This window comes from Hyposmocoma kahamanoa, unplaced genomic scaffold (assembly GCF_003589595.1).
Source record: "Hyposmocoma kahamanoa isolate Upper Pololo Valley unplaced genomic scaffold, ASM358959v1 95, whole genome shotgun sequence".
NCBI lineage: Eukaryota > Metazoa > Arthropoda > Insecta > Lepidoptera > Cosmopterigidae > Hyposmocoma > Hyposmocoma kahamanoa.
Window position 1 is genome coordinate 2,826,822 of NW_020654972.1, and position 72,089 is coordinate 2,898,910.

The 72,089-nt window shown below is 36.0% G+C and overlaps 1 protein-coding gene across 1 annotated transcript; it reads right to left on the minus strand.

The window, feature by feature from the left end:
• Positions 1-10,599: 10,599 nt before the first annotated feature.
• On the minus strand, positions 10,600-51,817 carry LOC113238231 (B-cell lymphoma/leukemia 11B). The gene is made up of 5 exons (XM_026475024.1): positions 51,065-51,817; positions 25,571-25,747; positions 25,242-25,445; positions 24,909-25,088; positions 10,600-13,473 (listed from the first exon to the last, which is right to left on the minus strand). Exons 1-5 carry the CDS (start codon positions 51,099-51,101, stop codon positions 11,474-11,476), a joined length of 2,598 nt encoding a protein of 865 aa, XP_026330809.1. The 5' UTR covers positions 51,102-51,817; the 3' UTR covers positions 10,600-11,473.
• Between the last annotated feature and the right edge of the window lie 20,272 nt (positions 51,818-72,089).

The window sequence follows — 72,089 nt, forward strand, 5'->3', positions numbered from 1 at the left end:
GTTTTGTTTTTGTGTTGCTGTCCTTATGCATTTTGTAATTTACTAACAATTTATGGACTAGTTCCGAAATAAGTGATTATTATTATATTTATCTTAGACTCTCGCCTCTCCCAAGGCCTAAAATATTATTATTACTATTAATAGTTTTGGACGTCCAACTGCTGGTTACGTATCTTCAGGTATTATGTAATTAAGGAAGTGCGAGTTTAACGACCGGAAGCAAAAATTCAGCATGTCGTCGAACTATTTTGTGATAATCTTTCTTCACGATTAAAGCTTATTATTAATATGCGTACTATCAACAAAGTTGACGCCTTACTGTCTTAAGGGTTCTTTTCACGTGCAGCCAGCGCCGACGTCAGCCCATATTCTGACCGGGTGCAAACATTTCCCTAGCGCCCTCTAGTAGGCACACAACCAAATCGGAACACTAACAGATATATTTTCCTAGTAATCGGGTGCCATTGGTATAATTTTAACTGATGTTGTGAAGTCGGCTCGCCCGAGGCACTAGCCCTTCGAGAACCGGATGAAGTCAAGTGACCGAGGTCAGTGACAACCCTGTACACTGGCTGATCTGGGGTCAGAACCTGAACTTATAAGGTTCCTGTGCGCGCACACGTTATAGGTAGTGCCCTTCTAGTAGGGTAGGTCACTATAATCAAAACTAATGTAGAAAGATATAGGGCTGATGTTGGGAAGGAATAGCCGTTTAGGAACTTCGCTTGCACGAGTGATTTAGGCATCGTAAACGGAGCTTGGCAAAGGTGGAGCCGTGGCAACCCGCAGCATGCTTGTTATTCTCAACCTGTAGTATTTAATCGCTAGATTGTATATTTATTATAAACACAAGTTTTTCACATAATTATAACTATTTTATTTTAAAAAAATCGACCTCGAAAGGTTGCTTATCGGCTTTTTTATTGGCATTATACATCTATCAGATATTTCATACGCATACACTCATTGTTGAATCGGTACCACTCACAACACACTCTACACTTAGTCTCCACTCTCTTGATACATACCACGACTTATTCATCTAACCTAGTTTAAGTTTTCTTTAAACTGTAGGTACTAACTCTTCGAACATCTTTCTCATATTTTATTCTTTTCTGGGGCCCAAATGAACAGTTTTATTGTACTGGTTTTGGGACTACAGAGTTCCTTTTAATTTACTTGTACTTGCCATTTATTGATAAAAATTCGATTGATGCTTGTCCGCCGTGACGGCGACGGTACTATCTGCTAACACAGGTTAAATCCTTTGGGGGGTCAGGGTGTTGCCTGACTGGTCAACAATCAATCAATAACTAATAATTGCTGTATTATTTCTGTAGTATTTGTAATGGATATCAATAAAGTTATTATTATTATTATTTGGCAAGTTTTATGGAAATCGATTATCGGAATGTGAGCGAAATCGAAATTATCACCTAGTTTGCCACCCTTAGAGGTGGAGTATTTATTTATTTAAATGGAACCAATACTGAGGTACCCTCTTTCCACCAAAGAAAAGAATCATCAAATCGGTTCACAAACGCCGGAGAAATCGCGCAACATACACACTAAAAAAATACAGTCGAGAACCTCCTTCTTTTTGAAGACAGTTAAAAAAAAGTTAAACATAATAATAGGCGGAGCTAGCTACGATCTCGGCTTGAAAACAAAACTGTTCTGAAACTTGTAAAGCTTTAACTTTGCTGATAGTACTCCGAGCTTCATATGAAAAGACGGTTCTGTTCAGGAGATTCAAGGAAACTAAGTATTGAAAATCACAACTTCTCGCTCACGTGTGTAAATTTAAAGTGATTATTAATCACAATTTGTACAAGTTGGAACTCTACTAAAATAAAGTGTCCTATGAGTAGTGACTACAGTATCATTACGAAATCAGCACAAAACGAAATTACCCCAATTATCACCATCCAAATTTTTACAACGTCCGCAACATGAGACGGAACTTTTATTACTGCACTGCGACGTTACTAATAATAATAAACAGAGACAGGGCCGTACTTAGGTGGTAAACATTGAGAGGTTTTTCAATTTATTGCATTTGTTAAAAATCGTGAATTTGTGTTATAAAGGAAGAAATGAATATTTATTCGGCTATACAATAATATTTCAGACATATCAAATAATTTAAGTTACGCTGAAGCTAAAGAAAAAAATAAAATCAAATAAAACTAAAATACACAAGAATAGCCGAAAAGCAGCTTTATGTTGAGCAGAGCATCAGCGCTAGTTTTCAGCTGAAGCCCAAGAGGAAGAAGATGGTTTTAAATACTTATCGTGTCAACAAAAACTTACAAAACGATTGAACCTAATTAATTAAGTTTTGTCGTTTTGTATTAATCAAGAAAAAACTACAATTGTACTAAAATGTGCAGTGTGTTCAAATAAAATGCCAAAATAAAACGACACAACACTGTAGAAAAATAAAAAAATCATAACAATATCTGAGTAATAATAGTAATAACTTGAACAGTCCCATGTGCCTATAATTTCACCAGCACGCTTATCCTTCAAAACCGGATCGCAGTAATAATCATATTACTTACTACTTGGCGGTAGAAATAGGTAGATTGCAGTACTTCCCTGGACGAATTCTTTCCCAAGGAGCTCCGCTACTTAAGTGATATCGTTTATGGATTTATTATTTTTAAGTAATTGCCGACTTATTTACTATTAAAAAATGTGAACTATTCAGAAATTTTGTCAATATTTTTTGAATATTTTGATCGTGAAAACGAATAGTCAGATCTTGGAATTGTATTTTAATTTAGTACAAGATCAAGTGCACGTCAAGTTTGATACTAAAGATTTAAACTCAACTCTATGTCGCTTGCGATAAGAACGGTCCAATATCCAAATTTGAAGTGCTCTTGACTCTATTTGATTAGAGGCAGGTGCAACAGATTAAAATTGCTAATTTCCCTACATTACTAAACTACATCTGTGAGCCCTCAGTTCTTGCCTCCCTGCCTCCGTCTCTGCTTAAGTCCGTGTTGTTCTCTTTATTATTAAAGGCGACTGGTCAACCCCGGGGAGCGCAGTGGCGATAAAATGAAACTTTGAGCAGCAACGACTATAATTGTGGTCTCCATGATGGAAGTCTGGAATAAAATATTATACATTACATTGGTTTTGATAGATATTTGTATTTTGACTGTTATTTTTCGCTGGTTCTATATAAAATCTTATCAGAGTTTCTTACAAGTGTGTACAGTTTGCCGACTAATGCATGTCTGTATGTTGGTGGTGTGACTGTAGTCATCGACAAACTATACAGGTATGAACTTAATAAGATAGCGCAAGAAGAACCCTAGCGCCCTTAGGTGTGAGCCTATCATCCTAAGTACTCTATCTGGCCCTAGCCCTTACCATATAAGTATGCTAAATAAACATATAAATAAGTACAGGATACTGCGCCGTGAGACTTAAGGGGCAGGAAATAAAGGTCTGCTGTTGAAAAACTGATTTTAATAATAAATTTATTGCTATTTCTCAAATGCATACTGTGTACAGGTTGAGAGTTGCACAGAGGGCTATGGAGCGCGCCATGCTCGGCATCAGCCTTGTAGACCGAGTTCCGAACGTTGAGATCCGACGACAGACGAAAGTCCAGGATGCTGGAACGCGGATCATGGAACTCAAATGGGGCTGGACGGGACACCTAGCAAGGTAGGGTGATGACAGGTGGAGCAAGACATCGACTGATTGGTGGCCGAGGATCGGCAAAAGAGGCGTCGGGCGCCCTGTTGCAAGGTGGGTCGACGACATAGTACGCGTCGCGTGGCGTCAATGGATGCGGCTAGCACGGGACCGTGGTGGATGGCACAAACCAGCAGTGGGTAAAATCAGGCTGTAGGTGATGATGATGATGATGATATATATACCTTTACACACACTATTAGATAAAATATCTCTAAAATAGATAAAATGTCTCTAAAATCTAAGAGTCTCGTCGGTGTAAAGTGCAGTTGAAGTATTATTTTGCTACCTGGTTTTCGGTCGTTTATCTTGCTGAGTAGTGCTGCTGAAGCACTTTCTTGCGATCAATTTTTGGGTCATTCGCCTGCTGAGTGGAATGTTTAAAGGTGTTTGAACATCCTGTCACCTCAAAACAACAGGACTCCAATTCATATAGCTCGATTGCTTCAGATCTCAGCGGTGTCATCCTATTATTCTTAATTGTTTGTCGAGATGGCTTAGCGGGTGGAACCATCGGAGCCATTTAGCATATCGTGCATGACGCTCTCCCAACTGAGCTACGAAATGAACCAGCGGCCTTGCTTGCACCGTAGCACCATCTGTGAGAAATATGTGAAATCTTTTATTATTTTGCGTTCGGACAAAATGTGGGTAGTCTTGTCATACATCGCCGGATCGCGATGTAATTTCGCTTGCATTTTTTCTAATATTCATTTGAGAAGCCACTCGCCAGAACTGTCTCGACAATGTGCTTCGCTGAGGCCTTTTTCTACGTACATATCCGCGACAAAGAAAAACCCTAACCTTGTCATTTTTACTCTTAACTATTTGTGTCGTTTTGGTGTTTGCGTAGTACTGATAGTGATGATGGACATTTTGCAGCCAAACAATAGTGCATAAGTGCAGAGGATTGCCTTGTGATGTCAAATCAGTACACTGTAAAGTCACTTACTACGTTTTTTATTTAACAGCGGTCATATGATTTCTCTAGGCCTAATCTATACCCTGACATTTCAACTTTGGAGGTATTAGTGTTTTAGAATGAGATATTAAAAACTAAAAATACACTGTAAGTTTTGAAATAAAGAAATTATTTTGACATAACACGGTACGCAGAATTACAGTATTTTGGTTTGACAATTACACGGAATGCAGTATAGAGTTACGGTGCGCCTGTGTAAACGCAAACTCTCAGATCGCGCAAATGTCTCAAGAATGGGGATCTACTAACATTTGTCGCGACTCAAATTTTAATAATACAAAACCGACATTCCATCGTCCAACCAAAATACTGCAAGGTTCAATACAATGTTTTGTAATTTCATAACTGCAAGAATCTTTCGGCTGTTGACGAGGGAAAATAAATTTATTAATTTCAACAGAAGTAACTTACAAAAATAACAAAAAATCGAAAAATCCTTTACGCAGCTTTTTCTCAAAATGCTGTTTTTTATATTACATAGTGTTTAGGTTTGACATGGTAGGGCCATGACGTCATCCACCATCAAATACAACGAGGAAATATGAGATTAAAGGTTGGTGAGTTTACATCCGTGACCAGAAATGTTACTATTTAACATTTTGTCCAACCACCCAAAAAATACAGTCCACTTCTTTAGAATCACCAAAATCACAGCGGTTAGATATTCTAAATAACAACTGTCGTCAACACCTGTGTTCGATTCTCGATAGAACCAAATTTGGAAATTATTTTTGTAAGTTTGTTCTGGTTTGGGTGTTTTGAGTAGCGCTCTAGAGTGAATTTCGTTGTTTGGTACTTAATTAAATTAATCATATCGGGCTATATAATAGTTTCATATATTTTATTTATTACTTAAGTATCGACTGAACTGCCATCTACACGAAAATCAAAATACTATTTTATGGCGACATCTATCAGAAATCGATGGAAGTTATTGACTCTACCATCGATTTTCCAATAGGATCTTATTACCTGTAAACTCCTATAAGATTAATTAAATTTTTATTGAATTGATATTCAATTCTTTTTTGTGAAATTACTCCACTAGTTTGTTATAATTATTAATATAAATAAGATTTTTTCACCTATAAGATTAAAATTTTATATATAAGATTAAAACTTAGAAGGTGAAAAAATCCTATAAGATTTTTTCACCTTCTAAGGCTCGAGGATGTACACAGCCTTTAAAAAGAAAATGACTTCAGTATTTTGTATAGTGTATGCTGCATAATACTGATAATTAGTACTTTTTATATATGACTAATCGCAACATTATTAGTACTCATTTGTAAAACGGCCACTGAAGTTAGAAATTACACAAGAAAGGACCCGTCATAATCTCAAAAATAACACGTACATGTACGTACTACAATGTCTCCCGCGATAACAATTTCTTTATTAAAATATTGTACATTATGAGAAGCTTTGAGGTTAAAACTTTAAAATAGTTCCGCTACTCGACAGCAGATGGCGCTAGTAGTAAAGTAAAGTCACTATGGCCGTCTTGGTTAGAGAGGGAGAGATATCTGTGAATGTGTTGTGTAATCTATTGTGTATGTCTGTATTAGAACACCGTCTGTGATTCAACTTTACTTTGTAGTGAAAAAGCGTTTGTTGATATTATTTCAGTAAGTGACGATTGACCATTAGTTCGTTGTTAGTTAAAAGTAAAATATTATATTTCGTTAGAACCTTATACATATAGATAACTCATACCTGTCTATTGGTTGTGTGTTGATTTCATCTCATTTTCTATTTTGTAATTCTTTTTAAATATTTGTAATGTTTTGTCTATAATTTCTAACTTTTCACATCTAAGTTAAGGTTGCGTTAGTCGTACCACCGACTAAGTCGTACTCCAGCGATATCTGGTCTCACATGCGTGGGAAGTCATATCTAGTAATATAAATTAGAACTATTTAAGCGAGTAGACAAAAACAAACCGGTAGCTGGCCGACGTTCGTGTTGGGAATAATATGAAAAACTAAGATTTTGCACTGTTTATCATTTTTCAAATTTATCATTCATTCGGAAGCTATTCCAAGGAGCAATATGGTGGTAAACTTATTTTTTTGGTATTCGTCTATTTTTAATTTAAGCACAAGCAAACGGCAAATCTTTTTATGTTATAACAGTAATTTTGATTTGAAATTTTGAAAGTGTCGTTGCTTATGTCGTACCCGTGGAAAATTCCTTAATCATACCGGTACGACCATTGACTTACAATTATATGGACGTCGGGTCCGCGCTAAAAAGTGTCCGAACGTATAGGGCGTTAAAATCGTATACAGAGCGTCATTCACGCTTTAGTCTTCGTTTGTTCGACTGACAGCGAAGCAAGCAAAATTAGACAGTACTGCGATGACATTACATTTTAAATTCAACGTTTTAGCTTTTTCATATTCCTTTACATGTCACTACGTTTAAATAGGTTGACTTGGGACATTTTTTTCGTGGTTTTTGTATTAGACCCGTCGTCCATTTATTTGTAAGTCAATGGGTACGACTTAGGAATTTATGAAAAATATTTCTTAGTTTTATCAGCTAAATAATAAATTTGTGATATATATGTGTTCAACAAAACTAATTTTGTAGTGCCTTTATTATATAATATACCTTTATTTGATTACCGCAGCGTATTAATTTTATTTCATTAGAATTTGTAAGTTCATTGCTGGAAAATTTTAATTTTATTTAATTAAAATTTATAATTTTATTTCAGAAACATTTACTTATAATTTTATTTCATTACAATGTATAATTTTATTTCAGAAGAAATTATAATTTTATTTCATTACAATTCATAATTCTATTTCTTAAGAGTTTAAAATTTTTGTTCTCTGTGTTCCCTACACAAGAGATTTTGAGATTGTTCTCTCCCTTCAAAAATATTAAGAACTATTTGATTTTAACTACCTTAGACCTTAGTACCTGTTTCTAGATTTTAATCGTTATGTACGTTTATGATTTTTTATTAGTACTGTATTATACAGTTTATGATGTCCTGACTGAAGTGTTACTCTACCTACGACTTAGGTTATCGGTGGCACAAATTAGGCGACTAGGTGCCTAAATCGGACCAAAGGTGCTTTTTGAAAATCTTGTCAGTACCTGACTCAATAAACGTTTTTGGTATTTTCATTAAAACACATTGATAGTAAAATAAATAAAGATCCTGTAGACGCTGAAAGTTTTTTAAATTTAAATAACCTTAATTATTACAGCGGTTTTTTTCTTAGGGAGTACGACTAACGCAACCTTACCCAATTTTTTTTTATATTTCATTAAATTGATTTTACTTGAAAGAAAAGCAAAGAAAATTTTAATTGACGACCAGGGCCACCTTACGGTTTGCGCTGTGGGTGCTGCATGAGGAGGTCACGGGTACATTCCTTCCCGGCAGGACCAATTTTGATCAAGAACTTTTCTAAATTGCTTCTGGTGTTGTTGTTGCTTTGGTACTTATAGTACAGGGAATTCCTTAGTTTGAGATCAGTGCCTCAACCCCGAGTATACTGTGATAGTTGTCGCTACCGATCGCGTAAATTACTTCACAATTTTTGTATGGCAAATTATACAGCGCCTCTGGCAGTCACAAGAAGAAACAGCATTTTATATACGAAGATTTTACGCGGTCGCCAGCGATAACTGTCACTCATGGTAGAGGCTATCTTCACCAATATTATCTAATTGTTAAATTTCTGTCCTAAGCTTGCCTGGAAAAAATTGCTGGCTTGCAGGCCGCCTGTTGGTCATTAACTTATTCTACACGTTAACAGTTCAGTGTTGTCATTCTTTTTTGTTGTAATTTTTAATGTGCATTTAAGAATATTTCATTCATTCATATTATATTATATTATTAGAGTCACTACATAGTGCTTTAGCGGCTTGTTTGTCTGCCATGTTGTTGCAACACGGTTTTCATTGAGTTTTCGTCGACTGGCGTAAAGCGCAGGACACACCGCGAGGGAAGCTAAGCTAAGTTAGCTTCAGCTCACGTAGCCGCGGCATGTTTTCATATATCTGCTCACACCGCGAACTAAGCTAACCGAGTTAAGTCGCATAGTTGGTTGCATGCAGCTATGTGAGCTTATCTAACTTAGCTTAGTTTCGCTCGCGGTGTGGCTTGCGCTTATGTGTTTTTAGCCATGTTTTCCTTTGCATCACACACAAGTTTAAAATTGTAATGAATCTAACTCTGAGGTATATATATAACATAGATAACTATAAGCATTAGACTTTGCGTGTAATATGTACGGGCAAAAATTTTATATTTCTTTCATCTAACCGACATAGGTATTAGTTTAATATATTAATAAATATTAGACAACATTACGTTAGTTGTTCTGAACCCAAAGTAAGTAACTAAAGCACTTGTTTTATAGAAATCGGAAACACCGAGGGTACCACAAACACCCAGACCCGAGACAATATAGAAAAGTTAGTTTGTTCTGCATGGATCAATGTGTCCGGGAATCGAGTCCGAGATCTCAGAGATGACGATACCATAAAAGCCGGTGCGCAAGCTGCTTGAGGTCGTCAAATAGGTTAGGTAATAGGTAATCTGAGGGTACCAATTTTATTTAGACATCAAGTATAAGATCTCCGCACTAATTGATATTCATTTACCACGAATTTTGGGGTAAAATTAAACAACATAACTGATTAACAAATCGTGGATATTTATTGAAATAAAAATAATAAAAAATGAAAAATAATAAAAACAGTTTATCTTTCACATAGTTACACAATAAAATTTGTCTTAGTTTTTTTTTGTTGCGTTATTTTGTCTCCATTCGTCATCCTTCGCAGTTGTTCATAGAGTGTATTTTTATTTACAGCATAGTACAGAAATGTTGCTATTATAGGCAGAAGTAAACATTGCATTTGTTTTAATAGTCTTATTCCGTCCTATTTACATTTTGTATTAGTCCATCGCCAAACCATATACGTCTTAATGTTAAACGTGGTACTCAGTAGGCATAGCACTCGGTAGCCTTGGTGCTCGGTAGGTGTTGTTGATGCTGTTATACCACAGTCCACCACGTTCGCATAGCATATGTAAGTACCTAAACATCGCAATTACTTTATCAGTTTTATAACCATGTAGTTAGCTCTTTAAATAATATTAATGTAACAAAACGAAATCCGCCAAATTAAAATAATTACCTATCTATTTACTGGCCAAAGAAGTAAACGTAATACATAATTATTCTTTACTTTTTTATATACTTAGAACAATTTATGAATATACTTTGGAAATGAAACTACATTTTCGGATTTAAATCGCGTATATCTGTTTTTTTAAAACAAGCCAGTCAGCCGTGACTAAGGCACCTACCTGTAAAGGGCCCGAAACGTTGGTTTGTTTGAAAAAACAGATATACGCGATTTAGATCAGAATAAATAGTTTAATTTCCTATGTGTAACAATCGCGAAAACTTAAAGAATTCTATAAATATTAATATGCTTTCAAAAAATAATTAAGAAACCTTTTCATGCGTTTCAAAATTACTTTTTGACTCTTTGTGAAGTTTTTGTTATAGGCTTTGTCCACACAGTGTAATTGTGTTGGTAATACATAGTCTGAAGAAAGCCTAATTTGTAAAAAGAAATCGTAGGAGATCGAGACAGGAGACAAAATGTTTCTATCATAATTTATACTTACAATTATCTAATATAATTTCTAATATAATTTACATTAAGTACGTATACTGAAAGATTTCACACTTGGACTAATTAGGTACGAGTGAAAGGTCTTCCACGAATCACAATAAAACATATAATTTAAAAACAAAACTGGAATTGTTTTTCAGTCTTAATAAAAATAACTAGCTCTTGTTTGTGAGAAACAAAAGCAAACCCCAAGATCTAATACAGAAGGTAATTTTAAATTTAAACACTTAATTTAATATAGAAATACTTCGATACGAATAACACCTACTCTTAAAATCGATTCCAATTTTGCTTTATATAATGCTTAAATTTTATCGATTACAGGAAACTCACCGTGTTTTTTCAAAATTTTGTTTAGTTCAATTTTTATTAATTTGCGAAACATGTCCTCTATAAATATGAACATCAATAGGTAGGTACTCGATTTAAACATTACACTTAATATCAACTTATGTACACAAATATTGTTATTTATCTAGGATAGGAAACATTTGCTTATTATTGTACAGAAATACCCTAACGTTACCGAACAACTTACTCCAAAAACACATACTACGACGAAACTATTAAGATCCTAGGAAAATACTGGAAATCTATAAGTAATTGACACTATACAGCTTAAAAACTAAATCATATTCTTAAATCAACATAGCTAACTTTGGCATTGGTTTCCACATTTTTCTATAAACAAAAACATGTTAAAACAAGATCGAAGAATTTAACGTAAAGGTCAAAAGCCTTTAAAAATTAAACAAGCCCTCGAAAGTAACACTATAACAACACAACGGAAATCGTTTAACACTGGTTTGTACACGAAAGATATGTCACTTAAGATATAATAATTAAGTTAATGCCCGTCGGTTCAGACAGCTGTGGGGCTAATATTGCAAATAAGTTCATCATAAAATATCGCCAACCAACCCAATTCTTAAGACTAGAGATTGATCAAAGGTGACCTTGAAATGTCTCAAAGCAAAACTTTTGCTGTTTGCGAATTGAATGAAGCGCAACAAAACCAGTAATTCTGAGAGTTAGGCCTTAGAAGATCTGACTTGGCGGCGCAGGTGGTGGCAGGCGGAGGCCACCCCACGGGTAGAGTCACGAGGCCTCATCACGGCACACATTAGAGTCATCGGATAACGCTAGAGGAGCACCGTTACTTTGATTCACAACACATTTGCGCATGTGCTTCTCTAGCGTTGACGGCACTGAGAAGGGCATTTCACAGAACCTGCAACGGTATACGTCTTTTCCCATTCGACCGTGCGTCTTCATATGCCTCGTTAACTTCGAACTCTGCGCACATGCATATGAGCATAACTCACATTTATAAGGTTTTTCTCCAGTATGTGAGCGTCGATGTACTGTCAAATTTGAGCAGTTTTTGAAAACTTTTCCGCAGTATTCACATGTGTCATTCCTGCGGCCTTCTGATTTTGTTTTTAGAAGAGGATTTTGAAGTAATCCATTGCTACTGCTTTTTAGGCCCTCGAATATGTTTTCGGGTGGTCTCTGAGCATGCAATGTAGGAAGCCACCACCCTTCGCCTCGTTCCATGTCTAACTTCATACGTTTGGATGCTTCAAAAGGATTTTCAAAAGGGTTGAAGAGTGGATGTGGCTGCGGTGGCATCTTCGCAAATTCCTCCTTCAAGCGCAATGCAGCAGTAGGGGGCATTCCATTTGGCTTATCACTGTGAGGACCGTTATTGTTATCGCGATCTTTATCTAGTTGCCAGTTGAGAGATTTTCCGGATTCTTGTAGAGCTTGCTTGAAAGCCTCACTATATTGAGCGATATTCGATAAACCAAACTTGTCCATAAGTTCACCGACAACTGAAGCTGTGGGTGGATGCGCTGGCATAGATGGCATTTGTTTTCGAGTTGGCGCTGAAGGCGCACTGCTGTTTGAGACGGTTAAATCCTCAGCCTCTTCTACTTCTTCTCCGTCTTCATTTTCTTCGTCTTCCTCACCGTCAATCTCCTCATCATCCAATTCCTCATCAGAATCATCGTCAGGAGTATCACCTCCTGACTCACCATCGTCCCCATTTGCATCAGGGGCTCGATGAATTTTCATATGCCGTTTTAATTTTGAAGCTTTCTCGAAAGCTTCGTCACATTCAGTGCATTTGAACGGCTTTTCGCCGGTATGTGAACGGCGATGTACCATCAAGTTGTTTTCGAATCTAAATTTTTTGCCACAAAATTCACAGGTGTGAACCGTTTCCTCTTGGTTGCGTTTTGCCGGAGGTGTCGACGATGGTCGCTCTGGAGGCGGCGCGTCAGCAGGCATCGGTTCCGTGCGACGCTCGGGTGGAGTCGAGCTGTGAGGCCTCGTGGCTTCACGTGGCGTGTCCACCGTTCCGGGTCCGGCGCCCGCCGGTGGAGTCTGACCGACTCGGGAGGGCGACGGGGAAGCGAACGGAGGCGAATGCTTCCTGGGGCTAGGAGAGCTCGAATTGCCTGTGGCCGCCCCTGGACTGGTCGTACCGGCCAGTTGCCGCAAGCGCTGCGAGTAAAAATCCAGCTGTGGTTCCAAAGAAAGGGGTTGTGATACAGGTGGTCTCTCACGACCGGAGACCGACGTAGGTATTACGGGGGGTCGTTCCGCAGGAGAAGGGAATGTTTGATGGGGAGGAAGAGAGTTAGCTGCTACAGCGGCAGCTGCAGCAGCAAGATTTAGGCCATGGTGCCGAAACTGTTCAGATACTAGTTGCTCCATTCTGAATCGGTGATCATGGTGATTTGGCCTAGCAAACAGTGGAGCAGGAGGAACTGACGGGTGGGCGAGAGGAGGCAAGCTGCCTGGTAGTGGCATTCTCAGCAAGCTGCCAACGCCAAATGGGGAATGTATATCCGGTGGGGGTAGAAGAGGATGATGGCGCAATGACGGTGGTGGTAACGGTGCGCCAGTGGACGATGATGCGGAGCTAGTGGAGGAAGTGCTCGACGAAGAGTGATTTTGCTTATTAGATTGCGGCTGCGGTAGGGCCTCTACGTAGATTTTGATACCATGTACATGCTGAACGTGCTGCAATAATCTCCACGCAGAATGAACGCGAGCTTTGCATGTTGAGCAGACGTAGTTGCTCGGTTCTGTGAACAAAAGGAAAAGCATTTAATGTTAGCGCCAAAACGGAACTTTACAAGGGATAAAGTTGGGAAGATGGAAACGCTTTCCGATGGAAGATTTACAGCAATATTAACACGGGCAAAGTGTCTAGTAATAGCTCTCACATATCGTAGTGTTGGGCCTAGGGCGGGTGCGTGGGCCGCATGCCAAGCAGGCGAAGGTCCAAGGGTACGGTGCGGTGCGGTGAGTGATCGCCCTTCCGTGTCCCGCGTGATTCATGCACCTCTAAAATCTTATGAAATATACGCGGGTTGGGATCACGTACGCACGCGCGGGTTAAGACTGTTGATATTGAAATGCGTGTACCTATGTAATACTACAGCTACGGCTACTTCAGAAAAATGGATTGCCACATTTTTTTATTGATATGAAATTTATGAGCAAACTATGAATAAACGGACAAGAGTGTAACTTTGGCATTTTTATCTGATTTTGAACAAGTCTTTTTTAAGGCGTGTCTAAATACAAGTACACCGCTTTAAAGTGTTGTTGATAAGATAAAGAGAATATAATAATTATGTCTTTGATGTTAACCTACGCTACCGGAGTTTCCATAGCAACAATTATAAAATATTGTATTTACAAATGTATCCTATATATAATGCATCACATAGGATAGCCGTACCTAACCTCCAAAAATAATGAACCCACTTGGTCAGTGCGCATTTCGATCTGCACCAGTTGGTCCGTATGGTTTTGACAGCAATTTGATTGCTCATTGTGAGTCGAGACAAATTTTATTGTTGAGACAATCGCGTTCGATCGATCTCGTATGTAGTGTCGTATCGATATTTTAATTTTTATCGAATAAATCTGATATGTATTTTAGTTCGTGTCTCACTCGTGTTCTTGTGCAAATAGAGCGTGTTGAGACTGCATCTAAAAATATCTCCTATCTACCGATTACCATCACTTTTTTCCACAGTGTCAAATCTTTATTACTTACGTATGAAGAATATAATTGTCTTTTGACTGTCAGTGTTTTTTTAAATGTGCTGAATAGAATTGTATATGTATTTATAACTTTTAATCATCATCATTTTATCTGACATAATATATTTAAGCTTGTAAATGGTTCCGAATAAACAAAAAAACGTCATTTAAAACTTAGGAAGCACGGCTAAGAAAAGCTTTTCCTTTCACAATTCCATATCTTATAACACAAACATCGGCATTTATTTTGAATATTCTTTACAAAATACCTAAAATAACACAACGAAAAACCAATTCAAATATAAATCTTCCATTATATTGCTACTTTTTTACATAAAGTGGTTCTACTAGATCATAGATTTATAAAAAAATTGTTTTTTTTTATACATTTTTATACGTCGATTTTATACCGCATCACTACAACTAGGTGCGGCTCGATAAGCGATCTCGACTACTAAGACGATTATTGAAATGTAACGGTCAAATTGTGACCGACCGGAAAGAAGATGCACACAGAGTGCTCAAAAATATTATACACTAGTTTTACAAGGCACAAAATATACAGTATTTTGTTTATAAATTCTTACAATAATTACATAGTACGGGGTCAAGAGCAAGTCAAGTCTCATTAGGTATGTAAAATCTAAATTAAACTCTATGCAGCTCACGATATGGATGATAAATAAATTGAAAATTGTAACGGATATAATGCATAACCGTAATTTGTAATAAAGTGGTATGAAATAATATTATGAAATTAACACTGATATTCAATGTAAAAAATACCTCATACGTTGTCAGAGAGATTTTTCTTGTCATAATGATAAATTAATTGTCAATTTATTCATAAAAATTAAGTAAGTTGCTTAACTACTTCGTGAACTCAGCGAAGATTAACGGTGCAAAATAACTACGCTTACGTTGAACATTTTTTCATGTAGTTTAATTTTACCACTCTTACACCGTATACAATTAATAAAATAAATTAAAAATATTTATACTTCTTTTCTTTATTGCTATATAGTATTATTACATAGGCAATGGGCACCAGGGGAATAATAAGACGGTTAAAAACAATGCGACGAAGTCGTTTGAAGACGGATTAGAAGGAAATTATTACTATTTTTTAAAATAATTTGTTTTAATTGAAATGTATCATATAAACACCCTGTACCTGTAATCTTGGTATCAATATTTTGACCTTTTTGTCCAGAGCATTGTTCATTGTATTGCGTTTTGGTCATCATACTGTACAGATCGCAAAAAAACGTTTATCGGTAAGTTGTAGTTATCTTTGTCATATTAATTCTTAGTAGGCGTATAGGCGTATGTAGATATTTAGTAAAAAATAATGTATACAGTCTACAATTCTATTTCTTAAGCTGTCTAATTTTACACAGAAAGAATTTACTTTTAATTCTTTTTTTTATTTAATGTTTTAATAAATATTCACAATTACCATAAATAGATATCATAAACGGTTGTTATCGTTTCGAGAACAACCAGAAACTTCTTAACATCAATAAAAATGCATGCAATTTTGTGTTAAACTTTGTAGCTTTCGGCAATTTGCTTTCTCAAAGGAACCGAATTTTCAGGTGCTTTACAGGTTCCACGGTCCTATGGCTGACTATGTATATATATATATAATGTAAGATAGTTTCATTTCCGAAGTGTAGCAATCTCGCAAAACTAAACTCAAGAACTCGATTTGTACCTCTCCTTTTTTCTGATCATACATATTACTCTCGCATGTCGTGTAAGTAGGGTCACCAGACAAACTCAGTAGCTTAAGATTGATAGCTTACAGCTTGTAATTTGAGTCGGTTGATCATATTCTGATGATAACATCTGATCTGATCTGGTCAGTATGTATTCAACTTTATATGTAGCAATACAGTGTGCCGTTAAAAAATAACGAAATAATATCGGTTGCTAAAACAAAGTTCTTTTCCTCTTAATTTTGGAACAATTTCAATACCTATATAGCAAATGCCAAAAACGAATTAGCTATGGGAGATGTCAAAATAACAAAATACTATTGGTTGCTGATATAGTTCTACTCCGCCCAGCTTTGGAACGTAATGACCTTAGTGGATTATCACACTCAATTGCGACAATTGTAATTACATTGCAAATACAAATATAAGATTTTGATTGAATTATCATAACTGGCCATTGTATTTATAATAATCTTAATCTTACTGTTCACGATGGAATGAAATTGCGACCACGTATTTTCATTCGAGTTTTTACGCCACAATTATCAAATTGGAATTATCAACTCAAGTAAACGCTATGTATGTCTCGATGTTTTATGTAATAATCGCAAAGTAATATAAGGTTTTCCTTTTTGTCATAGGTAATGGTCATTGGAATGTCCTTCCGGGAATATTCGTGTAATGTTGATAATGTATAATACTTTCTAGTCTGTTAAACAACCGCAAGCCAAAACAAAGTATGAATTTCATAACGCCAAAAACATGGACGGTTAAATTTACAATTTAAGTAGATAGATCGAAAGGATTAAAAATATAATAAATAGAGTTGTAACAATTTCAGCGGTTACAAATCGACTTCAAAGAAAAAAGTATCCTTAAATTTTCATCCGGTATTAAATTGGTAATGGCGATAATTAAAGTAGGTAACGTGGGTCGCGCGCGGGTGGTCGGCTTAAACGGTAGTTATGCTTAGCCTATTTCAACTATTCATTTTGTGTGAGTAGTTCGATACATATCGGTATCGGTTGACACTTTTGAATGACTCGACTTGTTGGTTTAAAGTATTATGATTATTATTAACTCTTTTTAATATCCAAAATAGCTACCTTCCATCCGTAAAGATTTTTGCAAGAAAATGAATGTTCTTGATATTTTGCTCATTGATATTAAAATTTATGGTGATTTGGAAATTGAAGCACACAAATATAATGTGAAGTTTCCAGAACTGTTACATATAAAGTACAATTTTCATATCAGTTATCCAAAATTTTCCAGATTTAATGCTACAGTCATTGAAAAAACAAAAGAATGAAACTACAGTTTCGATTTCAAAGGGCAATCGCTGATTAGCGGGCATTGTGTGGGCTGAGCGCCGGCCCGGTGGGGGTGAAATTTTTAAACACCACCCGTCTGGGTTACACTGTTTCCCCACAGCTCCGGTGGGGGCGGTTAAGGCCGGGGCATCCGGCCGTATTTGCTTCTTGGACAGTAAGCATTAAAAGGTATCAATGTGAAGTGCTTGGTGTCTAGAGTGAGAACGTTTCGAATAGAAAATGTGATCAAATAATTTTGAACACTGACATCTAAATTTATATTTGTGTTAATAAGGATTTCATTAAAGAGAAAATTTTCGTACTAAAAAATTTAATTTTTCGTTATATATTATTTTCGTTATTATCATATAAATGTGCAAAGTACCTTTAATAAGTTTTAATGTGAGTTTAAAAATAAGATATGTGCCTTTGAATATGCAAACTACTCTTATTAACTGACTTCAAAAAATGAGGAGGTTCTCAATTCGACTATGTTTTTTTTTCGTATGTATGTTGCGCGATAACTCCGGTATTTGTGAACCGATTTTCATGATTCTTTTTTTGTTGGAAAGAAGGTACCTCCATAGTGGTCCCATTTCATTTTGAAGAAAATCATCTACCTCTAAGGGTGGCTGAAGAACATTCATCATGAACATTTATTTTAATAAAAAGCGCCTAAATTTTACTTAAAGAGCAATTATTTTAATGGTTGGTTTTTTATTCTCCAATTCAATGCGTTTTTCTCCCTTAATAAACTTTGAGTAGTGAGAACCGATTTTTATTATCTCCTGTGTCAAGTCCTGTATAGTGGCAAACTAGGGGATATTTCAATAAAACTTGGCAAATACATGTAATTCCACATACTTTTGAGGTCGATTTTTTTAGTACTCTGTACTAAGATTATTTTGAATTCATGATTTACATCAGTGGGGCTCATATAATAAAAATAAACAGCCATAGCCATGAAACTGTAAAACTATGTCAGTATAGAACATTCGCCGACCGGAAGCCGCCGGCGCTGCTTCCGGGGAAGACAGTTGTTCGCACCCCAGCGCCTCTTGTGGACACAATTGCCAACTTAGGAATATTCAAATAGTTTTGGATGTAGATATAGGGTAGTCAAACTAGTTCTTTTAATTATTATATGGTTAAGTAGGATTAAAGATTGACCTTATAATTATTAAAGATATTTTATGAAATGTAAGTCTGACGAAGCATTAAAAGGTAATAAATAGTCAATTCGAAGATTATAATGTATTTTCATAGAAATAAAGTTAATTTTTATCTGCGTTAGGTTGAAATTAGAAAAAAACCCTTTTAAAGTCCTTTTCAGCACAATATATTACATACAACAATACTTCAAAAATATTAAAAGGAGTTTTTACTAATAAAAGGAAAAACTAAAAAAATCTATTTTGAATTTATGAGAAATTCGAAATAAGAATGGCAGGGTGCCGACTGCCGAGTCGCCATCGACTTGTTATGCGGCGGATGTCCGTCGCGCCGCTGCGCTGAATGACCGCCTTCCCCTTCCGCCCCCCGCGCGACACCCCTGGCCCACCGACGAGTTATAACCCGAATGGCGCAAATTGTGACCCATAACTGGAGACACGTTGTCGGAAAAATTTGAAAATAGAATTTACGTATGAGATGTATGTAGCCAGTGCTGTTTGATTCATATTATTATTAAAATTTTTCCCAAATCTTGCTTTAGATATTTTTATTTACTTTTGTATTTTATCTTATTGTACAAATACCGTATCTCTGTTACCTTACTAGTATTAATAGAGGCTGCTATACTAGACATCACCAGAGGGCGAGTGAGACGGTTACTATCCGTGAAAATAGTGGTCTATGACTGGCTGTCGATTGAAATCAACCACAAAATTTACCCACTAGTAAACGTTACCTGTTTTCATGGCTTTGGCGGTGTGGCTATCGAAAATCGGCATACAATGAAATTTTACTCATTCACAATTAAAATGGACACCGCACATTTTTCCAATTCACTAACTTTTGCTATTTAATGAGATTTGTCCGATACTTAAAACGTTATTGTGTGTATCTAAATTCATTGTTTATTAATAATTTATTGTTTTGACATTCAAGGATGCATTACTGAAGAAAAAGTGACTTTTGACTTATTGAAAACAAATAAATTTAACAAATAAGTTTTTGTCATGTCTCTTGTTCTTTAACTACGGCAGACAGCTTTGATACACCTTATTAAACGTTTTTAAGATAGTATTCAGAACCAATTTTAATAATTAACCAATTATCAGGAGCCATTAAATAAAAATTACAAAATGGCGTCGATCACCGCGCCTACAAAACCACCGCTAAAATCACTTCAACTATCACGTTACTCCGCAAATTGTTTTCTCGCACCCTCCCAGGAATCAGTTTCGCCTCTGTGTAAGTAGGGAGTGATTTTTATTTAATAATTTTTCAACCTTTTAAAATTGACATTTTATTCTAGAAACTAAAATAGTTTTTTCATGGTGTAGTGAAAAGCATTAAAGAGAAGAATATATTTACAACTTTTTACGGTGACATTATTCAATGACACGTTATATTAATTCAAACAATTGAAAGTAAATTGAATCAACCAAAAGCACCGAAGCAAAATGTAGAGTCGCGTCACGCCAGTCTTTGTCATTTACTTGGACAAAATTGGCTATATAAACAACCCTCAGTCATAAGACAACAAAATTGTTATCTTCAAAATTGGTCCGCGGCCGCCGCCCAGATGTGTGAGGCTATTTTAAACTCGTAATAACCGTTGTCGACACGTGTGCGACGACCATTACCACATATTACAAAAAATGAAGGAAAAACAATAAAATTCTAAGGGGACCTCGCCGTACTAAAGTGAATGGACGTCGGTGTTAACTTATTTACAAATAGAATCATTGTACAACACATTTTCGATAAATATCAGTTAATTTAGGTGCTATTTCGGAAATTAGATTTGTTCTATGTATCTTTATGTTAAACAAAGATATTGCGTGGTACATTAACATGTAATAATAAGATTCCGATGGATATTCAAAATTTTCCATTTATCAGTTTTGAAATTATTGTGAAACAAAAACTTTACTGAAGGTTATTATTATACAGGTTTTGCGTACTTGTATGACAAAAATCTACGATAGTGACTCGTTTGGCTCTTGCAGCCTGTCGTGATCTTTTTATATTTGAAATAAATTTAGTAAATGACAGATGTATATTTATAAGAGCAACCTCTAGAGATCCTTAATCATTCTTGGGGGAGGAATCTTCCGAATGAGTAGTAGAGTTTAATCAATGTGACGATTCCAAGTGTAACAATTGCTAACCTATGAAATAAAGATTATTTATATATTATTTCAATAAATTACACAAACCTTAGATATATCTATAAGTAGGTATGTGCAGATTAGATTATTTTCGAAACATTTTAAGTGTTTTATAACTTGCACAACGGTCATGCCTTTTATAATGAAGGTGACCGAGGTCCGGGTGTCAATGGGCTGAGAATGTGAAGAAAGACAGCAGACTTAACCACTTGAATAAACAATACACACTTCCACACAATATACAGTCCATATAATAGTAATAAATTTAGTCGCATTTGTAGTCATAAATAATATTATGAAACAGAGAACAAGTGCGTTGGTTCTTAACACAAAAAAACGATGATCAATTGAAGCGCAAAATTTTAATCAACGCATTCCCCCGATCGGTCAATCGGTACCCCGTGTCGGCCACAAAGCAACTATGACAGTTATTCAACTGCCCTCGCAGTGCATCCCGCCACAATCAATACCACACAATCCTTTAAAATACCTTGCCAAAGGGGAAATAACGAGCCACCCACGCTTATCAAACTACATCGAAAATTTTCAAACTTCAAATAAAGTATAAATACAAACTCAACGCAAGCAATCTATCACAGCATAAATCTATGATATATTTACACACAGTGAATGCATTATCACCATTCCTAAATCAGCTATCAACGGACTCTTTTCACTAAAAGGGTGCGCTTCACTATAGAAAAGGTTGACCCCTCATAAAGACTTATCACCTCATATACAAAATAAGGTTGTACTAATCCCTGAAAGATGAACGATGTGGAATCTAAACGTCTTTAGCTAGAGATGAAAATTGCGTGAAGCAGTTACTGGTAGATGGGATCTCGTCAAAGTTAGCGGTAGTTTTTTTCACAACAATCTCCTCTCGGACTTAACTTACGTTATCTCGCCCACGAACGTCACAAGGAATGGAAACCCACACGTACATAATAAGGACGATATTTCTAAAGAAATTTAAATTTGCCCGCAAAGGTCCCGAGATAGGATTAAAGATTGGGCGACGAGATGGCCCTTTTGTGGGCGACCCTTAAGAAAACATGTCTTGATATGGAAATATCTTGGACGTAACTTAATCGAGAAATCATTTGCAGGGGGCGATTATTTATCAGGAAAACGGTCTATGAATGCGTAATTAGCCAGGAAGTAGGTATCTATGAGACTCTCCTTTATGTTGACGTTTATTTTGCATGACAGGGTTTGTAAAAAGCGTTCAATTGTTTAGCCACATCTGACCGATCGTATTGCGGTGCGGCAGACCGTGTTGGTTCAAGTTTAAAAGGATAATTTTATCTGCGGCCGGAGGGTTGCGGGCGAAAGCGATATGATTGCGAACATCCGACCACAAATTATAAATATGAGAACTCTAGATCAATAAAACAAAAACAAAATAGATATAAAAAGTGACATATTGAAGTAAAGTATTAAAATTTTAACTTCAAAGGAAAATGAAATGTTAATCCGCGTCCGAATGACGTTGAAACGAATCTATCACGACAAATATTTAACATTACTACGATCCTCATAATTTAAATACGAGACAGCTATCCGGTCCGACAATCCTTCATTAATTTGTAAATCAAACAAGAAAGTCCAAATACTGGACCCGCCATGCACTTGAATCAATATTTGATTTGATACAAATAAGTGGCGGCCATCGGTTCTGCACTATTGTGATGATAATGACTATAGTGTCGTTTGTATCAATATGTCGAGTTCTACCGTTTAGCCAGTTCAACGCAATTGGAAAAGAATGATTAAAAAATATATAGAAACATGTTTTATGGGATCTTCGCCAAGCCCTTGTACTGCTACATACAATCGAAAGATGTAAAGAGCTCGAACATATCGATGGCGTTGTTCTAAATTTAACAATTAACAGCATAGTCAAAGGACACGCGATAGGCACGAGACATCTTCCCCTCACCTTTCAGTGAAAACGACGTCACGTCCAAAATTAAAACCCACTTATTTAAAACCCGCCACTTAGCCACCTTCCCGCTTCGTACAAAAACTAAAAATATCCTCGACCATTGTGTCATGCTCAAAGAAGTTCCATAGGTCACGGCGAATGCATAAGCGTGTACCACGTGTCAGAAACACGCCAAACATTTTTTATATTTGAAAAAATTATAAAGACCTTTTCGAACAATGGGGCCTCGGTAGCATCTTTGACAATTATAATATCATTGTCAACTGATCACCAAAAGCTATTAACGCCAGTGACATGTCCTTTCACGTTCGACTCTAAATAAATACCGTAAGAGTTGAATATTCAATGACCATTTAACAAAACTAGAGTTCTTTTATCGATATCGTACTCCCGGTTAACACAAGGGTCATCACAAAAGGCACGAGATAACAATACGCGCACGTCAAACGTGTGCTCATGCAAATAATTTTTTTTCCAAAACATCCCCTTTATCTGTCCATGGAGCAATGGGGTTAATTAATATGTACAAAGTAATAGAATTAAAATTAAGATCCCTTTTTAAAATTGGCATGAGGTCGCGACTTACTGTCACCATTAGAATTATGTCCTTGTTTTGACAATGAACTTCCGCATAAATGCGGTTTGAAGTATAAGCAGATTTATGAGATTGAGTCTCTTGTTTCTAGTTATCAATTTAATATGTTATGATATTTTATTTTGCTGGGACCCTCATGGGTTATTGCATGCAGGTAGTTTGACAGCTCACTCGAAGGGGTTATGAGCGCTTAGACGCAATAAGCTGAAACAACTGGTGTTGGAGCCAAACCTGCAATTGACATTTGGATGATAGCGCTACAGTATTGCCGTGGCAGCTCAATTTCTGTGTCATACTTACGTTGCCCTGAGACTTTTACTTTTGACGTAATAATAAAATTCTACGTTGTAGATACACAGCGTTAGCGTTGACGTTCATACTTATTTCGTTGATTAATCTTTCATAATGAGAAGCCTTAAATAACCTACAACACAATGTTTATACATTAAAACGTGTTCTATTTTATTGTAGACTACACTATACGTTAACTTGCATATTGAAAATACGAGTAAAGTAGCATGCATATAAATACATAATATATCTACTAATTTCCTGGCTTGACAAAGCAGTCGACAAAATGCGGGTTGAAAATGATGAGCGGTGCACAATTTTCGGGTTTAAGAAAGCTTTTGTTGTGCAACGGTTTAATACAAAAGTGTCAAATGACGCCACATCTGCTCGCACAAAGGGTTACGCTCGCCGATAGATTATTTTTCGAACCAGTCACCCCCGCAAGATTGCTCGCTTATACAGATGTTCAGAGATTTTTTCCTTTTCAACTTTAATTTTTTAAAGAATTAGTGAAGCGAGGCTTAAAAGATTTGCCCCGTTCGTAAAAATAAAACTTGAGAGATCGAAAGTTTTTGCAACTAAATCTACAGTTTTTGGTTGAACAACTATTAGTAACCGAAAGTTAAAATAAATGCGTAAATTTCTGGAACTATCTCTATATCTATCTATGCTAAGGAAGGCAAGATATTAGAACATTTTAAAACGAAGCGAAACACCCTGTTTCATCCATAAACCAGTGACTGACGAGATTAGATTGCGATCCAAAAAGTATGTGTCGACAATGACGTAAGCATTCTATGAACACAGTCCAGCATTGTTGTTGTGCAACATCTTGCATGTAGCAGGGACAAAAGACTCCACGATAGAATTGTCTCCAAAGATCAAATCCTTTTCTTCCGCCATAAGATTACGGGAATCATTAATAAAATACTAAATACCGGACCGTGAAAAAGCGATGATGTGGAAGTTAGGAATAAAAGGCATTTTGTCAGACGCACGTGTCATTTAGACGAGAACTATGACTGATCTTGAACGCTGAGTCAATTCCTTGGAAAGAATTTCGATCGTTAGAAATTGGACAACGGAAATATATATTTATAATTCTTCGACTGCTGCTGTCAGTACCACATAAGTAGTCACATTAAAGTACAATATAAGCTTGCACAGCACTCTTGGATATTTTTCACAACAGATATCTCAAAAATTCATATGCGCACGTAGTGATAAGTTTCTTGATAGTACAAACTATTAGAACTTACCACTGTGCATAGTGTTGGACTCAGCATCAGCGACCCTTGACTTTTTTTGGTCTTCGGGTGAGCCTGAGGTATCCATATGTTCCTGTTTGATTTTGGGCTTGATGTCCTCATCAGGAGAACTTGAGGGCATTGGAGATGTTGATGCTCTCCTTTTAGGAGTAGAAGTTTCTCTGTCGGCCTCTGTTAAAGAGACAGCTGTTTTCAGATTTCATTGAATATAAATCTTCAAGAATTGTACATAAGGTGCAGTGAAATTTTTAAAGAGGATGTCCGACTATATTTCTTGGAGGGGTAGTATTTAATAGAACCTCAAAGTGAATAGTTTTTATTTACCATCTAATAGTCGTTTGGGTGTACTCGAAGCTCCGCCATCCTCCAGCAAATCAGGAGGCGCCATGGATGGACTGGCCAGTGGTGGTGTATGTACTCTGCTGCTTGGAGGTCTTCTGGCAGTGAGAAGAGACGGTCGTCGACTGCTGGAGTTAGAAGTTGACATCTGACCTGGTCTTGAACCATCTTCTGGATCTGAATTAGGACCTAAGAAAAAATTCTCGAGTTAGTTGCGGTAATTAAGTGTGTGCGGTAATTTAGTGCGTCTTTTAAATTTATGCAATGAACTACAACGATTTAAAAAAGATGAGATATGATTTTAAAATACTAACCAGCACTATAACAGTGATAAGAAGTCAAATCCTTATCACAGGAGGAGATCTTGTGCTGAATGAACCGGACAATGTCAGCCAAAGCGAAGGCTCTTCGACAAGCGCCGCAGGTCAGAGTGTCTGAAGGGACTCCAGGTGTTGGGGAGCCCCCTCCTTCAGCCGCGCTGTCCGCATCCGCTGGGAAAAAGTAAGAACTATTTAGTGTCTGATTAGGAAAAATACCAGGTTTCAAAGGTAGGAATATAACGGAAAATAAGATTTAAAAAAAGGGAAAAGTTTTGCCACTAGGGTAAAAAATGCCATGCTCTCACACAATGGCCTACAAAAACACGACTAAAGTTTTGCTTTGGTCATTCCTTTCAACCGAAACGAATTTTACGTTTGTGTGTAACTTGACATTTGTTGTAGACGTGGGACTGTTTACCATACATAATTAATTAGACGTCGCAAAGTTACTAGACAAAGAACAGTCGTAGTCGTTTCAGAAAACATCCGAAAAACACGTGTTGTTTAGTCAGCTGATGTTTAATGCGAGAATGTTATGCTGAAGAAACTTGGAATCGTGTTGGACGAAATTCAAGGTCAATATTAAAAAGATATTCTCTCTTTTCTTTAGTTCGAAGTCGACATATGGACAATGACACTTTCTTTAAACCTCTAAGTGTTCAATTACGTTTAATTAAGGGTATTCCCGTCACGGTCCTGAGGTGTCAGTTGGGGGTTTTGACCACTTATCTTGGAAGGACAAAAGAAATAATGATCGTTTGCGGTCCGCTTTTCTGAAAGGGTTATTTTGTACAATTTGTTTGGACTCCACAGATAATACGTTTTTTGTTGATTGCTTTTTAAAAAGCAGATGGTTTGAATCAGTCCCTTTTATTATTTTGCTATGAATGTTTAATATTTAGTGTTCACAATAACGTTAAATTGTTTTTATGTAAGATAATTTAAATGAACTAAGAGACGAAAAAGATCAATTTTAAAGATTGTCATGTAGATATTAAAGTAAACAATCGTATAATAAGAAATGTTTGATGTGTACATACTTATTTTAATTGCCTAACAAATAAGGCCTTCGTTGGAATTGACGCCCAAGAATTATAAAGGCGCTTTCACATTCAAGTCGCGCACAATTGGTCGGCACATCAAAGTCGTTCACGAGCTAATTTCGAATAAGTACTATGCAGACGCCCTTACATTCCGGCGGCTCTTATTATTCCTTCAATTTCTTTGTGAAGAAAAGTAGGCCGTACATTTCTTAATATACACGACACACTACAATATACCTACAGGGGTTGATTGTAACCTGAGAGCTAAAATTAATATAGGGAAAAAACTCCGCGATTCGACCTCTATGTTTACCGTTGTACCTAAGTTTGTTTAGGGGGTTTATTATGTAAATGTGTCTTGTTATTGACGTGTTTTTTACAGATTTATTCAATGTGGCTCGTGGCTAATGGTTTGGTAAAACACTTCCTGTAAAAAAGTTTACTTCCTGTTCAGAGGAACTATTCTGATATCACTCCTTTATTATAACTTTTATTAAACACCTGAAATTAAAAATATACAAAAATATTACAGAGGCAGGAAAGCTGGAAATATTCCCGCTTTTAAATTCTAAAGCTGCTATATAAAGGGTCGTCATAAGAATTCATCTCCAATCGCATCAAACGAAAGTCCACCTAAGCGTGATCGAACCCTATCGAATTCCATTTACGTGGAAATCGGGATTTTAATGCACAGTGGTTCGGACAAATAGCGGCCGGCCCCACCCACTAGCACGCGACTGGACAGTGGTCACGCCACACATGCGCTCTAGACAAAACTTTACACCCACACCTTTGAGTATTTGATTTCACGATTGTGTTAAGTGATTTATTGGATCTATTTGAAGTATTGTCAGTGGTTGGGAGGTGTTAATTTATGGGTTTTTATGGTCGCCTTGTTACAACCACAAGTCATTGATAGATTTAACATCTGTATTAAGTTATATTTAAAAAGATATTTTAAATTTATTGTCTTTTGCATTTTGTTATATTACTATGCATGTATTTTCTTCATTTTCATTACTTACTTCGCACTTTCACAAATTGTCAACTGCGAAATGAGCATATGAAAATGTGAGCACATTATTATTTGTGGTTTATTGAAAAGAGTCTAGTCACAAGGATAGTCCCAACGCCTCAGGTGATGATGTAGGGGGAAACCACCCTCTAAAGGGACGGAGAATCGGAAAGTTTAAATTAGCTCGTTACGACACACGCCGACACGCCGTTATATTCCGAGTTTTTGTTTTTTCCACAGAGAAAGGTCACCACATTCGGGTTAGAGTCGCATCAAAGTTACTTACAAAAGCAAAGTTTGAACGGTTCGGGGTTTAGGAACGCACTCACGACTGCCTTCCCAATTACTAACAACATTTTGTTCTTGTGACATCGCGGGATGCACCATTGTTCAATTTTGTTATATGTGAAATACGTAATTTTATTTTAATAATTTTATTCTAATGAACTTTTAATACTAGAAGATTGATTATCTACTCATCCATAACGGTAACAAAAAATATGTCTAACTTTGACACAATTATGACCACCGTGACCGATATTAATTGGCAGGGGATCAGCCAAAAATCTATTGTACTCATACAAAATCTAACGATTTTCACAACAATGACTCAAATAAAAATAATAAGAATCGCTATCGAATGTTGCGGGGGTGACTATTAGGTACTCTACCTTATTATTATTGGTGTAATATAACGTATTTCGATTGTCTATTTTGTGTCTAAAGCTGTGAATTAACTCACTACAATAAATTTTTAATGCAACCGAAAATCACATTCGTTTACTGTATAGCGTATTTACATTAAAAATCTGATTTGTAAATGATGAGTGCCTTGAGATCTGTAACAGAGGTAGCCAAGTATGGACCAGTCGCTCGCTAAAGGTAGTTAACTTGTACCTTAACTTAGCCAATCTGCAATTACACAAATCTTCCTTTTATGAGAGTAAATAAATATTTTACTATTATATCGTAAATACTCTGTATGTATTTTGTGAGACGTGAAGCAGGCATTCAGACATTCAAACGAGTAACTCATAAAGGTTATTTAGCTTTATACTCATAATAGTAGGTAAAAAAAGTTCAAATTAAAACCATCATCAATACATTCCTTCTATCTCCTCCTCTTCCTCCTTATCGTCCTTCTCTAGGAAGAGGTTTGACGCTGCAGTTTGTTTTTAAGGGTGCTTTGCTAAGTAGATTTCGTAACCGATGTACGTAATTTAGAAATTAAACACATTTCCATTGCGCCATAGAGATTTGAATTTGAAAGTAATAATAAATAATAACTTATGCCAATTTTGACCTAGATAGCTAGTAGATAGTAGATACTGTAGCGTTCTAGAGCTAAATGGCGTGTCTATCGCCCAGCTATGTTTTCAAGTACCTTTTTGAAATATTTTTAAAATTAAAAAGAATTATACATATTTATAAACATTTGAAAAATAAACCAAAACCGTTAAGGACACTGTGTGTCTCTAAAACTAGGTGTTCGGACTAGTTTGAATCTGAGTATATTAATTAATTATATTTTAAATGAACTTACTTAGAGGCCAAAGATGATTTTGCCTTTTGGAATGTCAATTGTTGTTTTTCATTTTTTTTCTCAATCTACCCCTCATTTGAAGGCTTGAATGGAATTTTGACAGCGGTTTCTTCGACAACAACTTTATTCAGGGCAAGTTGTCGGAAGTGGATATACGTCTCAAAAGAACTTTAGAAATGCATCATGGCGGTAAATTTAAAGGCTTTAGAAATTATTTTATTTGTTTTACTGATGTACAGAATTTTAATTTTGCCTATAACTTATTTCATCGTAACTTCACATCGTAAAAAATCTATTAAAAATTGGGTATTAGGTTTTATGATGGGTATTCGTTCGTAAATGGAACTCTTTTTACGAGTCTAAATCTATGTATCTAAATTGACTGTCTGCCATGACCATGGGGTTTGTAAAGAGCCCAAAACGTTGGTTTATTTCAAAAAAAGATTTTTTAAGAAAAAAATTTAGAAGATTCTTACCACAATATGATATTTTTTTATATTCCTGATGTTTCGGAACGGTTACACGCACCATGGTCACGGATTGACTGGCCAGTGGCAGATGACAGACAGCTTTGAGAATAGACATTATCTGCCTACACGTAAGGCGTAATGTGAGCTAATAGCAGTAGAGCTCCTTATGAAAGATTTCTTCCAGGGAAGTAATGTAATGTGAGTATTAGTGCGTGACGGTTTTGAAGGGTAAGAGTGCTGGTGAAATTACAGGCACAGTGGATTTGCCAACTTATGTGCCAGGGTGACGGGCGCAGTGGCAGTACCCCTCAGATCTTTGTGAGTTAAAGCACTGGGTGGCACTGCAACTGTCACGGGCAGGCGTGTCGCTTACCACCAGGCCCACGACTTGTTTGTCCTGTCACTTGATATCATAAAAAATTTCCCTCTTTCAAAGTAACTCGTAATTAGTGACAATCATTTAGTAAATGTTTACGAGATCCTTAAAAATCTACATAACGTCGCCTTGCTTTCTCAAACTCGTATCTAATAAAGAGTGATATCCAGGAGATGGCAAAGCTTTCTATTTATTTTAAATTTCTTATCAAGAATGCATTATTTTAAGAATAGGCAAAAGCCAGTGTGTATGAAGGAAACGTGATGTGAAATCATACTGCAAACTTTATATATACAATCCATTTTTTGCATTTCAGTGACTTTGTGCTTTAAGATACGAGTTTGAGAAATTAAGACGACGAATGCAAAAGTAGTTAAAATATTATAACGAAAAAGATAAATAAAGTATACTCAAGCGTGTATTGTTCAATAATATTATGTTCATTCTGTAGCCTTAGTTTCGGTATTTAAGTTTTTTTAAATTTGATTGTGCGTATTTTTTAAATAAATTTTACTGTAATCTTGTGACTACTAAAACTTTTAGTAGCAGTACAGCTTCTAGTGAAAGAGTTCGTACAGGGAAGTATTGCCATATCACACATTTCTGCAGTATTATGAGCATTACTGCGTCCCGGTTTTGAAGGGTAAGGTTTCTGGCGAAATTATAGGCACATGAGACTTGTTAGACTTATGTTTGTGGGTGACGGGTGCAGTCGCAGTTTCTTTGGGATCTTTGCGATTTAAAACTCTGAGTGGCACTGCAATTGATATGGGCAGGCCTTTCGCTTAACACCAGGCGCACGGCTTGATCATCCCGTCACTTGATATCATAAAAAAAACTTAGTAAAAAGATTTCCAGTACAAGATATTTCAAATTAAACGAACACCACGCCCGCCACTTTCGGTAGCTTGTGGCTGTCGTTGATTATCGATGACATAATCAACCATAAAAGTTCGATGAATAAGGCTAGAAAAAAAAAGTATTTGAACTGGAATCTACCACGCCCCATACAAGAAACATCATAAGTTACGACCTTATTTCACCTCTTTAAGAGTTTGATATAGAGTTTGACTTGGGGTACGACCTGTACTTCAGCATTCAGAAGGCGGGTTGTGTCAACACTGGCTAATGACGTCACTCAACTCAACATGGCCACTCTGCAACCCTTGCTTGTAAAATGTACCTATTATAATTAAACTTTGCTAAATGAGCGAGAGAAAAGTAGCCCACTGTACTGTTAGGGGAATTGTATATAAGTGTTATGTACAGTTGTTTAACATATATGAAACTACTACTACTACGTCTGATAAAAATAGTTATACATATATGTGTATTTATTTTAAAATGATGATTATAAATAAGCAGAACTTATAATAACTAGCAGCCAAGAATACTTCATAAAACAGACCTGCGAACAAGACTCAAGTCTTAATGATAGACAATCGATTAATTAGGGAATAAAATTTTTAAACGACACACTTAGCAAAACACCTCCGAATACCTAATGTCTATCAAATTACAGACAAACTCGTAAAAGAGGATTACCTCTTAAGAGGCCGGTTCTCGCCCACCAATAGCTAATCAAATTATCCTGCGTAATTCGGAGCGACAAAAACGGTTGATTATCTGCCTGTTTTTATTTTACTTCGGCCCAAGGCAATTGAAAGATGGCCAGTAACATTTTTTTCAAACGTTTTATTCATTTATTCTCTTATTTTATGGCTAACAGCAGCTTTTGAAAATGGAATGAAATTTAATAACTCTTTATATTGAAAATTCATTTACGCCACATTTTTCACATGATAACAATGTTGAGCTTTCTTACAAAAATAATCCTGTTTAAGGTTCTATTAATAAGAGATTTATGTTTAAAAGTACTATTGTTTCCTTTTTTTATACAACAAAGGTAGAAGCTTAATTTAATTCCCCCAGGAATAGTACAGAAAAAAACATCGGCCGCAGAGGTGGCAGATTAAATTATGGTCGGGTCAGTAATCGCGTTACTGATACCCAATACTGGGCGAATATTCGAAATAACTAGAGGAAAACAGAGCCCTCCTGTGTATTGGCCTGTTCGTTAGAGGGATTTGAAATTTTTTCGTTTTTTTTTGCTTTAGGTGTGTAACGTGATGCCAGCCCTAGGGACTCGGATGGACAGCTCGTAATAGAAAATTGTTGGTTATAAAAATTGACGATGAAAATTTATATTATCGATTCACGGTGTCGGTTTTACTTTCAAATTAACGAATTTACCCTTAAGAAATTGTTTCTGAAAAAGAACCAAGGAAAATAATATTGTATTTTTAATACTTTGTTTTTACAACAACGCAAAGATACTTACGTAAGCGCCCCAGTCTTCAGTAAGCTCTAGCGCACCCATTATGTGTTTTTTTCAAATAGTGTTCTATAAAGATATAACAATCTATTCCAATATTTTTTTGTCGGTAAAACAGTGTTTACGGTTTTCTTACAACGATATTTAATAATGGTAGCGTCGGTAAAACAGTATCTACAATACCTTCATATCTTCAAAGAAACGAATGGTATATATCTAAACAGATAGATAATCCCGTATCTGTATTGAGCACTCGATGTAATAGAAACAGCTCCTGGCAATAATTACTGGCCGGCAGTTAACGACAGAACGGAATTAAGATTTTTGCCATAAATGCCCGTGGATATAAAACTGCCGCAAGGATTAGGGGTTAAGTGTCCGCTTTAACTGGTATTGTCCTAGTGTTGTGATTGATATTTTCGATAATTTTTCACACTGATATAAGATATGTGAAGTATCTGTGATAGTATTTTGAGGCGGAGATTGTGTGTAAAATTTTGCTTTACATATTTTGAATGCCATTATATGGTTTGACTTGCCGCCTTTCAAGCAGAGGCCGTGAGCTCGAATCCAGATTCACACCTGTGAGTTTTCGACGTTTATGTATGAATTTTAATTTGAAATTTACCATCGAACATCGTCATAAAACCTGCACGTCGAAGAAGGTTCACAACCCTCGGAAAAAATGTAATGTCCTCAACCTGCATTGGGCCAGCGTGGTGAACTTTGGAGCCTGGGTCCCCCCGTGCTTAGCAGTGGGACTTATAAATGAGCTGATGATGACGATTTGTACGCATTTTAACAATACAAAATCTTAATCCTACAAGAGTGAAAGTGAAAACGGAGGAGTCTATGTTTTCAAATTCTACCATTTGTTGATAGAATAATAAAGGAGGCTCAGATATAAGATTTGCGTAATTACTGCTTACTAATCTAAACAAGATTTCTTACTACTTTATCAATGAAATTGATATCGATAATATTTTCGTTGAAATTTTAATCCCATCACTATTTATCGGAGTGTAGTGGCAGACAGTCCGGTGTGGCGTTTTTATTGACACTCGTGCCGTGACAAATATCTGGAAGACGCACTTGGAAGGGTAGAGTAGCCATTCACAGCTAGATGTGTTGACTTGGAGATTTTATATGCCAGAGCCTTATCGGTAGTGGATTTGGTTCATTTCCTAGCTTACTGTTTTTATTTGTTCATGAAACTGCACAAAGCAATAAGATAGAAACACTTGAAACATCGCTTTTTAATTATTAACGTATGGCGTTGATAATACTATTATTAAATATTTTTTGTAATTTACCTAAGTATGATTTACACAGGTTTAATAAGCACAATTAATATTTGGAATATTTTAATAGATATCAAGGGTTAAAGGTTACTAAGATCTAACCTTTTAAAATTAAATAAATTCTTTGTTACATGAAAAACATAAAAAATATTCTTCAGTAAAATTTTGAAGTTTCAAAATTTAAAATTTTGGCGTGATTCATTTGTTGTCGTTTTGGCTATTAACCATTCGCATTCGCTTTGAAATCAAACATGGGTACTACTGAAATTCATGTATTTTTTTTATTACCAGTACTGGTGTGACCCTAATTCAGGGCCAACGTCTTAAAACATGGATTATGTGTAATAAGTAGATATAGCTAATGAACGCATTATGCGTTTTTTTATTTGATTCTGCTACGAAATTTCAACCTAAAAAATGACTTTGGGTAGTCAAGAGCTTAAAGTGGAATAATCATGAGTTGCTATGTATTGTTGAAGACGAGGTAACGGAGGAATTAGCGACATAGTTTGATGTAAATATAGCTACATTTAGTAGCAGTAGAGCTCCTTGTGAAAGAGTTCGTTCAGGGAAGTGTTGCTACCGTACCTATTTCTGCCGCCAAGACGTAATGCTCGCATTACTGCGTTCGGGTTTTGAAAGGTAAGGTTCTGGTGAAATTACACGCACATGAGTCTTAGAATGACGGGCGTAGTGGCAGTGCCCCTCAGATCTTTGCGACAAAACGACACTGCAACTATTATGGACAGGCGTGTCGCTTACAACCACGCAGCGAACTGTTCGTCCCGCCAGTTTGTATATAAAAAACAGTTCAAACAGGGCAAACTTCTTTGGTCACAATACTGACCAACTGAAGTTTGCCCTGGCGCTCAACGAATCACTACTGAGATGAAGAAGACTTAGAGTAGAAGTATATTATTACTTACTTGTGATGAAAATTTTATTATTTATAATAACAATTTATTACTATCTAAAAAATAAACTTATCCAATAAATACGAAAGCTATAAAGAAATTTTCTGCATGGATATAAATCCCGATATAGATTCTCTTCAATATATCTCGTTTTATTTGTTAATGAGTACTAATTTATGTACGAAGTTTAGGTGTAAATGTAGGTTGATATTTCCAAGATACGCCCCGTCAATTGCGATTTATTTTCGAGGTCTCATTTTTGCGTGCAAAATCCGCAGGAAAATTTCTCTCTTAATTCAGTATATGTTACGGTTGTACCCAAAACAAGAGATATAGTTTCGCAAGACAATAAAAGTGGGGGTTATAAAGCGGCGTCCGGTCGGGAGTGGTGCCAGCGGCCACCCCGAGAAATGTTAGAGCAACCATCGGAGAATATGGAGATTATAACATGAATTTGTTGGAGATTTTTCAACTGCCAGGGTTGTTTAGACTCGAAATTTTATATGGTTAGGCAGTGATTGGATCAAAAATAATGAAAAACGTTCGAATTTTTAAAATTTTTTTTTTGTTATTACAATTATTTAAATTATTTAATTAACTACTACTTAGCTTATTTAATATTTTTTTAAGATACCAAGAGACGGAATGAATAAGTCGTGTGTCTGGCGATAAGCGACACGCTAGTCCATAACAATTGCAATGTCATTCAGACCTTTAAATCACAAAGATTTGAGGGGCACTGCCTCTGCGCCCGTCACCTGAGACATCAGTTGACAAATCCGATGTGCTTTAATTTCGCCAGGGCCCTAGCCCTTCAAAACCGAAACGCAGTAATGTCCACATTACTGCTTGATGGCAGCAACAGATATGGTGGCAGTACTTCCCTGGACGAACTCTTTCACAAGAAGCTCTACTGCGTTTTGAAAATGAAGAAATAAATCGAAAAGAAGACTTGAAAGCAGAAGGCGAGTTCTGGTAAGAATTTTTACGAGCATCTATCAACTTCTTTTCAGTCTTAGTAAAAGACAAATAATTCCGAGTGATCAATTGAGCGTACTCAGTTCACTGCTCTATATAGTCCTTAAAAAAATTATGTCATAGCTCACCACGCCGATTTCAACTTCGCATTTCTTTGATATACAGGTTTAAGCGAGATGTTTGCATTTAACGCAAATGGTACAAATATTGGTTAGTTCAAGCGCAGTATAAAGTAAATATGTCTCTCTGTATTAAACACGCCAATATTGTGCCAAGTGCATAGTTTTTCAAAAGCAAACACCAAATCTCAGCCACAAATCTGGCGGGGCCTCTCCGCGCCTATTACGGGGGTCATTATTTTGACGTATGGCCTCGAGCGGAATTTGCGGTCAATGCAGCCGAGGATGCAGTTTCATCTGTATGTACGGAAACGAAGTGGGTGAAATTTAAATCTAGCAGAATATAGATTTGAGAATGGTAAAAGAAATCGTATTTAATTATATTTTGATCTAAATGAAATCGATAAAAAATCAAAGTAATAAACACATCCTTCACCATTCTTGGCTTTTCTTTGAATATATTTTTCCTTTAGCCTAGTATCCTAATCTCGCTCTTCTCTTCCCTTTGCTTCCTTCGCATTTTTACCATAGTAAATTTCCTACTGGAGTTTTGGAATTATTATAAAAAATATTGTAAGCTAGTACAGTGATTGAATTTTCACCCAATATATACTTACCATATACGCAGTGGCATAAATGTAACTTTTAGTATTGCTTCATAGTGATATAGTGGTTCGATTTTTTGGCATATGTGGCGTAGGAACGCTTTCATTGGTATTCGAAACTTTGTAGTCTAGAAATGCAATAAACTTGTCGTTTGGATAGTAAATTTGAGTTTTCTGTGTATTTGCATTACATGTTGTAATATAATAAACTTACGCAAATAAATATACACATAGGTTCTATAACAAAATTTTATATACACTTAGATGTGGTATTGTACTTGTTAGTTTATTTTATGGCGCTCATAGGGTAAAGAATTCCCTGCCTTGAGATCAGACAATTGTTATGGTTTTTTGCCGTTTTCTTTATCTTAATGGAGACCTGTGCGCAGTCGCAGGATGTACTTATATGGGTTGGTGATGGAGTCTTATTTAAACTATCAAAGAAATCGCATTTATACTTATCATTCATAATTTCTCCGTAATAGGAGCCGCCGTAGCCTAATGGTTTGTTGACCTACCGCCTCTCCACCAGAGGCCGTGGGTTCGAATCCAGACCTCTGTGTTTCTCGGAGTTTATGTGCAAAATTTAATTTGAAATTTACCATACACAACCTTCGGACAAAGTGTGAAGTCCCCTACCCGCATTGGGCCAGTGGTGGCGATTTATGGACTAAACCTTCGCCTGAGGGGAGACCCATGCCTAGCAGTGGGACTTATAAATGGGTTGATAATAAATAAATTATTGTTGAAAAAGCTTATTTGACACACAATTTGCAAGCTATATCCTAAAAAATAAAACCAAATCAATCAAAGTCAAATCATCAGCTAAAAAAATATATACACACACAGATACACTCAGCTCCAGATATAGTGTATAAAGTGTCACTTTTTAGTATTTTTTTTATAATATCAAGTGACGGGACAAATGAGTCGTGTTTCTGATGGTAAGCTACACGCCTGTCCAGTTGCAGTGCCACTTAGAGCTCTAAATTGCAAAGATCTGAGGAGCACTGCTACTGCGCTCGTCACCCTGAGACATAAGTTAACGAGTCCCATGTGCCTGTAATTTCACCAGCACCCTTACCCTTCCAAGGTGGCAGTACTTCCCAGGACGAACTCTGTCATAACGAGCTCTACTGCTACTAAAATTAATTCAAATATTTGCATGCTATGTAAACGATGTAAATACAATTTTCAACATCGAATTTTGACACATTTTATTTATTCTAAGGGCCACCGTACAAAGTTGTTATTATTGGCCTCAAGTAAAACTACATTGTAAAATGTCGTGCGACGTTATTATAGAGCACCCTGTATACAAGTAACTATAAACATTAATGATACAGATAGGCCATACAGACAATCTATACTATAAAGTATATATCCATCGTCCACTAACGCACTCATTTATATGGTAATAGCCGCTCCTCCCGATTCGTTGAGATTCATACAGAGATATCTCCACCAGATATCATTTTCACTGCCTTATTATTTTCCAATTTGTCCTCAGCATTGGTTATTGCCTCATTTATTGCTCAGACCCCCCTTTCTATTTTCTTCGACTTGCAGTCTTAAATATACTAAGCACGAGAAAAGAAAATGGTACTTTCTATTGCTATATAGTACATCTACTTTGTAGTACATTTTTCTTATACGATTTGCATTTGTCTATTCTTAAGACAAATGAATGAGGCAATGTAAAAATTGCAAGACCAAATCCTAGTTACCTTTATCGTCAAAAAACTCGTATTCCATTATAATAAGGGCAACTGATAAAGGAAAAAATTGTTACAAGCTACACGAAAATATTAAACATTGTTTTAGTATTACTAACTGTACCTTTACGCCTTAAGTCGATGCCAGAGTCGAAAAATCTTGACTTACTCCGGGTAGACAGATCCATTTTCTTGAGTTTGCAGAAAAATCACCAAAAAACTTAAAAGTCACTAAATTTAACCTAAAACTATTCAAAGCAAAAACCGCTTGTATCTTGAAACTAAGTTTGAACTAAAACTAAGAAATTAAAAATTTATAAAATAAATGTTCAAAGTTACTATGTCCAAGAAGACCACTGGGCACTTAATGTGAAAACTCCTTCAAGTCATAAAGCATGTGATCATCTTCGCAGATGAACACAGACTGACTGGCTACCTCTATAAAAATTCAGTACCGAAATTTTAATGAAAAAAGAACCCCAGAGTCCCAGGTAAAAAAATCCCGTATCAAAACCGCCGTTTCCTAGTGACCCCGATCGCTCTCCCATCCCTTTGTTGGGCTTCTTTTATTTATAATAGCACATTTTTTTCACACACAACCACCCCTAATAACGTGTGAGCAAAAATATGCGTAATCGTCTAGCGAGCCCAAGTATGGGGCTCCGGCGAAAATCGTCCATACAAAAAAAAACCCAACTGTCCCCCATTTGAATGGCAAAAAGTGCATGTCACTGCCAAAATGGCATTAGAAGATGAATATGATTTTGCACAGATCTGAATGGATGGCTGACTTATAATTGTACCACGTTATATTTAGCATGAATTATTGGTTTGACGTAGCTTTTATGAACCGAATTCAACACGTAGCCCTATAGAACACGTCACATTAGATCATGACTACATGAAATTCACAGTGGAAACTGTTACGCGCTTACCTATTATGCTTACACAAAATATAACCTCAGGAAAACCCTCATAATTTTATAATGAAAACCAAGCATTGTGGGATTTGGCAAAATCTATCACAAATCTTTTATTTATTGTGATTACTAAGTTACACAATTGCCTCCGAGATTTGCCGGGAAACTTGGTGAGTAATAATAAAATTATGACAATCAAATTTGTCGTCCTAAATGTTAGCGGAGTGACCCCAGCGAGAGCACGTTTGTTATTTCTAGGTAAACAAACATGGAAGATTGACATTGAGTGTACATCTGGTAGACTGACGCAAATAATGGGGGATGTGATAAACAGTATAATTTGATTTTTCTACGGATGGCTACGACAAATTACGCGTGATATTTGGGCAAATATTTAGCTCATGCTGGCCAGAATCGAAAACCGACAGTAATACAATAACGCAGTAATAATACAAGAGACATCTGAAAAATCTTTTATCAATTTATACGGTAACATGATCCCATTTACCGAAAAAACCACTAACGAAAGGCAATCTTACAATTGGTAGCTTGGAAAATATAAAACCATTTGAAATTAAACTCTCTTTTCGGATCTTATTTTTTCAACCAAGCCAATGTTATGGGCCCTTTACAGGTCCCATGGTTGCGGCTAATTTAATTCTGAAAAAGTAGTAATTTGAAATATGCAACAATCGGGAAAACCTAAGAGCTCGAAATCTAAAACCAATTAGAAACAACCCCTAAAATCGTGTATGGTCAAATTCAAATGTGTAGCAAAAAACGCTAAACGGAAGAACAAAAAAGGATACTGTTACATTCGTGTCCGAGATTGATCCGAATTCGGTACCTGTGCAGCCGTGTGAAAACAGAACAGGTGGCTGCGGTTCCATCCGACCCGGTAATTATAGCGTGTTTTAGTGATGCGCGGAAGTAGCACTTTTACACGCATATAGTACGGGACGTTGTACTTAGTATCGTAATATTAATTGTAGATAATGTTTCATGTTTGGGACATACACTACGTATTAGACATTAAATGGAAATTTGCACCAAATAAGCGATATAGAGTGCACAAAGGTGAGAGCACCTACACTAAAACGGTTGAAAAAGGGCTGAAGATACCAACGGCTGAATAAAATAATGGAGTTGAAGCAAATAAATTTACCATTAAAAAGCGATAGTTATATTACTATATCAATTTTTGTTTCCTATAACTATAATTCAAGTTATTAGGTGTGTGTATTTGTATTAACTGCGATAGCATTATAAATAAATTAATATTATACAACATCACATACGTTGCTCTGATCCCAAAGTAAGTAACTAAAGCACTTGTGTTACGGAAATCTGAAACAACGACGGTAGCACAAACACGCAGACCCGAGACAATACAGAAACGTTAGTTTTCGACATTAACCCGGTCGGGGATCGAATCCAGGATGTCAGAGATGGCGACAACTTGAAAACCGGTGTGCAACCACAGAGGTCGTCAATTATTGTTATGTAATTTACACTCGAGATATTTATTATTATCATTGACTTCAAAAACGGTATTTATATTGATGCATACAAAAATGGACAAACAGTTATTCCTTAGCTATTACCCGAGTAGCCGTCTCATCACTAAAAGGTATGGACAATGCAAGACGCGTGATGCACGGGAGTGGATAGCGTCTCGCGGTTTCTTCTGTTGTGTGAACACTTGCGGACAATGCACGTTTTATGGTTTCGTATGCTACAGAACCGATTACTGACACCACATGGGCTATTTTGGTGAATCAACTGTCTCACTTGATCAAACTTTGAATCACGGTTCTCGAAAAATGACCGAATACTGTCTTTGACGTGTGTGTTTTCAGGATGTTTGTTTGAGTGTGTCGTATCTCGAGGCAATTAATCAATGATAACGTTTTGTTCTAACATGAAAAATTTTATCTTCAACTATACCTATTTCGAATTATTGTCCATTTAGGTAGCATTCTACACACCGCGTTAAGTTCATGATGTCAGTAAAAAAAATGCTTATTAGTTTTCCTACAATGGTTTAAGATATAACAAATTGTCAGGTACAATTGCTTTTTTAAATAGTTTCATAATTCACATTCGAAGCCGGAAGAGCCATATCCAAGTCAATTTATGAAATTCGCAGAAAAAACCTTTCTCACACATGCTCTGGTTTCTGGTCAAGAAATCCCTTGTGGACACTTTTGTGTACATTGATGGATTCTAAAGGGTTGGATGGCACCTTTTGAAAGAAAAAAGAGATGGTGTCGTGGGAAAATCGAAAGAAATATTTGTTGAGATACCTTGGCTTTTGCAATGCTATTGTTGCAAGTGTTTTCTGTATCATTTGTATAGGCACGATTGGAATGCTGAAATGATTGAAATGGCATGATTTACTAATTAGGTTGACCAACAGCTGTATAGCTCCATAAGTATCATGTTTTGATAAGTAATTTTCAGGTTAACGCTGTCTAGTGTCTTTTTTGAAGACGGAGTTTATATGACATTTGTAGGGTTGCAAGTTTTCATAAAATTTTAAGTAGTCATGTAATTGTTGTCGACAATTTTATCGATTGATTGTAAAAGAAGACAAAATTTTGCCAAAAATGTCTGGATTGTGAATGTTACAACTTACTCATAAATACTAATTGCGTAATTGTCTTCTTTATTCTTATTTTGATAGTTGTCCTACTTGCGTCGAAACCAATTATTATTCATATCCATTTTAATAACGACAGGCGGATTTAATTTGATATGTAGGTATACAAAATTAAAATGAGAAGCTTTAAAATATGTTTCCTCTTTGTGTTTTTAATATACCTAGTTTCTAAATAGTTAGTGTACGTGTGTATGAATTTATAAATATTGATAATTCATATGAACTTATGTCCAGCAGTTGAACGAATAATGTGTCGATGATGATTCAAATGAAACAATTTCGGTTGATAGTCGATAAAATATTTATCGAATGTAATCACTAGCTGCTTGCAAGTGGGCAACACTTTTGCGTAATGAATTGTTATGTTACTCCATCTTCAAAAAAGACAGAACATACCCAATAAAAATTATTAACTTCGGTATAGACATCATTTAGATATTCGAGTAAATAGTATATCTTGAAATGTTAAATAATATTTCAGAGTACTGTACAGGAATGTTAAGTAATACAAAATATTTAATATGTTACAATATTTAAATAATAAAAAGTTCCACCGGAATTAGGTAGAGAAAACTAAACTGACAATTAGCCGCTTGCGTTTACCTTATTGACATATATTAGCTTATATCTCTAAGGTGAAATCTACCTTACTGAAATTACTCGTCAACTAATAATAGAAATATTGCATATGAAAACCGGAGTCTACATTTCTCATAGCGTGAGCGACCACAGATTTCTAAGATCGTAAAAACTGGTCAGGTCGTCACACATTGATCTTATTCCCATAGCTTCTTGCCACCACACTATGTGCGAAAACCATTCTAAAGTGGACCCTGACTCTTCACCTAAAGTATTTCAACGTCACTTGCTATAAGTCGCGTGTAATGACGGAGAGCTCAAGTTACGACGGCAGTTTATAGGAACGCCACATTTATGAAACCAATTATCTGAAGCGTGAATTAAGTCGCGTCGTTTGATGCACTGAGCTATTACATAGAACTTAAGAAGTCTAGAGGCGGCAGTCACTCAATTATAATTTAAATTAACTAGAATTGTATTGTATATATCATCACATTATAAGTGACTTTAGTAGCAGTACAGTTCCTTGTGAAAGAGTTCGTCCAGGGAAGTACTGCCACCTTACCTATTTCTGCCGCCAAGCAGGAATGTTAGCATTACTGGTTTCCGGTTTCGAAGGGTAATGTTGCTGGTGAAATTACAGGCACATGGGAAAAAAAGCTTATTTATTTTAGTGTAACTGTATGACATAGTTATAATGTGTAAAGTAACGTATACGTAGTTGTTTAACCAAACTTCGCGTACAAGTACATCACCTGCTATATTCTACTTTAAAAATTAAGTAATTTTAATTATTGGTTTTACAACCTCTTTTCCATCCTCTTTGCTCTAAGAGGAAAAACCTCTTTCTGTCTTTTAACACCTTTTAAGTTAACGACGTACCACTACTTTAGCGGAGATGGTGTTTCATGAACCGAATTCACAATATGCTACAACACAGCTCTAGATATTTCAAAGGCGGCTGACGTTTGCCCCGTCTCCTGCGCAGACAATAGGCCATGCTCGCACGCAGGTCACTCCTCGGTTATCTGCCGATCGGAAGAAAGCCGATCTGCGACCGCGACGTCAAATTTATCGCGGTGTTCGCCTCTGCGTTTACAGTTAGTTGCTGTATCTGTGGCTTTTGCCAGTATGTTATGGATGTGGGAAAGGTTTCTCCAATAAATGTCAGAGGTTTGAATTTTTGGAATAATTAGTAAAAACTCGATGAATCACAGATTGATTATTGAGAAGAATGACTGATTATTTCTTATTTTCCTTTCGATTCAATAATAAACGACGATAACGATAAAATTTTAATTAAATCAATTTCAAATTAATTAGACTTATTATTTTTTATACGGCTTATACAACTGAATTTTAATAGGAGTATAGTTTGTAGAAATTGAACAACATCATTTGATTCAAATACACTCACACACTTCAGTAGCAGCAGCGCTCCTTGTGAAAGAGTACGTCCAGGGAAGTACCTGCCACCTTACTTATTTCTGCCACCAAGCCGTAATGTGAGCATTACTGCGTTCCGGTTTTGAAAGGTAAGTGCTAGTGAAATTACAGGTACATGGAACTTGGCAACTTATGTCTCAAAGTGACGGGCGCAGTGGCAGTGCATCCCAGATCTTTGTGATTTAAAGCTCCGAGTGGCACTGCAACTGTTATGGACAGGCGTGTCGCTTACCACTAGGCCCACGACTTGTTTGTCCCGTCATTTGATATTATAAAAAAGTCTCTAAACGAAAAACGGCCAATTTGTTACATACTTATCAATCAAATCAAGTTATAATCATCGGATTCTTAACAATGATATATAACTATTTGACCTCACGAGTTTCATTCATAGCCAATGAAAATGTAACTTTAAGTTAAGAATCGTATGGTTTAGTTTAATATAACTAATGGAGGGGTCATAGTTTAGTTTAAATGCTAAGTGACCGTGAAGATGTGAACGATATAACGTTATTTTATGTTAATAAAATTAATCGGAATGAACTAAATGCATTTAATAAAAAATTACCAATTGTTTTATTGTTCATGTTACGAAAATAAATTTATATTTTCATAATCATCATACAAATACTGCATATTGTATCAGATCTTTTCAAAATTAGGTGCACCACAGTAACGCATATGCACATACTCATAGCCCCGCAGTAGGAAAAACCTGTGTCGCGGGTGCCATGGACACACACATGGACAACCACAAATTACACCTAAACTAACGAGAGAAATAAATGTAGGCCATACAAATATTGCTCGCGGCCCGGGAATCGAACTTGGGATCTCTGCTTGGTAACGGTATGGTAAGCGTTCGGCCACGGAGGCAGTTAATGCAAATGCAAATATTAAGCAATTTTCTTTGAGACATGGTTACATAAATAAGCGTAACTCTGTATCTGGAGTATAATTGTCTCAACAATGTTAGAACCTTTGTTTACTTAGTCTTAGATAGTCTTGTTGGCACGTAGGTAATTTCACATGGTCTCAATTAAGTAGTCATCACCAAGACGGATGTAAGTGCATAATCTCTGTTGGGGTCATCATGTTAACAAGCCGCTCGGTCACAAGCTGCCCGCTATGGGAAAGCTCCCAGCATACAAATGCAGATAGGACCCTATGAATCGACACTAGGAAACGCTAAGGAATGACACTCTTGACCTGACACTGTAGAGAACACCAGTTCATCTGTAAATTACGTGTTTTGTTTACTTCTTAATTGAGATAGACAAAGAGAACGTCTAAAATTGGAAAGAAGTGCTGTGGATAATTCCGTGTGTGTATTCTTGATTGATGAGTATCAAGATAAGAACAAGGATTCAATATCGTTGTGAATGTAATGAAATTGCTAAAAAATTATCCACTGAAGTGAAACTAAAGGGCCAAGCTGTTATAAATCTATCCAACCGCCTACACACCTCCCGACGTTTGAACAATACTCCGACATAGTACAACACGAGATAAATCATAAACGGGCATCGAGCTATCATCTTTCACTCCTTTGGATGTGTGTCTTATGATTTTTAACACCCACTTAATCTCTTAGTAAAACAAAGGCATTGCAACATTAAGTTAAACACGCCGCAGGCTTAACTGATGGTTTGATGAAAGAGGTTGAGTAACACATGCTAAATAGCAATGATGCATCCCATCAAACTTTAACTTCAAACCATGAATTTGATAGTGATACCTATAACGTCAGCAGAATAATGTTTTTAGAAATAGGTGTTTCGTGGCTGTAGTCGTTGATGGGTACAGCCCTTAAATAAGGCAAAAAACATTGTAAATTGAATGTTACCTACACAATACGGTCCATCAAAAGATGCGTTTGTCCAACTTGACAAGTCGTACCGCGATCAAAGAATATAATTCCGAGTTTTCAAATCAAAAGACATTGGACAATGGTCAGGAATCGTTCGCGTGATAGACAGTTTACGGTTGAAGAATGGACGATATAAAGTTCAGGTAGAACTTGATACCGCACCGATTTTGCCCTCAATCAAACAAAAAATGCACCACTTTTGAAAGCCATCCATTTTACTTATGGTGAGCGAATGTGCAACGTTTCATTAAACATAATGATATTTTTTTTATAATTTTGTTTTCGATGTTTAAATCGTAATCAATAAATAAATTCTTATTATTCTCATTAAGTACAAATATCTGTGAAAATCATTTCCCGTAAAATTGGAAATAGATTAAAAGGCCAGCATTTAACAAAAGACGGTAGCCCAAAAAGCAGAAAGTGACACTTGTAAACCCTTTTCTATTAAAATTGCTGAAAGGATGTCACATAATGATGCACAATGGTTATTTTGCCGAAACCAACCCCATTCGGCATTGTTGGAGTATTATCGACAATTCCGCTCATGTGGGTGCACACTATGAGACTGTTTTGGCAAAAAAAAATCCTTTTGACCAATTGTTTGTCAAAGGCAACCTGGCATTATTTTTTGTAAAGGTGTTTATCGTTTGACCATGGGAAAATATTGGAGCTTCAGGTGCCTCTATCGGACTCGGGATCCATTGTCAACCTGTTGTGCGAGCCTCCATCGATTTCTGATAAAATCTTTACAGGTTTTGTTTGATAAAATTTGATATTCCATGTATAAGTTACTGTGTTGTTTTTTATTTTGGCTTACATTTGAATTTAAGGACTTAACTATAGGTTTCAATAATTTAAGAATTAAGTACTGTTAACATTACAATTGTCTAATATTTTGCGCTACACTTTGAGGCTTACCACGTGTTATGTGTGCATTTAGATTAAATCGTGCCTCAACCATCACTCCACTAATCACTCTAAGCACCAATTCTTCATCAAACTCTTCAAGACATTCAACAAGTACCCGCTGACCATTTGTTACACAAAGCCATTCCTTAATCCAACGGCTGTAACACCTACCAAACTCTAAATCGTCTTCGTTGAAAGACCGACAATAACAAATTGGTATCAAAGCCTGACAAAGATGGACTCTTCAGCCGTCCACCCACTACGGCCATTGATCGTGGTCTTACAATAAATTAATTCTTGTTATGAACATTTTTTATTCCATTGTGTTTGGCCGAGTATTTATTTTAGAGGCCTTAATAGTGCCTAATGGGACGGTGGTCAAAGATTTGGGATAAAAGCTTGAAGAGTTAATTCATTGGATTTTTGAATAGGTTCTTTGTAGGAACTAGATCTTTGTTTGCTATTAGGAGTTTGAAAATAAAATTAGATAAACTCGTGTTCTTTATTATATTTTTAGAATATGTTGTTCTGGACTAATGTGAGAATGCATGAGTTTTGTGTTTAGTTTTTACACTAGCTAAGTAGTTATTTGAAGTTAAGCCAAAAATTTGTCAATATCTCCATAATTTGATTTTGTGAGTGATTTTTAACAATATAGATAAAAAATAGGTCTAACCGTTGGTCAAGATATGATTTAAAAAAAATATATTTTTTAAATATTCAATTAAAAGAGTGCTTCTTAAAGTGACTCTCTATTTAGTCAATTAAGTACATATTCACAAGTCACCAACAATTCGCACAGCAGTTTGACAACTTGTATTATAGAAGTATAATTTTGTATTTTTGTTAAAAAAAGTACTAACGAGCATCAACACGTCTTCTAATTACGTTTTCACATTTTTTTATTTTCCAACTGCTTCTGTCTTTCTACATCTGCGCTATGATCGTATTTAACTATTCAGAATGTATCCAAAAAAAGGTACAATGCAGATTACTCGATAAGTTTATTTGAAGGTTTACAACTATCTCTCTGTTTCATCTAATGTTTTCGATTATGTCCAAACCTTTATACAAAAAAAAAAAAAACAATATTTGACTACTGTTTTTGTTAGTAACGCGATTTGTATTGTTGGTAGCAGTAATCCTTTTCTTAAAGAAAGGATTGTGCTTTCATTTCATAGTTCATAATGGTTTACGAAGATTTCAAAGAAAATTTACTTTCAAAATATTTGTTGTAATAACATTGTTAAAGAGACTTATCATAAAAACTTTTCGAAAACAATCAATGTTCAAGCGCCTATATTTATTAACTCCTTAACTTGCACAAAGTCAATTTGAAAAAGCAACGAATGAATTAAAATTTCCCAATGCACGTGGAACCTTTGTGAACGTACCTCCAACATCGCCCGCACTGCTTAATAGGACAGGACTAATAAATCCAATTTAAACGTTCAGCGGACCTCCACTGACATAACATATGTAAATTCATACGTCTTTATCTTCAGAATCACATACAGAGCGCCGATCGATGCGGACATCTAAAAAAGTTAAAAAAAAGCAAAAACAAATCCAGCCAGTCCAGTTCGAATTCAAAACGGGTGGCCGCCGTCCGCAGAAACATTATTCTAAATACGAAAATTAACTTTATTCCCATAATTTAAATATCAACTGCCAGTGTTCTTTTGAATAAATTGTTCGTCGTGCGTTCCCTTTTCTTCAAGTCTAAATGGAGGAGGATGTCAATTGCTAAATTTATATGTTGTGTTGACGAATTCAATTTATTGATGCGTCTTGTGGTAGGTTCGTTTAGACGGGCTTTCTCACGATTGTACCGCATTCGCGTAATTGCGATGCACTCTATTAAAACAGCGATCCGAGTTTGTTAACTTGTATTGTCTTTTTAATACTTACTTTTAAAGAGGCATTTAATTTATGACTGCTATAATATCACAGAATGATAATAGAACATACGATAAAGAAGCTTTGTAGAATGTTAATACTCTCAACTCTCTTCTCTCACACTTATTAGAACAATTAGCTCACCTAATAAATTATGTTGAGGTACCTGCTTTCTTGTTGATAATATTCGAAGTATCAAGATCATCAGTCAAACAATAACTCTGGATCAAGGACCAAGATGGAGTGTTCCGCTTGTAACAGCGATGCCTTGATATTCGCTTAATGAAGACATATTGAATCGCAAAGCGGCAAAGGACAAGATATAGGCAATGTATAAATTGACGTGCGGCTCTTTTATAACGTATCCGTTCAATTTTGTATCAAATTTAATGGGAAACAAACATAACTATAATAAAGCATTGAAAAGCAATGTTAGTGAGATTAAAAATAGCGTAAAAATGCGTTATTTGGTGACGTACAATAAAATAGTCAATTTTTTCGTTCACGGCAAAGAGTCATGGATAGAAAACGTTGTTGATAGAAACAAAAATAAACATGAAAATACAGAACGGCACAACAAAAGCAATTTCAATTAAAATCCTGACAGAGGACACAAAAACCCTTGTCAATTAGTGACAAACGTTGCAAAACAAAAACAAATCGGTGCGTTGATTAATATTTTATTTAGCTCAGAGTAGCGTTGCAGAGCCGGTTTAACTTAGATTTTTAAAAGTTTACCAGAAAGTTTCTGCTCCCGGTCAGAACCCCGCACCTGATAAAGTAATTTTACGATTCTCTAATTCACACTTTAGAGGAGGGTTTAAAAAAGCCGCAAGGTTTCAACCCTTAATCTCAATTAGAGATCGGGTTAGAGAATGCTTTAATTTTTAATCACTTTCTCTGATGTAATAATTTTGGAAAAGTGTAAATTGTAATTTTGTTTGACATTGTTGTTTTGGATTGAAACAAAGATTTTTTTAAAACGAAAGAATCGTTATGGAAAAACGTTTTATTGGCATTTCTCTATGTAGGTACTCAATAAATAAGAAAGTAGGGGTTCTGTTAAGTGATTAGACAAAAAAGTAGAAAAATAAACTATTTTCCGTGTGAATTTAATAGCCAAAATAATAATTGCCATTAATTACTAGATCAGAGTAACGTAAATTTAAACAGCTTTTTTTGTTGCGTCCAACTCCATGTACAAAGGGGGTTCCATTGTGATGTACAACAAAATCCGAGTACCTCGAACTGCTTGCATTCAAAATAAGAACAAACGTGTCATCGACGAAATGACGCGTGTCGACCAATCGGGCGCGACGGCCGCAGACGTTGATGACGTCATTGTGCTCCCGACCAATCGGCGTGGTCCGTCGCCTCCGGTCAACTTGGACTAATTGCCCATGTGTGCGATAACACTTGAGAAGAATCGGTGCGCGTGAGTGCCGCTAGTTGGGAGGTTGACGCACACGCATGCTTACAAGTAAAGCTTACAATATTGCGGCCATAAATTGTCACATCTTTATTTGGATGCTAAATTTAACCTGTTAGTGTCAACGTCTTGAATGAAGTTTGTTGTTTCAAGAATTTATGGTATAAGATTTTTCATATTTATCCCAAATCTGTTTCTTAGTTATTTTATTCAGAGTGATATTAATTTTAATTTTCATTGTAAGCAAGTTTGCAAATATTCCAAGTAATGTTCTCAAAACCTAAATACATTGTGGTCATTCTTTTTAAAAAGCGGAGTATAGCATGAGAAATCGTGCTCTTCACTTTTGCTTATAATAAGTAATTAGAGTAAGTAACTGTTGGCACAGGGAACTTTGCAAACAATGGCTCGGAGTCTACATTCATTCAACGTTTCTAACTTCTGCATTGGTCAAGACGGTTTTTATGGGAATAATTGCCATTCCTTAATTTAATTCACAATTCACAGTTTATAGTTAACCTTAATACTGTTGAGTTTATAAGTCAAGATATTCCTTTGTTATCGAATTGACCTGTGATGGTAATAAAAATTACAACAATAGTCTAGATGTAGGTAATTTGTTATTTGCTTTACATTCTTGCAATTTGAATCGTTGCTGACCTTTATATCATTTTATTATAGTGTCGTGATGGTCGTGCAATTCTTATCTTTTTATTTTTCAGTTTAAGTGGATGTTAATTTTATCTCTACAACAGTATCAACATTTTCCGTTTATTTCTAGATTTTCTTCCTATTAAAACTTTTACATGAAAAATCTTTTTTGTCTCTTCTTTTTTCAATCATTTTTAGAAATAAAAAAAATCATATGAGCTTTGTTTTGTTTGATTTTTGCTATTTGAAAGTAATTTTATTGCTTTGTAAATTATTCCTTCATTCCATCTTTTTTATCACTTCAGATAGTCTCGAGACAATCTTAACCTTTCACACAGGTTTAGTTAGTGAATATTTAAAAGCGGCCACTGACACACTCTGGGGAGGCTTTTCATCGTGCCCTTTCGGACATGTGGAGATGACCACAATCGTCTTGTGTCAATATTGACGCGCTACCTCGGGTATTAAGTAGCTCATTGCGAGCTTGAATAGAGTCTCGTCGGCGAGCAAGGGTGAAGACGCGACTGTTTATTTGGTTTATTTTTTCTACCAGACATTTCAAAATAATCTTGTTGGATTCTTGTAAATTAAACAACATTTATTGTTAGCTGAACGTTTTCTGCGAAAAAGTTTGTCAATGTAAAAAATATTTTGTCGATAAATATTGCAAGACTTTAAATATTCAAAAGTAATTTTTGCAACTTACCTTGCGCGATGCGTACAGCTGGCATCTTGATTCTCATCTTGATTTGGTCACCTATTTTTAGATCTTCAACAACTTCTATATCCTTATAAATCTTTATCTTAATATTTTGCTATCATTCGACAGTTCTTAGCTCACTTCACATGTGCCGCCGTCGGCTTATCAGCCTTTTTAAACGTTTTTGATAACAGAGGTCGAGTCACAGAATCCCCATCAAAAGTCCGACGGGAACAAATATCAACAAAGTTTATAATAGTCATTTTCTTGATTTCTTCATCATCAGCAATACTTCACAATTTTGCGCCTTATTTTTTCCTTTTCATGTTGTGAAAAATCAGTTCACACGTATTCGTCGATCAAATGTTTACTCGCCAAATTTGACTGGTCATAAGGTCTTATCAACACTTGAAGGAGTTCTCAGTGCCCTATCTAATCTGTCCGTGCCCGTTGGCGATCTTGCAATGCGGTCAACGCTTTGTTAATTCACAGAATTTAAAACGTCAATAACTTTTACACTTTTCAGTCCAAAATTAAAATTTGATCTTCACTGTCCTTTTGGTAAAATTTTCATAAAATTGCTCGTAGGTGTTGTAAATCAATTGTTTAGCTTAAAATTTATTATGGAATTTAAAGAAAATAAATTAAAGAATTAATTTGTGAAGTTAGGAAGATAGTCCGTAGTGTTTACGATTATCTCGAAGTATCGTCTCGCGATCGAGCTCGCGCGTGCGGAGCGGTAGAGGCAGGTGCGCGGCCGGCCGCCCGCTCTCGCCCGATGTCCGAGAGCGTCTGTCCTGTGTCCCTTCGCGCGAGGGCTCCACGGCCTCCGCCGCATGTCCACAAGTCGCGCCATCTCGCTCGGCCGGTCGACGACGGCGCGTGCGAGTCCACACGAAGTGGCCAGGGGTTACTCGCGGTCGCCGCCGTCTCGGCTGCTCGAGGGAGACCGTATTATGCGTGGTGTGTTACTTCATCCGCTGGAGAGAACGAGACAGATATCATTCATAAGTGCCGTGCGTCGGTGTGCGTGCGCGGGTGGGGCGAAGATGCAGCGCGTACAAAAGAAAAGGGATAATATTTGCCTGCATATTTCACGACTCGATTAGGAGATGGAATTTTTAATTGAATGAACTGTCACACGGTCAGTGTTAAATTTTCAGATGATAAAGTAATTTCGAACTTTAAAAGTAACGTAGAGTTTTATCTGCGTGGAATTCAAGTCCAGAAGAAAAAACTTTTACAATAGTCTTTTCCATCAAATTTTAAATATCGCTAATAAAAACGAAATTTTACAACTCTACGCTTTGAACTGTCATACAATTTCTTGACTATTGATATAATATGAGAATACTTTCTATTTATGTTTGAGATGTCTATTAAGCAAAGTTGGTCGTAGAATCGTTTTAGTCAATGCTACGACTGCTACGTGTTTCGTAGCGAGGTGCTTAGATTTCCATTTGTAAAGGATAAGAGTAAAAAAATATTTTATACGTAATGTTGTTGTTTAGGTAATATAGCATTTTATAGCCTGTTATAAAAAATAATAAAAGACCTAAGAGATCTATCACAGCAATTCAAAAAGTAAGTGAATGTCATTTGTAAACACCGCAGCCAAAGCCTATACCAAAATTCTTATCAATAAACGCAACACGTATTTTACAAACTCACATAGATCTTTCACTCTCACTCGGCCAAGTTTCGCGAGCACATTTTTTCCCGTCGTTATTTTACTTAAGACGCCACGAAGAACTTATCTCGGTCGGTCCTTGACTTTAATAAGTTTTATGAGTGTCAGTCGGGACTTAACTGGCGCGAGAACGGCGGCGAAAAAGAACTTTTTCATAATTGTTTCTCAACTGACTTTGCGGAGTTGCCACCGTTCGATTATTGAAATTCGAATGCTGTTCTAATTTTATCATTGAGGCGAATTTGTTTTGCCATTTTTGGAGAGTGGAGTTTTCTCGTTTTCTCTTCTGGATAGCAAATTTGTTTTGTTTAAGTCCTGGACTTATTATCACAAAACAATACAGGATCGTTGTGATAATATTTAAAGTTCTTTTGAACTGGTGTACATGTTTATGTTAAGATAAATATCCTGCTCTCTTTCATGATTCTTACCTCTGCTTAATTATTTAATTTTAAAGGATTATGTTAGTAAAACCTTTGACCAAAAATTACCCCTACTTACTATTGTAAATTAAACAAACCAAACTCTCACCACTATAGCTTAAGTTAAATTGGAAGTTTGAAAACGTTAACTGTACTCTGGAATAAACATTTTCATTCAAAGAAGAAAACGCCCCAATAAAAAACCTTTTCAGCAACCCTTCCTGACTTTCATTTATGAGCTGCTTGACCAAACAACCTGTGATAGGCTGTAAGAAAAACGTTAAAATCGCCTGGTCACTCATGTCCACTACGAAATACAACCTTCAAAATATTCCCGTCTCTTTCTGAACATGAAACAATCAGTAAGGAAATAGAGACGGAGAGGGTTGTCCGTTTTCCCGCGAGGGAAGCATGAGATATAATGGCCGATATATGGCTATCTCGTTCATATGTAGCAGTGTGTGGAGTCATTGAGAGGGACACATGATTGTGAGGGAGATTTTCGCGACGCTACTCGACGACAGGCGGCGTGGAAAGCGATATCGAAGGGTTAACTAACATATGAACCTTTTGCGTGGGTTGGTTTCTTGGGAGAGTCTGTGCAGTCGTATAGTAAAGTCTGTTTTTATCATTTTAATGAAATATTGTAACAATGTTTATACAAATTTGGTACAGTCGTGGTTAATAAAAAACATAAAAATTCTATTTGGACTGTGTTGTAATGGGACTTTAATATAGATATTCACATCGAAAACTCCGTCTAAACAATTATCTTTGTAATTCTGTATTTCGAGGGTTTACAACCTTTGGAAAACGCCTATAGGTTAGCGTTGTGGACCCAGCGTGATAATTTAAACCTATAAAGGTTCCCACTATCCCACTGCTGGACACGGATTTCCCAAAAGGTGATGATGATGATGATGATAACAATTTTGTCTTCTCGTGACTTGCAATATCTAGGTGAGATGCATTCTATCGTGTCCATTTAGGCTTAGTCGGGAATCCTTTTTGAACTTTAGAGCGTAAACCTATTTGGAAATGTGTTGGCATATCAATCTGAACTTCAGACTGAGCTTGAAGTTATATAGTTAGGCATCCGTTTTATGTTCTTTTTAAAGTTAGGAAAAAATCGTACACTCTTTAGCTTGAACTATTACCCCCATCTAATTGATGGTTAGAGGACATTTTTTTCCGAAACAGATGTGGAACAGGATACAAAAATTGCTCAATTTGAGACATGTAACGTTATACTTTTGAAAGTATCGAGTTCAATAACTGCGTTGACGTGTATATTTTTTGCAATTAAAGTGTGAACTGAAAGCGTCTTAGAACGGGAAATAAAATTAGCTAACTTTGTTTTTTATCTGAGTCTTTGACACTGCAGAAATGTTTTGTTTGTTTATATTAATTTCAAATTTATTATAACAATACGTTCAATTACCTAAGGGCATGTGGTGAATATATTACCATGCCACAAAGAATTTCTCTCGAAATATAAATTTAACTGTGCTTATATGTAGAATGAGTATTTTGACGACACCAGTCAATTGTTTTGAATCCGGGCTGGCCAGTCGGAGTGCAGTTGTCATCGTAATGATTTGGCAGAATAGTTTTCAAACAAATTAAATGACATTTCGTCTCTATTTCTGGTTATATACTCGATGGTTTGCAGATTGCGACTATGGTAGGAAAACAATTGTCATCGCACTAAGGATGAGAACCGGACACGTTCCATTAAACAGTTTTGCTTTCTTAATGAAAAAAAAACAATTCTCCTAATTGCGAGTTAGGTATGTGGAGTAGCGGAAGATGCATGTCATTTGTTACTGCAATGTATGCGGTACGAGCTATAAAGGGCGGCATGGCATTGATCAGAGATTTGCAGATCAACCGAACATTCGTAGATGCTATAAATTGTTTACTAGGCAATCCCCACACCTCATCATCAACCCATTTATACGTCCCACTTTAGCTGCACTTGTCCCCTCTCAGGCGAAGGTTTAGGCCATTGTCCGCCACGCTGGCCCAGTGCGGGTTGGGGACTTCACTCGTTTTCCGAGGGCTGTGAACCTTCTTTAACAAAAGCTTATGGTATATTCATAAATTCCGAAAAAGTCTGAGGTATGAGCCCGGATTCGAACCTACAGCCTCTGCTTGCGAGGCGGAAAGTCAAACCACTAGGCTGCCACGGCTCTTTCCCCTTATTCTCCACCCGAAACGGGCAAAAAGACTGTTACTATTTTAACTTTTACTTAACTCTTTTTAACACGAAAATTTTTTTGTCCGAAATAACGTTTGTTCAAATTTTCATTATACCGAAAACCGAATTATTCAGTTATATCAGTTGTTCTTTCAGGATATGTTGAATGTTTATCGCAAAGACACGATTAGGTTCGGTTAGGTTAAAAAAAAAGGTTAAGTTAGGTTTAAGAGAAAAAACATTTTACTCTCATTACTTTCGAGGTTATGAAATTTCGGGCAAACGTTATTTCTGGAAAATGTCATTATTTCGGAGTAGTGATAGGTAACCCTCTCCAGCAGCACCGCCTAGAAATGTGAGCTATAGTTTACGATACGATGGAATTGAACATTGTACAAAAACTCATAAATAAACAGATTTAAAAAACCTTCGTGGCCGAACGGTTACCATTCCGGACTGCCACGCAGAGGTCCCAGGTTCCCGGAGAAATATTTGTATGGCCTATATTTATTTCTCTCGTGAGATTGGGTGTAATTTGTGTTTGTCTATGTGTGTGTCCATGGCACCCGCGGCACAGGGTTTCCCTAGTGCGGGACTATGCTGAGTGTGTGCGTTATTATTATTATTACAGCATTTTTATCAGGCTATACAATAACTATATTTAAAAGCTTATACCCCATGTCTAGGCATGGGGCTCGCAATGTAAAAGAGTAGTCATATAATAATAATGTGTCAGATCACCATACCAATCATCTGGTTTAAAATTAGAGAATTCCCTATATGTACTATGAGTACTAGAGCAACGAAATTGACTCCGGAGTACTACTCAGGAACCCTCGGATGTAAAGTTAATTTCCCGAATTATTCCTACCGGGAATCGAACCCAGGATCTCCTCATCCAGCGCCCACAATGTAAGCCTCCTCTATCACGAATGGAGAGAACTTACATGAAAAAAGTTATGAAACATAGTTAGTACACATAGTTGTAATTATATCTAGACTTAATGTCAAAAGATAATGTTGATTGTGCTTGAGCTTGTTGAATTACCCTCGCATTTGCACAAAATTATTTAGCGCTTGAATTTTTAATATATACACATAAACTCCGTGTCCGATTGTACAACCACCGCAACACAACTACATAAGTACTTTTCCTTTTTGCCGTTGCCGTGGCTGCTCACAATGTTTTCTGGAACTCTGTGTAACGGTTTCTGTTCAATGGCACGTTCAAGGGTCCAAAGTCCGGATTGGAAATTGTTGCCTCTACTTCGCTTTCGTCTTGAGTACGACCTTTGAACAGGGAAGCGGCTGTTATAACCAGGTAATTCCTTGTCGCTGAGCATCCGTCTTCCATTCAGTCACGGCATCAGGGCAGTACATAAGTAGAGGATTTATCTATGTGTGGCTGGACCACGTCCTTTGTAACTGAGCTAGCCGTTGGTTTTATTGCGCAGTTTTACCTTGCTTTTACTAAGTCTCTAGAAGGCCAAAAACTCTAACTGCGACTCTGGCGCATTGTTTAAGGATTTCGTGTACTTGTTGTTACGTAAATAAATCGATTTCGTCAACATTGTTGTATGAATAACTTGACACTCACAACTGAATAAGTAAATTGAATTTCAAAAAGATTCAAGTTTAAAGCTCTATTCACGCAGTTAAGAAAATTAATAGACTCTCTGGGAAACCCAAGCGCCGGCAGCTACCTTGCCCAACGTATTAGCATAGCTATACAAAAGGGGAACGCTGCCAGCATTTTGGGTACCTTGCCGTGAGGACACAACTTTATTCGGATAATTTATAATCGTAGTAGTTTCTAGTATTTATGCTTCTAGTACTGAAGACAAGTGATATTCATACATAAAAACGCAGTTGAATAAAAAAATGTACAGAAATATGACGAAAAAAAATCTTTATTGCAAAATATCATTTGCAATAAAGATTGCGATTCAAATCTGAGAAGCACTGCAACCGTTATGGACAGGCGTGTCACTTCGTATAATAACAAAAAAATATATACATATTTTTCAGCAGAAAGATTATTGAAATAAGTTTCTTAACGTCATAACTCTCTCTACTGATTCACATAAAATTTTAGGGCTTCCTTCGATAAAGGAAAAGCCGGAAAACTGCGTCCGCCAACTTATTCAAACTGGTCACAAGAAACATAGGTACAGAGATGTGCCAAGCTCCTAAACTAGAATCCCCTGTACTATGGGTAGCTAGGTCTTACGTCCATCAAGTGTGTTGTCTGAAAATAACAATAAGTAAGTAGTAATAGTAGTAGGAGTATAAAATAAACTTATAAAATATTATTGTTAGAACGCCAAAAGAGGTGGTGTACTTTTCATTTTGATACATTAATAAATGTGTTACATTACCCAATATAGATCCAGTGTTTATAAATACTACAAAAAAAACAGAGTACTTCAGTCTCATAGAAGAGTAGAGTCCCAATTTAATAAAAAGAAATAGTTTCAAATAACAATTTATAGATAAAATTACCCAAACCGGACTACATCGAAATGGAGTACTCATAAATAACGTCTTTAATTACTGCACTGCTTATCCGAAGGGTAGTTTAAAATAGCCGCGTAGCCCTCAAGGCCGTGGTCTGCGCCACACGTGTGTCCGACAGGAATTGATGTCACATGAGACACGGTTTGGATTGTAGAATGTTTATGTGGTAGAATGAGAATGTTCTTTTAAAATGAGATAGACTTATCTTTAGGTGTCGCAGAGGGCGGTGTTCTAAGTCCAAAATCGTGTCCCTGAAGAACTCAACGTCTTTGATGATTTGTGTCATATTTTGACTTGACTGAGGAAAGCACTGCCGCCTTACCAATTTCTACTGCCAAGTAGTCATGTCAGCATTACTGCGTTTTAGCTTTGAAGGGTAGAGTACTGATGAAGTTTTTTTAATATCTAGTAACGGGACGAACAAGTCGTGCGCCTGATGGTAATAATAATAATTTATTTAAGATCATTGATCCACTTTGTTAGTAACAATCAAAAACTTAGGACTACGTTAGTAAATTACACTTAATAAAATAATTAAAATAGAAACACTTAAAAATAAATAATAGAAATTAACAATAGGTATGCGTAATTAGAATTCATGTCACCAGCCCTTCTTGGTGACATGAATTCTGGTCCAATAGCACAACATCGGACACGCTACATTCTCCGATATGGTGTTCAGAAGGCTGTTACCGCTGCCACGCATCCTGCTCATGGTCGACGAAATGCGTTTCCGTACAACTGAAACGCAGTACGGTACGCTACAAACGGTAAGCTACACGCCTGTCCATAACATTTGCAGTGCCACCCAGAGCTTTAAATCGCAAAGATCTGAGAGGCGCAGCTACTTCGCCCGTCACCCTGGGATATAAGTTGACAAGTCCCATGTGCCTGTAATTTCAGCAGTACCCTTCCCTTCAAAACCGGAACACAGTAATGTTGACATTACTGCTTGGCGGCAGAAATAGGTAAGGTGGCAGTACTACCATGGAGGATCTCCTTCACAAGGAGTTCTTCTGCTACTAGTTACAGGCACATGATACTTATCAATTTATGTCTCAGAGTGACAGAAGCAATGGCAGTGTCCCTCAGATCTTTGTGATTTAAAGCTCAGAGTGGTACTGCAACGGTTATGGACAGGCGTGTTGATTAACACCATGCGCACGCCTTGTGAGTTCCGTCTGGTATTATGAAAGAAAGTCTTAACAGTTAAATTGTTGTAAGTGGTTAAATAATTCTTCAATTCTTCTCTTAGTCTATATACCTTATCTCTTTAATATTGTAAATGCGTAAGATTGGTCTTATGTTTCAAACAGTGAAGTGAACTCAGTTACCTATGCAGTTAAAGCTGAATTTGAATTGCATTTTTTGATAGGTAAATATAGCTGAAAATTACAGCTTTTGGTGAAAAATATTGTAAGTACATAAATGTTGATGACTGAAAATAGTGATGTATGAAATTGTTGTATGTATCTCTATTAGAAATACGAAAGAGACAAAATAAATAATCAACTTTGTCTATAACGAAAATAGCTCGGAAATGTTGGGGTGGGTCGCCCAAAGAGTTTAAATTTAAAACGGCCCCGAAGAAGGGGACTTTGGCCGATTTTGTGTCATCAACAACACAAAGTTTTGAACTTAAAACTTACTGCAATGTAAATTTAAAAGAACGCGAAATGTCTGTATCATGTTTAACGTTACGGACCATTTCCTTTTCTGCAATTTTTTTTACATATGTATTAAAAAACGATATACTTGTATTACTTAGTCAATTCCTATTTAAAATTAATAGGGGTAGTTTATATTAATATGATTTTTATTTATATTTACACAATATAAATATTTATTTAAATCATCATTAAGAAAGAGACGAAAATGTCATTTCCATGTCGTTGACAAAGTTCATTTAAAATGATACAAATTAAAATTAAATATATTTATCTGTAATAAATAAACTAATCCATATTATTTGACGATAATACATAGAATAAACTTTCTAAAAAAATATTAAATATTTGCTAATACTAAATATAAATAAAACAATGAATTCAAAATATTTCATAACGTTTGTGCATGCAAAAAATTGTCACCTCCATGCATAAACTTATTGAACGCAGCCATAATTTATTAAATCAGTCAACACAGTGTCTGAACAATTCTTAGACTATGGAAACTAAAGGATATGTTATGTTGACATATATAAATCAGACCTTATATGTATATGATGCATTTCGACGTTGAAAACATAAACTTGTTATTGTCTTTGTTTAACTCTTGCGTGCCGTCTTAAGCCAAACGAGATAGCATTACATTGGTCTGTGTCAAGCACGGATATCGAAATCACGTAACGTCCTTTTAAATTCCAACCGTGTCCATTTCGGAGTACATAGGTACATGATACGGTTGTCAAAGGGAAGTACTCAAATGTCAAAACAAATGTTAATCCAAGTGTTTTATTGAATTATAAGCATGTATTGTATGTATTGTATATAAAATGGACAAAAATATTGACAGTGAGAACAATGAAGTATTAATAAAAATTCGTCCCTACAGCATTACGGGATGTGGCATTTGAAAAAGCGAAGATCGACCGAATGTAACATTGTACAGGCACTTGTTATTTATCTGTCTATAAATAACACAAAAGCCCAAATATCTCATGTAATTAGACATATTGAAGTAGTTTATTTATAAATCTTGCCAAATTTTGCTTTGGTTTCTTCAGATTGCCTGTTCGTTTGTATATTTTGATGGTTGTTGTTAACGATTATTTTGAGATAGTGTTGTTCTTGGAAGCGTACATATTATCGATATTTTGTTATTAAAATAATTCACTACGAGGTTTTTATTATTTTACTATTATTATTTTTACTATTTAAGTTTACCTACCAATCAAAAAAGAAGAGAAAAGAATGGTTGGAAATCATACCGCCGTAGAATAGTGCCGAATATAAATATTGAATCAAAGACCATCTTCATTTATTCGCTTCATTTTGAAGAGTCAAATTTTAACATAACTTTGAATGTAACTAGATTACATGATAATGCAATCCCATCATTAGGTTTATTGGTAAATAATTTTATACTTAATTTAGATTAAACAAGACTCATTTACTAGGTATACTCAGTTCCTGAAAACAAAATTATCCACTCGTTTCCGATTTTTTCCCACTGCCAACTCTAACTACTAAAAATTCTTATTTTATAAAGCCAGCAATACAAAAACCATGTTGGTCTAACGTTGCCGGGTGAAGGCCAATACCAACGTACAGACAGCCTATTTGCCTTGCCTTGCCTTGCCATCGTTTGGTGTCACTCGCCTAGCTGACCGAGTGAGGGCGAGCGCTAATGAGTATAGAGCTCGTTTGACATGGCTTGTCACAACTCGCAGTTGCTCGTGACTACTTGTTTCACTTCGGAGATGTGTCGATTTTTCTGCACAAATCAAAGGCGCTCGGCCAGTAGTAGTCAATTGACATTGTATAATCAGACATTTGAATGCTATTTAATATATGCGAAACATGTTTATACTAACACTGTCTCTTGTTACACCATGTTTTAAGCAAATAAACATATGATAATAATATTATTATTGACGAGTCGTGCACCCCACCCACGGTGGGGTCGGGTTCGGCCCGCGGCGCGTGGTCGGTTTCAGTTTATGGGGTGTGCTCATGCTCTTCGGTGGCACAGCAGTTAGTACTATGGGCGCTTGATGAGGAGGTCGATTCCCGATTTATACCAATTTAAGAAACGAACATCTAAGTTGGTTTTGGTCTGAGTATTCTGGGTTATCGTTGATTTGGTATTCATAGTACCTACATATTACAGGAAATTCGGCAGTAGTTTGGCATTTTTTCCCCCTAAATACTTGTCTTTGGCATAGCTTTCAAGAAAATGAAATCTAACATAGAGACGGTTGAGACACAAGAACGCTATAATAACTATCTCATTTCCACTACATCGGGAAGCATGCTTTACATTTTTACAATTGTGAAATCTTGTTCTCGTAATCTATTACGTCTCCGTTTATTATCTCCATTTGATGGCGTGCGGACGCTTCGGGCTTCGCCCTCCGCAGACCTCGGCCTCCGGAATCGGCACTTATGGCTTTGTTTTAAAAAAAATTAAATAGCTCTTTAATGGCGACCAGATTTAAAAATTTCAATAATATATTTTGACCACTAATTATTATTACCAAACAATCTTAGAAATCTTTTCGTGCGAATTTTCAGTCCGAGCAAAGCAAGTTTTTTCAATAGCCATTACCATAAAAAATTACGGCTATATCGAAAAACGGCAGAAACAAAATTTTTACCCCAAATTTTGATTGAAGCCATGCCATTTTCCGCCAAAAAAGTTTGTATGGCAGCCATATTGAAAAATGGCAAAAAATAAATTTTGACCGCTAATTAATATTAAACACCTATAGAGATCCCCACATATCGATTTTCAGTTGAACCAGAGCAAATTTTTATTAGTTGTTGTATGGCGGCCGTTTTAAAAAATGGGGTAAAACCATTTTTTATCACAAATTATTATCAAGCATTTCTAGAGACCCACATATGCCAATTTTCAAATGGATCAGAGCATTTTTGTTTTTGCCGCAACGAACGCTTCTATGGCGGCCATATTTGAAAATGGCGAATAACCAATTTTGACCACAAATGCGGCACTTCTAAAGGCCTCCGCATGCCAACTTTCAGCCGAACCAAAGCAAGTCCGTTTCGGCAGCCACTTTTGACGAAAAACACGCTAATATGACAGCCATATTAAGAAATGGCGAAAAGAAACTTTTGACCCCAAATTATGATTAAGAACTCCTAAAGACCCCCGCATACCAATTTTCAGCCGGATCGAAGCAAGTTTTTCTTCGGCCGCCATTTTGAATTCGCTATCTTGTTTTTTTTTAACCCAGGCAGTTGACCACTATTAATCTCTATGACATTCCTTCGAGCACCTCCTACCTATATCTAATAGTTTCTGTGATAGACTTTGAAATTTGTATGGCGGCCATATTATTTATTTGAATTTCGAACATTTTTTACGTCTGGCGGAAATTGACCAGGGTGTACCTCATAAAAGTGCGCAAATATTCCTTTCATATATTTTTTTTTTGCAGGCCGTTGATCACTCTTTCATATTTTCCACATTTAGGTCTTCTCATATTTGATTCTTTGCTTTGATTTTTTTCCATCCTCTAAGGAACAATTACAGACAAATGCCAAACACAAACATAAACACAAACACAATGCCATCTTGAAAGTTTTTGACAGTTTGCCACTTCCCGGTATAATAGTTTTGTCCACTACTCTATCCATTTCTTAGTTATTATTATGAAATATATATTTATCTAAATATTTATTTATTTTAGAATTTAATCATAACATTGATATTGTTTTTTGTTTTATTTTGCACATACGCTATATTATTTTAATTATTGTGTCTTGTACTTAGGTTTGCAGGAAGAAATTTCCCTAAAAAAAATAATAAGATATTCAATTGTCCGTCATGTACAATAAATTATTAAATAAATATATAAAATATGACCAATTGTTGAATCTTACGCATGATCATGGTAAGAATTGAAAAACAACACAACAGACAATGATTTTTGGTACTTTACCTTTGAAACCTCTTTCACATCTACGATTCAAGAGAATATGTTTATTTTAAATTATCAAATACCAAGCCTCTGCAAAATTAAACAATCTTTTGTACAGTCCTAATTGTGTGTTCATCTGAGTTGCTTGGGTCAGATTAATGCGCAGCCTGTTCAAAATTTATTGTTTACGTTGGAGGTACAGCGTTTAGCCGTTAACTACCGAGATGCTTCCTTAGACGTAGAGGATTTGATTCACTAGTGATGCACGGTTATTGTCGATAAATTGTTAAAATACATTTATGGGCATTAATATAAATTTAAATAATTATAAAAGGGTGAGTTCTTAATTCTGCGAGATACAATACTTATTGTACATATAAATAGAGATACATTTAAGTAATCCTGAAAGAAGTTGTTCATTTGAGTTGAATATGTAAAAACAGTAATTAGTTTGGATGGCTGATCTTTTTATTATTGGTTTAACATTGGTCAACTTAGGAAATGAAACTGTTTTTCCGGATTTAAATCGCGTATGGTCATGGGACCTGTAAAAGGCCCGAAACGTCGGTTTGTTTGGAAAAACAAATATACGCGATTTAAATCCGGAAAAATTGTTTAATTTCCTATGTGTGACAATCGCGAAACCTAAGACTCTCGATAGTCGTCAACGTATTAAAACAGTCTATATATAAGTGTAGAAACTGTAGGGGAAGGGAAATACTTTGACCAAACCGATAACTAGAATTTATTGTAAATAATTATAAACAAAGGCGAACACTTAGAAAAAATCACTGCGATCCGGTTGGATTCGAACCAACGACTAGCAAACCGTGCCAGACGCTATGCCAACTAAGCTTAGTTTGTTTCTTTGTTTAATAGTTATAAGAAACTAGTGGAGTAATTTCACAAAAAATAGTTGAATATCATGGTGGTGAAACATCCTGACACTCAATAAAAACTTAATCGTAAGTGCTTTAGTTACTTTATTTGGAATTAGAGCAACGTATGTGATGTTGTTTATCAATCATAGTAAGAGAGACAGAGAGAAAGACAATAAATGTAGTTAAATTCAAATCTGTAATCCATTTATTTCTTGAACTAAATGAGAACAAAAACTTTGAACTTAATCAGATTTTGTTACTACTGTAGTCATTAACTTTATATTCTCCTTCTTAAGAATTTCTTTACTTTCCTTAATTTAAGATATGATAAACTGAATAGTGAACATCACTAAACGCCTTGGTTGACTTATTATGGCCGGCAGTTGATTAGGGCGAGCAGTCGAGCACCGTAGGCGCTGCTGAATCACACCTAGGCTCACCCATTCATTCTAATTAGTACTCGCTACTCTAGTGCCCTCGCCATTTTGCACTTTTGGTGGGAATATTATTTGAAAGCCAGTCATTCGTGTTTTTAATTAAAACTGGTTAGCCCACCAAATGTAGTCACTATAGATACGAACATCAAAATCATAATACGTACGTACATGAAAACCTTATATACATATATAAGGTATTCATTTGTTACCATCTGACAACTCTCTTATTACTTATTGGAATTGCTTCAGAATTATTTAGTTCTCAAAATGTAGTATGTCTTACATTTGCATACGAATTTTGGTGAAGTATGAGAACTATTTTAATAAACATAATAATATTTTGTAAACCGTATTTAAGGCCAATAAATATCATTCATTCATTCATTCATATTCGACGTCCTTTTAAATCTGAAAGTTTTTAATGTTTTAAAATTTCCACGTTTAGTTTTTTCATATATCACCAAGTAACGAGACGAACAAGTCGAGCATCTGGTGGTAAGCGACACGCCTGTCCATAACAGTTGCAGTGCCACTCAGTGCTTTAAATCACAAAGATCTGAGGGGCATTGCAACTGCGCCCATCACCTTGAGACATAAGTTGACAAGTCTCATGTGCCTGTAATTTCATCAGCATCCTTCCGTTCAAAATCAAAACGTAGTAATGCTCACATTTCTGCTTGGCGGCAGAAATAGGTAAGGTGGCAGTACGTCCCTGAATGACCTCTACTGCTTCTAAACCGCTTACTACCAGGCACACGACTTGTCCGTGCCATCACATTTTAATTCATCGCGTTATAATTGAAAGTAATTCATAAACCATTTATGTGTTGAACAAATCAGATAGGCCCGATAAAGCAAAGTAAACGTACCAAAAAATGACATATAGTCGCGGTAATCTCAAAAAGCATAGCGTAGTGACTACCAATACGAAACTTTGTGCTTCTTAATACTTATACATTTTGATTGATACCCGAATGAACTAACATACAGTTGCATCATATTATAATAGACTCCGTTTAATTTCAACTAGACAGATAGGCCTGACTCGCTAAGGTCGAATCGCTTAATTGAAGTAAGACCCACGGAGCTTCGCAATCCGCCTACGCGATCGATATTCCCACTGACTCATCACATCAGTTGCTTAACCGTTTGTATTTGTTAGTAGAATTGTGTTTATTATTGTAAATAAAAACGTTTATTTGTCAGTCACTTACTTTCACACCGAGGAAATAGCTAGATAATTGAGTTTAGAGATTATAGCGAAGCAGCTGGACTTGGACCAACCAGATGGTCCGATGACATACTTGAGGTCACAAATACCAGCCAACAGTAGTTATAGATTGATTCTTATTCATACTGTAGAAGATGAAAGAAAGAAAATGAAATAATATTGTTATAATTATTTTATTGAATATCATAGATGTTTTTACTACTATGAAGCCTAGGTAGTCTAATCGTTGACTTACCGTCTCTGAAGCAGAGGCCGTGTTTATGAAATTATGTGCGAAATTTAATTTGAAATTTAGCATGAGCTTTATTACAGGGCGAAGTACCTTGGAGTGTCGAGATCGCTCTACGAAGTCTTCAGCAAACCGAGGAGGTTGCTGAGATTCTTGGAAGAGCTTGGGTGGCACGAGTAGGACCCTGCACCTATCACACGCAAAATAGGCGCTTGGACGTCGAGTTGTAGACACCAGCTCGTGACACCAAGTACCACGTAGCATGAGCTATTAATGAATGAAATCACCTTGAACCTGCACGTCGAAAAAGGTTCACAAACCTCGGAAAAGTGTGACGAACTATGGCTTAAACCTTCACCTGAGAGGCGCCCCATGCCCAGTATGAGCGTATAAATAGGCTAATATTGATTTATTCTACTACCATAATATGGATATACTTTTTATGAAAATACTCCACTACCTGCCAAACTACTTATCAAAGATCGAACAAACGCAAACAAAATTCCTTCCATCCGAATAGACTCGAACCAGTGTCTATTGCCTAACAGTGGCTACCGTTCTTACCAACTGGCTACATAAGGAGTCAACGGATCTTACAAATTTCTCTTTGTACTTGTTGCAGTTAACATCTTTTGTGCCGTAATGCCACCTATGAGAAACTTATGAAAGTTTCTTCACTCAGCCTATATTACACGAGTAGTTACAGAAATATCGTCGCCTTACTTTCTCAAACTCGTATCTTGAAGCACAAAGTTACTGAAATGAAAAAAAAAATGGATTGTATATAAAAATTTAGCAGGCTGATTCCACATCACATTTCCTTCATATTTACACACTGGCTTTTACTTTTTTATATTATTCATAAAATAATGCATCCAAATTAACACCCTTTATAAGTATATTTAAAATAAATAGAAAGTTTTGCCATCTCCTGAATAATCACTCTTTATAAGATACGAGTTTGAGAATGTAAGGCGACGATATGTCTCTCCTTAAAGAGACATATGGGTTGATAAAACGAAAGTGTGCATTATTATAACTTTTTTATTCAAAAACCTATCTCTAAAATTTTGTAATCGGCTTTTTTATTAGAATTAGATCTATTTGCCAAGTTTTATAGAAATCGGTTAACGGAAAGTGCGCGAAACCGGATTCATCCCCTAGTTTGCTATCCTTAGAGGTGGAATATTTTCTTCAAATTTAAGTGGGACCAATACTGAGGTACCCTCTTTCCAACAAAAAAAAGAATCATAAAAATCGGTTCACAAATGCAATAGTACTCGAGCCAAGAGTAATCTCGTAAGATACACACAAAAAATACAGTCGAATTGTGAACCTCCGACTTTTTTGAAGTTGGTTAAAACGAGTCGGCGATATAGTTTTCATAAGTGTATACTTTTCTATACGTTCGCCATTTTAGCGTCTTGACTATAGGACACCATACAACAGCATTTACTACTTACTAACGGCCTCGGTGGCTAACGGTTTATTGGTGTTCTGGGAAGTGCCCCAGAATTTCGTTGCTATGGTACTGATAGTACAAGGAATTCCTCAGCTTGAGACCGGGCAATTGGTGTTGTCTGTCTTTAATGGACTAAAGTCCAACAGAGATTCTATACAATCAAGGCCCAAGCAGGCGCCTTGAGAGACGCCTATGATTACAGTAAGTACTATGGATTTACCTGCAAAACACATTGAGAGATATACTTTTTAAAAAGGTAACAATTTTTATTTTCTACTATCAAGTGACGAGACAAATAAGTCGGGCACCTGATGGTAAGCGATGCGCCTGTCCATAACACTTGCAGTGCCACTTAGAGCTTTAAATCTTATTAAGCGTATACGTTTGTCATTTTAGCGTTAAACGGCAACATGACCATGTGTCACTACTTAACAGACTTTAATGTAACAGAGATTGTATATAATCAAGGCCCAAGGAAGCGCCTTGTGAGACGCCTATTACACTAGGCATTATGGATTTACCCGCAAAGTATACTGAGAGATATACTTTTTATACAGATAAGAGCTTCATTCATTTCTTATTTCTTATTGTTGCCACGCAGAGATCCCGAGTTCTATTCCCGGGCCGGTAGAAATATTTGTATGGCCTACATTTATTTCTCTCGTAACTTTCAGTGTGATTTGTGATTTACCTAGTGTTATGAGTGTGTGCAATTCATAATAATAATAATTATTATTATTATTATTTCAGTTAATTATACTGGTACGTAGTGAAATAGCTGGAAGTTACGAGATAGGAATACATCATATTTAATATTCATTACAATCTAGAGTGTACTGTGCATACATACTTGCGTATTATCTATATAATAATGTTGGTACAATGTATGAGGTGTCGAGGTTTAATAACTTCATTATAACTTGCGTTCATTCAGAGCAACAGCTTTTTTAAGTGTGCGTTAGGCTTTACGCATCACTTTACTCTGACTGTTTAATATTAATAATAAATAACCATTCATGTATTTTTCTGTTGTATATGAATATTGTATATAATTATAAATTTATACTGGTCACGTCATTGAAGCAAATTTAAATTTGGAAGGCAGGCCAAAACAGCGAGTAAACACAAACGATATTTTTTGTACGATATTTAAATACCTACTTTAGAAAAACAAAGGGGTAAACAGACAATGGAAAGGTCCGATTTTAACAATCGCCGCTCGTGCTCGCTTTGTGGACGATACGACGATACAATCAGTGTGTTCTACCCTTTACTTTTACAGCTTCTTGTGCTGGTTATACGGGTGGGGTTAAAAAAATAATACAATCAAATTGGAGTGTTTCTCATTTTTTATCCGTAATATATTTCTTATTTATATGTTATAAAAAATATTTTATTTATTTTTAAATGTTATTTCTTAAAATTTTCTACGAGTTATATTGTATAGAAACGAAAATAATTCGCAGGTAAAAGGGCAGACCCTTTTTTTTGAATTTTACAGATAAAATTAGCTTTTAAAACTGGCAAAAAAACTGCAATTTATAAAACATCATAAACATTTTAGTAAACAACTGAGATGTAAAACAGTTATTTTAAAATTTCCTTATTAACAAAGCAACATTAACATTAACATTAAACAAAATCGTATGCCATAAGAAAAAAAACAGAATCTTATTACGTACAAATGCAAATTATTACTTTTTAATCTAATCACGAAATCAGACCCTCATCGTCGCGTGGTACTACCAGGCACTCGTTATTGACCGACGGCCACAATGGCTTTAAATACTCCTACCCTCACTTCACGGATCACTTCTCTCAGGTGTTTTTTGAATTTCGAATTGTTAGTACAAGAGTTGAATTTTATTTCTCATATTTAATCAGATAGGAGTCCGACAAAATCAAACTCTGTTGACCAGTAACAATGCCACCCACTTATTTTGTTGTATGGTAGCCCTCATGTATTTTTCGACCTTTAAAATATTATTACACAGTAAACTTAATGTTACATAAATGTTGTTTAATCAATACGCTAACATTTCGTAGCTGTAGGATTCCCTATGAAAAAGTTCGTTCAGGGAAGACCTCACACATTTTTGCCGCTAAGGTTCAATTTTCCGCGGAAGAATTTGGCTCGTATCAAGGTTGTACGTACACAATTGACCATAAAGTTCATTATCCTATGTACAATTTCGTTACGAAAATTCCCTTCCATTCCGTTCTGCCGCAATTCAAATTGAGCCTAAGCAGTAACTTGTGCGTTTCGGTTTTAAAGAGTAAGAATGCTGGTGAAATTACATGCACAAAGGACTTGTCAACTTATTTTATTTATTTATTTAGTTCAGGCCATAAGACCCATCATGGTACTTGGTGCAACGGGCTGGTATCCGCAACTCGACGTCAAGGCGCCTATTTTCGTGAAATCACATGACCTACATAATATACACCTTTAGGACTAAAATACATACAATATAATAAAACACTATTTCTAACTAATCTACACGAATTGCACTTGTCGGCGAACTTATGGCTCAGAGTAACAAGCACAGTGGCAGTGGCTCCAGATCTTTGTGATTTAAAGCTATGGACAGACGTGTCGCTTGCTACCAGACGCACGAAAAAAGAATATGGTTGATTATCAATTACTACTTTTAATCAGGTCCACAGGTCTTTTTAAAACAGGTCAAAGTAAAGAAAATTTTACATATTCGTAAAGGTTATTTTAAGTCTTCAACCCGCACTAAGGGGTTAAGGCCCGTGACCAATAAGGACGCGCATGGTACATACACTAAATAGAGTACCTACTGACAGTAAACCTTGGCGATTCATTCTTTGATGAGAAATAGCATTCGATGTACATAGATTCCTTTTTCTATCCAACATTTTAGGCTATCAAAGGCGGACTACAGACTAACCGGTCAATATTTGGTGCCAGCTCGTGTACGGCACCTACGCATCTCAACTTTTGGGGGTGAAATGGTTGAACATTTTTTCAGCTTAACGTTTACATTGAAAAGGGTACGTAAAATATATTTATAATAAAAATATATGTATATTTAAAAACATGTATGGTAACAAGGTGACACTGCTGCGTGTGGTTGTTAAATGCAAGAGCATAATGAGAGGATCAGAATAAAAAACTCATTTCAATAAGTCAAGCTATATTTTTTAGGAAACTAAACTTCAAGTAATATACATAGAGTGAATAATGCCGTTCTCTGAAATCCGAAATGGTAAAAAATAATAATTGTAATACTATTTTTACAATTATCGATATATTAGCGAGAGCTCGGAATTGCATTTGTAGGGGTATTTGTGTGTTTACAGAAGAATCTGTGGTTTTATATGTGATTTTGTATTTGTGGTTTTTATGCGAATGACTTTGGTGTGTCTTTCGCATAAAAATCTATATATGAAATTCCGAGCTCTAGCTAATATCACGTACAAAACTTTTATTCTTTATGGCACAACTGTAGTAAAGTAATTGCTAGTTAATCATCACAAATTCCGTATTCAATATAACAACGTGTTTCGGACTCTGTTTCGGCTTCCTTGCTACTGCAATGCATGAACCGACGATTTATAGAAAGGGCCGTCCATGCCTGCGAGACGGTGTGAGATAGCTGGAACTGACTTTTTAAGGTGATAGGGGATAGGTTGCACTCTGATCTGCTCTCTTCACGTCCTGGGAGCTCAGTGATCATGGCGGGTGCCATGTCTTAGAAGAAGAAAATTAAAAGTACAAAAAATAGATCTTCTGTATTTTTAATTTTTCTGTTTTTCGTATTTCGTAATTAAACTAACAATAAATATAAGTTAAAATTTAGTTAAGAAGTGTACAGTAAATTTTTTGAAACATTTTTTAAAAACAGAACAAAATGTAATAGAATAGTTCCTGGACTTCAGTACTTCAAGAGTACGTCAAGCTTTACACGTAAGACTTAAATCCAACTCTATGCCGCTTACGATAAAAACGGTACAAAGTACAAAGTGTCAAGCTTGATGTGCTCTTGACTGTACCATTTCCTTGAAATTAAGGTAAATGTACTATTACAAACTCTTACAAGTTTAAAATATTAACTGCGTGTCAGACAAAAATAATAGTTCTCTACTCAATAATGACTTCGCTCTCAACTTACGTGTATGTAATGAATACATAACAAAGACAAACATATTAAAACATACAATAACAAAAAATACTAAAAAGGGATTGTGGTTAGCGAATAACGCAATGAATAGCCAAGTGAGTATTCCAATTACTTTATTAAAAGCAAGTAAAAGCTGAATGCGAAATCCTTGGCAAAAGAAAGATGTCACATTGTCCGCATTGTTGCCGTAATTATGTAGCCCGTATGTC

Coding starts and splice junctions, on each gene's coding strand:
- LOC113238231 (XM_026475024.1), bottom strand. CDS start 51,101: ATGAGAATCAAGATGCCAGCTGTACGCATCGCGCAAG. Junction 25,446..25,570: donor TTATCACTGTTATAGTGCTG/GTTAGTATTTTA, acceptor ATTTTTTCTTAG/GTCCTAATTCAGATCCAGAA. Junction 13,474..24,908: donor GTCCAACACTATGCACAGTG/GTAAGTTCTAAT, acceptor TTTTGTTCACAG/AACCGAGCAACTACGTCTGC.